At 39.0% G+C, this 72089-nt stretch overlaps 2 protein-coding genes across 3 annotated transcripts; one reads left to right on the top strand and one right to left on the bottom strand.

Moving 5' to 3' along the window:
- Positions 1–3564: 3564 nt before the first annotated feature.
- On the top strand, positions 3565–5870 carry LOC110684594 (cell division control protein 45 homolog). The gene has a single exon (XM_021861035.1). It carries the CDS (start codon positions 3825–3827, stop codon positions 5658–5660), a length of 1836 nt encoding a protein of 611 aa, XP_021716727.1. The 5' UTR covers positions 3565–3824; the 3' UTR covers positions 5661–5870.
- Positions 5871–7626: 1756 nt separating this feature from the next.
- On the bottom strand, positions 7627–47223 carry LOC110684602 (5'-nucleotidase domain-containing protein 4-like). 2 transcript variants are annotated; one of them, XM_021861042.1, is made up of 17 exons: positions 46639–47219; positions 41450–41760; positions 39800–39877; positions 39506–39726; positions 39296–39388; positions 36876–36959; positions 34977–35093; positions 34161–34266; positions 34007–34069; positions 33824–33877; positions 21281–21338; positions 20638–20714; positions 16376–16446; positions 15156–15216; positions 14693–14752; positions 14286–14348; positions 7627–8094 (listed from the first exon to the last, which is right to left on the bottom strand). In XM_021861042.1, the coding sequence occupies exons 1-17, from the start codon at positions 46781–46783 to the stop codon at positions 7945–7947; spliced, it is 1812 nt and encodes a 603-aa protein (XP_021716734.1). In that variant the 5' UTR covers positions 46784–47219; the 3' UTR covers positions 7627–7944. The 2 variants fall into 2 exon arrangements, with proteins under 2 accessions (XP_021716734.1, XP_021716740.1); XM_021861048.1 differs by lacking the exon at positions 14693–14752 and having other exon boundaries at positions 46639–47223.
- Between the last annotated feature and the right edge of the window lie 24866 nt (positions 47224–72089).

Consider the following 72089-nt stretch of genomic DNA (forward strand, 5'->3'; position numbering starts at 1 on the left):
AATAATATGAAGGGGTAATTTATTGTTGTTAATTATCAATGCTAGATTAATTTCCTATTGATTGATTTAATGCTCTGTGACTAGATTAGGCCTATCTATGCATGAGTCAGACAACATTGATTCGAGATTCGAGAGATGAGAATTGATGTTTAGGTCTAGTTTCAATAGGCAGGTTAATTTATAAATGGTTAAGTCGAGATTCGAGAGATGAGATTTAATACCGGTAGATTAATTCTATGATTGTAATACATAGCGAAAGCCCTTTACAATTTGGTTAATTGATGCATTGATGATTGACTATTATTGATTTTTGGTATTGCATGATAATTTCTTATTGAATTGTTTTAACGCTTTACAATTGTGGCTTGTAAAAGTATAGCAATATTGAATTGATGAATCGAGCAGATGTTAATTTGATATTAAAGGCTATTTTCAATAAGAACTTAGATCTAGTAAATTGCGAGAGCCTGTTAGATCTATGTTGATTAATAAATTGCGAGAGCCTGTTAATCATGTTATTTATGCAATGTCAATGATTGATTACTATGTTTTACCTTGGAGTATTATTTATTGGTGAACCTATGCCCTAGATCCTTTTATATATTGTTTTCTCCCTATTCTCAATCTTATTAGTTTAGTTTCTTATTCATATATAAATATTGGTTACTTCATAATCTAGATTATTTTAGTTAATTAGAAATAGAAAGACTTGTTTTCCTGTGGAGATCGACCCTACTTCCCTATCTGCTTTAGTTAGAGGACTTAGGAATTATTTTTTATTAGGGGATACGACTTTACCCAGTCAATTGCAACCACCTCTTTACAACCGTTGACGGTTGCAATTGTTTTTTGCCACCGTTTTTGCTATTTTTGCGACCATTTTTGGCGGTCGCAAAAACCTGAATTTTTAATAGTGCAAGAGTGTGAAAAGCTCTCCCATCAATGTGGGAGAATTTGATTTTTCCATTTTATTTTAAAACTAAAATAAAATTAATAATCAAACTAATAATAAATCAATAAGTGGCAAGCTCATAAGGAAGAATAGGTGAGGACCAAATATAGAGGAGGGGGGACCAAACTTGCCCCCCCCCCCACTCTTACTCCCATAACCGGCCAACCCTCCCCCTTTAGCCTTCCAATTAGCTTCGGCCACGTGCCAGCTCACTTCGGTACCCATGGCACCCTTGCGGGCTGCCACGGTGCGGCTGTGAGGCCTCGGCTCAGCTCAGCTCACCTCGAACCCAAATGCGGGCTGCTGGCTGCCTCGCCCTAGCAAGACACGCACCAAGTGTGCGGGCTACTAGCTGTCGTATGCTAGCACAGCCACGCACACTAGTGCGAGCTGTTAGCTGCGGTATGCTAGCCTAGCCCCGCACTTGGTGCGGGCTGCTAGCATTTGCCGCACCCTAGCACTCGGTTTTCCGATGCTAGGGGTATTTTGGTCATTAATTTGTTGATTTATTATTATTATTTTCAAGTCTCGTCTTTTTACTATTTTCGACTCGACTTTCGACGCTCGGTTTCGACGCTCCAAGCTCGAAATTTCGACGTCTAAATATTAATTACTCGGTCAACTTATTAATTAATTCCTAATTAATTCGTCGCTTCGGCTCGTTAGTTGCTTGGGTGTGACCCGAAGGATTCAGTCAAGATAAAGTTGTAATATTAATTATGCATTAATATTACTGATCGGAAGCGGCCTCCACCCAAGCATTCCGATCACTTGACCTCCCTAAAAAATTATCTTTCTAATAATTCCGAACCCCCTATCGGAATAATACACTTGTTCGAAGGACACCATTCCTTTAATGGGCCTCATAAAATTAATGGGCCAGTTAGGTAAATGAAATGGACTATGCTTTGTTTGTATGATCATGAATTGTAGAATATAGGTTTATAAAATAGTTTGTGTTAAAAAAATTTCGACCTATATTAATAATTTGAAACATTTAAATTAGATTACGAAAAAGTACAAATAAATATTATAAATAAAATAAAATTTCATTTATAAAACATTTAAAAATACGGGGGATTACATCGTAGTGCATTTCGTAGTCCATAAACACTTCATCTTTGATCTAGCATGAAGAACGGGTTTTATAACATCATCGCCAAAAGTAGGTGTCTATACTACCCATTAGCGTTTTCCGTCAAAAAATCGTTAATGGGGGTCACGCTTTCACTTTTCCCACTTAATTAACTTCCCTAATTACCTTCTCTCTGCTCCCTACTTAACTTCCCCTAAACCCTAGAAATCAAAACCCTAAATTTAGACATTCTACCAATTACAATGGCCAATTAGACATCCTACCAATTACAATGCCAATTAATAATTAATGCAATTGAATTCAATCTTATAGTCAAAATAACCGAAACCTAGAACTCAATTGAACCCCTAAACCCTAGAAAATCAAAACCCTCAAATTATTCGAACCCATAAACCCTAACCCGAATCACTAATTTACACCTAATTATGTTAATTGTGTTCAATTAAAACTTGTAAACAAATACAATAAACAATGAATTAAAAGGAAAGTGTGAAACATTACTTGAATAATTGAGAATTTGTGTTCAATTGATTGAGTATGTTCTCTTGCATTTTTTGAGTGAGAACGGAAGGGAAGTTAATGAGGGAGGAGAGAGAAGCTAATTAGGAGAGTTAATTAAGTGGAAAAAGTGGGCCGAATAACGTATTAATTGGACGGAAAACGTTAATGGGTAGTGCTACCCAAACGTTTTGTAACTTCTGGATAGTTTTAAACAAATAAAAAATGGGTAGTTGTTCACAAATGATGACCCTATATTTAGGGTAGTTCTAGAAAAAATACAAGTGCCTAAAATATATTTATTCTCAATTTCTTATATAAATCACATACATTAGTCAAATTGTATTAGATGAATAGTACAAACAATCAAAACTTTTCACTTATTTAAATACAGTGGTAATATAGTGTTAATTTATAAAATAGTTAATGAAAATATTAATCTAAATCAAAATGTATCTTATCAAACCGTGCATGAGGCTCTGTTCATTTCACCTTAAACATGATATTCATTATAAATAATTTCAATTTTATAAAAATAATTTTATTTAAGTAACAATAAGTTTAGTTCAGTAAAAATGAAATGAGTTTAATTCAATAAAATCAGTTATTTTTAAGAACGAAATATATTACATAGATAATAATATAAATACTTTCTATTCAACAAAATATTTTAGTTCAGTAAAAACAAGCTTATGGGCATATTCTCTTCATCTTAATTTCTGTTCAGTTCAGCTCCGTTCAATTTCAATCAGTTCTATTTCTAATTTCTTTCTCTCATAAAATATTCAACTAATCTCTACTCACTTCAATTTAATTCAACTTCAATCATTTCAGTACAGTAAATCAGATAGGCCATAAGGAAATAGAGTTTAAGTGTCTAACACAAAATAGTTAAAATAAAGTCCACGCAAAAAGACAGTCTTTTATAGTTCTGTCACGTGACTTCACTATACCGCTAAATTTCATTTTACGCGCTATCTTAAAATTTTCAAAACATTTCATTTTTCAAATTTCGAACTTTTACACAAAAATCACAATAACTCCTTTCTTTTTTCATTTCTTCCATTCTCTCACCTCCATTTTTCTCTCTCTTCTCTGCAAATCTGGAGAGCTAACAAGCAAGAAGGCGAACGAATTCCCGGAATTTTATTCAATACCCATCAATTTCAGGTACTTCCCCAAAAAACCCTAGTTTTAATTTTTCATATCTGAGCTCATTTCATCTTTAATTTCAATCCCACTTTGAATTGAATTGAAACCACAAATTTGAAGTGAATCATGGTTAGAGAGCAAAAGGTTGAAGCATTTTACTCAAAATTAAGGGATTCGGCTTTACAATTGTCGAATTATTCTCCAGAATTTTCTGATTCTGCTTCAGCTTCATCCCCTTTGTTAATCTTTCCTTCTACTTCAGACGTAGATTCTTTGTGTGCCCTAAAAATTGTTTTTCATATACTTGAATCGGATTCAATACAGTATGCTTGTTACCCGGTATCGTCTTTCGAAGAGATTCATAAGTATTTGGAGCCTAGTTTGAGCTTATCACCTGATACGCCTCTTACGTTGTTGCTTATAAATTGGGGTTGTCATAGGGATTTGAGGAAGTTGTTGAGTTTGTCGCAATCGATTCAGGTTTTTGTTGTGGATAGTCACCGTCCTATTCATTTGCATAATTTGAGTGATGGGAATGATAGGGTGGTTGTGCTTTATACTAAGGATGATGAGGAACAGGCTGATTTGACCTATGATTTCGATATCTGGCAGTTGGCTAATGTGAGTGATTTGAATAGTGATGATGAAGTCGGGGAGGAGAGTGATGAAGAGGAGAGCGAGAACGATAGTGAGAGAGATGAGGAGGCAAGAGATGGCGATGAGGCCGGGTTGAATAGGAAGAAGAGGAGGGTTTCGGATGAAGGAGAAGCTGACCCAGATAAGCTTTTCAGGAAGTTGAAAAGACAGTATTATCAGATGGGTACATTTCATGGTAAGCCATCTGGGTGTTTGATGTATGATTTGTCGCATTCTTTGAGAAAAAACACGAATGAACAGCTATGGTTAGCTTGTGTGTCGATAACTGATCAGTTTGTACATGAGAGGTTGACCACTGAGAGGTACCAAGCAGGGGTTATGGAGCTGGAGCAGCATATCAATAGTCTTGGGAATTTGGATGCTGTTACCTCAGTAACTCTGAAAGATGGGACAAAGATTCGTGCTCCTGAGTCTTCTAGGATTGCATATGAGGATGAGCCGAGGTTGATGTTGTTGAGGGAGTGGAATTTGTTTGATTCAATGCTGTGTTCTTCTTACATTGCCACAAAGATGAAGACTTGGAGTGACAATGGGATGAAGAAAATTAAGCTTCTCTTGGCTAGGATGGGGTTTGCACTTATCGACTGCCAGCAGAAGTTTCAGTACATGAATATTGATGTTAAGCGGAAAATGAAAGATGAATTTGAGCGATTTTTGCCTGAATATGGGCTCACTGACTTCTATTACAGAAGTTTTATGCGGCTTCATGGGTATAGCTCAAGGGTTTCTGCTGCAGATGTGGTATATGGGGTCACTGCCCTTTTGGAATCGTTCATCAGGTTTGATGGTTCTTGTGCTTCTAAGCAGTTTGGGGTTGCTTATGATGCACTGTCATTGAATAACTTGGATCAGTTGAGGCTTGGAATGCAGAATGCAATAAAGGTACAACGAGCTATTCTAAGACAAGGAAGTACAGCTATAACCAAAAAGGGTTCCATAAGAAGTGGGAGGAAATTCAGGTGGGTTAAACTCGAAGATTCAGCAGACACCAAACTATTAGGATATCCTCAAGCATTGACTAAGTTCTGCTACTTTGTGATGGATGCATTGAGAGAGAAAGGGGCAAGAATGAAGCCTCTTCTGTGTGCTTGTCTAGCACAAGAACAAGATAAAGTGTTAATTGTTGGGGTGACAGGGAAGCCTCGACTTGGGGCAGTACAAGGTAATGCATTTGGCATGGCTTTCAAGAATGCAGCCCAGGAAATTGGTGCTGAATTCTTCCACGAGCTCTTCGAATCATCATGGATAATCTTGGATAGAGTTGCTGTCAATTCTTTCATGGTTAGGCTAACTGAAAAACTTTAGTATAGGAAATCAGAATACTGGAATTTCTTTTCCTCATATTGTACTACTAGTAATTCTCAAGTGTAAACGAGAGTTGAATTGGCCCCTGTTAGCTATGTCTAATTACATTTTATTGCATTTGTGTGATCGTTTCTTATCATACTCTTGATTGTTGGAATGACTTATGAGCTCTACAAGGTAGAGCTGAGCAATAAACCAAAACTAAATTTCCAATTCATATATTAGGTTCGAATAGTCTTACTTTGCTATATTTCTACTAAAGTTAAGTACTACTTCGTATGTCTTTTGTAAACTAATGCTCCCTCCATTTTTAAATACTTGCTCCATTTTTCCATACGCGGAGTTTTAGGAGAAATTGGAGAAAGTAATAAAATATGAAGGTAGTGGGGTAGTTGAAAAATAAAAAATTGTAAAAAGCAAAAGTAGTGGAAGAATAGAAGGAGAGAGTATTATGTTGGGTCCACGAAGTGTGAGAAATAAATTAAATATTGTAAAAGTTTTTCATAAAAGGAAATGGAACAAGTATTTAAAAACAGCCGGAAAAAGGAAAGTGGAGCAAGTATTTAAAAACGGAGGGAGTAATGGGGTTTGTCTAAATGTATATATTTAAAGCGCTTTTTATTTTGGTTATTATTAATACAAATAATATTGTTATTATTAATCAGTGTGAATTGCATTGAGACTGAGAGACTTGAGACAAAGTATACTCTCAATTTTAAGTTTTTTGTAAACTAAATTTTTTTTAAGTAACTCACGGTAATACTAGATTGATGTTTTGTTGTTCACTACTTTTGGCTAGCAGATAGGATGTCCCCTGTCAAAGACTCAAAGTATGATCTAGTTTTGCAGTGTCTGATGAGTTTAATGGCTGATTATGTTAGGTTCTACCGTAATTCGATCAACTGCATGGCAATAAAGTTAGCTAAAAATTATCACTACTTTGGTTTGTACTCTCCTTATCACTTGAACATTATTTCATTTGACTTTTCATGATCCCAAACTGCTTTATAGTCTCTCATTACTTAAATATTGTCCCATTTAACATTTTATGATCTATACAAAAATCTTAAATGTACATCTCCATTTAGCATGCAAAATTTATTAAAAAATTAGTATTAAATCAAATCTAACAAAATTTTACATGATTATATTATTTCCTATAGATAGCCATTAATTATTCTCTCCTCCTTCTCTTTTTGACCCTCTTTATTTTGTTCATGCTTTCATATTAGCTTTGATAAAACTATGTTTGAGTGCATAAAATTCCCTTACGCTATGATTTATTCAAGTTAAATTATTTGAAGTTTAATATAGTGTAAATTGTTTCATAAGTAAAAGATTTGCTTGGGATAGAAAAGAAAGTTTTTCTTTTATAACCAGATGAATCAAATAAGAATTATCTTTATGATAGGTATAATAGATAGATACCCATGGTAAAGGAGGGAGATAAAACAGGGATGAGCTAGCATGGAAAAAAAAAAAAAAAAAAAAAAAAAAGAGCAACAAAAAGCAACACTACTACAGGGGTGGCGGTGAGTAGTTAGCAAATAGGCCATGGGTGAAGGCTTCGGTGATGGCATTAATAGTCGCAAAGAAGGAAATAGGAATTTGAGAGAAAGTGGCAGAAATTTATGCTGTTTTGGGGCAGCAATTGCTGGTATTTCTCGATTAAATCCAAAAAATTATCTTCAATGGCCATTACCTCATGCAAAACAACTAAATTTGTGTATCTAATATGCACCAGACAGGTCAGACCTCTGTCAAGAAAACTTTTGATTGATTATTCCAGTTCATTAAGCATTCCCATTTACTTTGTGAGATGCCCTTTTTCAGTTCTATACCTATTCTGTGTGATCCTAATATACGGCTGCTTTCAGCAGACTATTGGGTGCATGTGGACGTTAGCCTGAAGACAGGTGCAGATCAGAAAATCACCCACAGCAAGGGGTTATGACTCGTAGCAAACTGGTTTATCAAAAGATTACCCATGGCAAGGGATCATGAGTTACAAACAACTAAACAAGAGTACTAGAGAATTACCTACTACTATATGATTAGCAATATATGTACTCACTAATTGTTGTAATGATAGAAGAAAATTAGTGCTCACATGTTCATAGACATACATGTGTGGCACAGTTATGCACAATTTTATGTAAGAATGATATTCAGTAACCAAAGGCTATATACATTTGAATGATTTGACAATCACCAAAGCAGGTGAGGAGCAGAGAGGATAAATTGAATGTAATGCCCAATTGATATACAGATTGAGATGTCATTGCTATTTTACTTCCAAAGAACATTTTCCTGACAAGGCAAGGATGTCGAACTCATGAGGCATGAAATCTTCACTCGGTCTGTAGTATTTATCAGGAGAGTATAAGCTCAAGTTTGTTACTTGACTGGTGTAAAGACAGGCAAATCTCTCAACCTGCAAAAATAAACAAAAATGTCAGTGTTCGAACCTAAATGTTGTGGGTACACTTCCAAAAATAGGTCCAACAAAATACATCATTATCTTCAGCAAAGAATCAAAACAAAACTTATCCACTAGCACTTGCATCGAGCCACAAACATTGTCCTAGCCAGGTGAGATTACTCATGCCCTCAACACAATGCTGCCCTGTGTCTACCCAATGAGTATGGCAAGTACCTTTCTCTATGGGCTATGGCTTTACTCCCTACAATACCTTCCTTTCCATATTTCATCCTTCAGATTCTCTAGGGCACGATTTGGTATGAATATCCTTATGGTACCAATATCATGGGGTATGACCAGAGGCACAACACCACAAGCAACTCCCTCTCCGTACCCCCACTTTATTAAATGAGGACTTAATCCTGAATGTAGGTTTTGATAGGTCGGAGCACCTAAACTCCGCTACTTCCATTGCCCTGATTTTGGATTTGTTTGATCATCAATACCTACTTCAGTTGAGTGATATAAATCAACATCAACATCTATATCTATTGCAATATCTTTATTCAGATAAATTATTTTGCCAAATTATTAGGCCTCCACTTGAGTGCTTCCTGATTATATGTTATCACACAATCAAATGGGAGTTTCCAAATATTCGTAGCGACTAAATTGAATGACAAGAGCCCTATGTGAGTGCAAGGAATCAGCCCAAGACTAAGCCCAGGCCTGCTATACGGTTCACCTATGCTCGAAGGAGAACTAATTCAGCTGGGGAATGAGCTGGAAGAATGAGCTGGAACATTCTGTTAGAAGTTTGTTAGCCTTGAGGGCAGTTTTGTACTTCTTTTTGTTATTCCCTAAAATCAGTTAGTTTGTTGAGGCTAATTGTATTTAAGTAATGGTTGGCTTGAGGAGGGGGTTATGCAAAACATTCTTGAGTAAACACTTTTGGAGAGATACTCTTCCTCTCGAATGAAGAGTAATTGTATTGTGTGGTTATCTTGATCATCGATGCAAATATCCCCTGCTTGACTATTCTTCTGTAATTTTATTCCTGCATTACTCTGTTTTTAGCTAGTATCTAGCAAATTGGTATCAGAGCAGTCTCGATCCTCGCCGGAGAAGAAGATGGCTCGTTTGACCCATGCGCAGCGCTTAGACTTGCTGGAGCAAGAGATTTGCCGGAGTTCCTGGTAGTGTAGCCCAGGAGATTACAGAGGCTTTGGAAGCATTCAAAGCTGACCTTACTGCTCAGTTTACTGCCGGAGCGGAGAAGAATCGGTCGGAAAACCGCTCTTCTATGGGGAATGGACCACCTTATGGGTGGGATAATCCTTTCGCCGGCTCACAACCACGACAAGATTATGGTGATGGTGGGCAATCGAACTGGAAGCTGAGAAAACTCGATTTACCCCCATTTGATGGCACGAATCCAGATGGTTGGATCCTCCGAGCCGAGAGATTCTTCCATTTTTACCGATTAAACGCCGAGAGATTCTTCTATGGCACGAATCCAGGTGGTTGCGCTCGACGGCGACGCCCTACTGTGGTACCAGTGGGAGCACCGACGTCAGCCCTTGCTTAATTGGGAAGACTTGAAGGAACTCATCCTCCGTCGATTTCGCACCACCGCCACCGGCATACTTCACGAGCAGTGGCTCGCTCATCAACAAACCGGCACGATGGCCGATTATAGACGCCGATTCATTGAGCTGTTAGCTCCGATAGAGGGGGTGCTGTCAGTATATAAATGGGAGGAGATCAGGTTGAAGTTCGGATCCTAGATCCGGTTACCTTGGATCATGCCATGGAGTTATCCATGAGGATTGATGAAAAGCTGAAGTTCAGCCCAAAGCCCAGGCCCACTGGAAGCTTGAGAACCCCAAACCCGACTTACAGATCCAACCCACAAACACACTACCCAAATAACCCGAACCAAAACACATCCCCAAACCAAAATACAAACCCAAACCTACATTCCACTACCCAGAACTCACAAAATCGACTCACCCATCAATTCTCCAAACCCATCGGCGATATAAGGCGGCTGACGGAGAAGGAAGTTCAACAGAAAAGGGAACAAGGGTTGTGTTTCCGTTGTGATGAGAAGTGGCACCTCAATCACCGCTGTCGGCGTCGCGAGTTGAGCGTCCTGCTCACGGTGGGAGACGGAGAGGAGGAAGAAGGTGACGGTAGTTCTGGTGAGCTCGCCGCCGCTGAGATTGAGCCCATCACACCACCACCTCTCGTGCTACAGACGGACACCCCACCCCACCTGGGGTTTCCCTTTGTTCGGTCATGGGCATCACTAGCCCAAAGACCATGCGTATGGAAGGGATGATTAATGGAGGGAAGGTAATTGTCATGGTGGACCCGGGGGCGACCCATAATTTCATTTCGACGGTGGCAACGAATCATTTACAGCTGCCTATTACTGAGTCCAGGAGTTTTGGTGTCACGCTGGACAGGGGCAGTCGTACAAGGAGAAGGGGTATGTGTTGTGGTGTTGTTGGAGCTGCAAGGACTCATGATCATGGAGGCTTTTCTTGTTCTTCCCTTGGGGAATTCTGATGTGATATTGGGTGTTCAATGGCTTGAAAAATTGGGGACAATTTCTTCGAATTGGAAGACCCAAACGTTGCGATTCCAAGTTGGTGGCAACTCAGTGACTTTAAGGGGTGATCCTCAGTTGGGATGCTCCAGTATCATATTAAAAGCAATGGTGAAAACCATTCAGAAAGCTGGTCATGGCGTTTAATCACCTGGAGAACGCGGGAGAGGAGGTACCACAGCCACCAGCTGCTCCCAGGCCCTTGCTCACCGAACACTCCATCACCTTGAAGAGTGGAGCAAACCCAGTCAGTGTTCGTCCTTACAAATATCCACAGTACCAGAAGATGAGATCGAAAAATTGGTGAAGGACATGCTTAGTGCAGGTATCATCCAGCCCTCAACTAGTGCTTTTTCTAGTCCTATACTCTTAGTAAAAAAAAAGGATGGACCGTGGCGTTTCCGTGTTGATTACCGTGCCTTGAATAAAGAAACTGTTCCTGATAAATTTCCCATACCTGTAATTGATGAACTGTTGGATGAATTGTTTGGAGCAACTGTGTTCACTAAATTGGACCTTAAATCTGGTTACCATTAGATTCGGGTTAGGGAAGCGGACGTTCATAAAACCGCCTTCCGAACCCACGATGGTCACTATGAGTTCTTAGTGATGCCGTTCGGCCTCACTAACGCCCCTGCCACCTTTGATGAATGAAGTATTTAGGCCGTTTCTCTGGAAATTTGTCTTGGTTTTTTTTGACGACATCTTGGTTTACAGCAAGACTATGGCAGAACATCAAAGCCATTTGCAGCAAGTTTTGTCCACTTTGGCTTCACACCAACTCTATGCTAACCTGAAGAAGTGTGAGATTGGAAAGGCTAGAGTGGCCTATCTGGGTCATGTCATTTCGGCAGAAGGAGTAGAGGTTGATGCAACAAAAGTCCAAACAATGCTAGAGTGGCCTGTTCCTCAAAGTCTCAAGGAGCTACGTGGGTTTTTAGGGCTCACAGGGTATTGTAGAAAGTTTATTCAGAATTATGCTTTGATTGCTTGGCCTTTGACTATTCAACTTCGGAAGGACTGTTGGGGTTGGACAGCAGAGGCTACTAAGGCGTATGAGTCTTTGAAAGAAGCTATGACTCGAGCACCCATCTTAGCTATGCCAGATTTTTCTCGGCCTTTTATTGTGGAGACCGATGCATCAGGCCATGGTTTAGGTTTAGGAGCTGTGTTGCTGCAAGAAGCTCACCCGATTGCTTACTTTAGTAAAATATTGGGAATACGTGCTAGGGAAAAGCCCATCTATGAGAAAGAGCTCATGGCGATCGTGTTTGCCATTGAGAAATGGAGACATTATCTCTTGGGACGGCAATTTGTGGTTTGGACTGATCAAAGAAGTTTGAAGTTTCTGTTGGAGCAGAGGGAGGTTGGCAGGCATATCAAAAGTGGGTAAGTTGTTGGGATATACATTTGAAATCCATTACAAGCCCGGTCCTTGCAGCAAAGTGGCTGATGCGTTATCACGCCAATTCTCACCAGAATATTCTGCCTTAATCTCTACCTGTGAATGGGAGTTTGTACAGGGGTTTATTAGCAAGGACCAGGCTTTGCAGAAACTGATTGCTCAAATGCAAAAGGGGGAAGATGTTCCCAAGTGGTTTACCCTGGAAAATGGAATTCTAAAGTATAAAGGCAGAGTGGTTGTCCCTAAGCAATCTGAGCTCATTACTCTTTTTCTCAGGGAATACCATGACTCCCCAGTTGGTGGACATAAAAACTTATCAAAGGTTGGCAGGGGAATGGTATTGGGAAGGCATGAGGAGGGATGTCACGGAGTATGTCAAACGCTGCCATGTTTGCCAACAAAATAAAACTCCCACTCTTTCTCCTCTCGGGTTACTCCAACCATTGCCAATCCCAAACAAGATTTGGGAGGACATCTCCAAGGATTTCATCGAGGGATTACCCAAATCCTTAGGTTGGGATTCAATACTCGTGGTGGTGGATAGGCTCTCTAAATATGGTCACTTCATTCCCCTAAAGCACCCATTCTCTGCTCAGACCGTGGCTCAAAGCTTCTCCAAAGAAATAGTTCGTCTTCATGGCATTCCATCCTCAATTGTCTCTGATAGGGACAAAGTGTTCTTGAGCATTTTCTGGTCGGAATTATTCAAGCTTCAAGGCACACAGTTGAGAAGGAGTACTTATCACCCGGAGTTGGATGGCCAAGCTGAAGTTGTGAACAAAGGTGTGGAGTCTTACTTGCGTTGCTTTGTGAATGGGCAACCTAGGACTTGGGCTACCTGGCTGCCTTGGGCAGAGTATTGTTACAATACTGCCTTTCACTCTGCCACCAAATGTTCTCCATTCAAGGCTGTCTATGGGAGGGATCCACCCCATCTGTTGCGTTTCACGCCTGGCAGCACCAACGTTTCTTCCTTGGAGGACCAATTGTTGGAGAGGGATGCTATCTTGGATGACCTCAAGTTTCACCTCACAAAGGCTCAGGTTTATATGAGGCAGCATGAAAATATGAGCAGAAGGGATGGTTCATTTTTGGTTGGTGACTTGATTTATGTTAAACCCAGGCCTTATAGACAACAGTCTTTGGCCAAAAGGAAGAATGAAAAGCTCTCTCCACGCTACTATGGACCCTATCCTGTGGTACAAAGGATTGGTGAGGTAGCATACAAGCTGGAGCTCCCTGCTACAGCTCGGATTCATCCCGTTTTTCATATTTCCCAACTCAAGAAGGCCTTAGGAGTTGGGCAGCAGGCTTCCCCTTTGCCTGTTCAGCTCACCTCTGACTTAGTGCTTGACACTGAGCCAGAAGCAGTGCTTGGGGTGCGCACCACTCAAGCTGCTACTGAGGTGCTCATTCACTGGAAGGGGCTGCCAGATTGGGAAGCTACCTGGGAGGATTTCACTGAGATTGATTGCAGATTTCCCCACTTCCACCTTGAGGACAAGGTGAATCTTTGGGAAGGGGGTATTGCAAGGAATCAGCCCAAGACTAAGCCCAGGCCTGCTATACAGTTCACCTATGCTCGAAGGAGAACTAATTCAGCTGGGGAATGAGCTGGAAGAATGAGCTGGAACATTCTGTTAGAAGTTTGTTAGCCTTGAGGGCAGTTTTGTACTTCTTTTTGTTATTCCCTAAAATCAGTTAGTTTGTTGAGGATAATTGTATTTAAGTAATGGTTGGCTTGAGGAGGGGGTTATGCAAAATATTCTTGAGTAAACACTTTCGGAGCGATACTATTCCTCTCAAATGAAGAGTAATTGTATTGTGTGGTTATCTTGATCATCAATACAAATATCCCCTGCTTGACTATTCTTCTGTAATTTTATTCCTGCATTACTCTGTTTTTAGCTAGTATCTAGCAGTGAGATTTAACGAATAAAAGGTCAAACAGCTTTAATAACAGATTCTGTCAGGTGCAAGTAAAAAGACAGCACAGTAAGAAATAACGTATTATAAAGTTAAAAAGCATAAATAACAGATTGTGTCAGGCAAAGTAAAGTGACAGCATATAGAATGTATAATGCAGTGTGATTAGAAACCACACAGCACCATTGGATCATGACATGGACTGAACAAAGAGCTATAAAGCATGGAAAATGACCTAAATTATTAATTCTAGCTTACCTGGTGTGCAAAGCGAGAATTCTGATAACCAGTTTTCATAAGTTGTCCCCAGACCTTGTGAAACTGATAATTAACAAAAAAAAAATTGTGAAAAGGCTAAAAACATAGTGAAACCATGGGTCAGCACTTCATAAACAACAACATAGAGATTTTACAAGAGACCCTTTGCATAAGCAATCAATACATTTATTTATTTGCAACTATGTCCCAATTTAACTTGATTTCATATATGCATGTCACACAGTCATTTAATAATTCCCAAAGGCCTAAATGTTTGTAGGAAAGTAATTAACTAACCATCCAACGGAAGAACTTCGAAAATTTTCACGCAAGAGAAAAAAAAGACTTTACATCAAAGTCTGAAATGCCGACCAAAAAAAAGATGGGTATCAAAGAAACCATCTAACCTTTTGGTGGCTTTTACAGAGGATCTGTTGATGATCAAGTCGAACCTGCTCTCTTTGTGACTAACAATTAAAGCCAATATAATATGGTCAGAAAGGAGTCACAATAAAGTACTTTTATGCACTAAGTATAGAAGAAAGAAGACAACGATCTAATTTTCCAAAATAAAATACTTGTAGTACGTTGATGCACTAAAATGTTTTCAGACAATATCTAAACTTCTTAACCTGAAATTCTGTAAGCAAAAAATGTCATGAACAAATAATGTCCACATGATTTCACCAGGGGGTGATTAAAATGATCAGCAACATTTAAATATACCAGAATGTTTTCACATATTAAATTCAATTTAAAATACACGAAGTAAATGATAGACTGAAGAACCGTTATAAATGTAATTTCATCTATAGAGGCACCAACAGTCACAATAGGTCAATAGTAAATAAGAACAATTTGCATATATACCTCCAAACTGTCAATGGCAGACAATAATTTTTGCTTCTGATCAACTTCAAGATCCTCAAATCTGCATAAATGAAAATTGTATCAACAGAAATAAAGGATGCAGACTAAGAGTACATAGATTCCTCCCCCCCCCCCCCCCCCCCCACTCTCTCTCTTTCCAAAAATAAAGTTAAATAAAATAATTTTTTTAAGAAAAAAAACATGTTCTCTAGCATAAAAAAGAAAAAAGATATTACTGGAAACACAATCAATGAAGAAGTGCATATAAACAATATAACCCAACTACATGCAAGATAAACATATCATGCAGCAAGCACAGTCCACTAAATATGCTGCAAACTAAGCAGTCTGATTGTAACACCTTCTTGCTTTTCAATGACAAGAAATATTTAACTGAACAAAATCACCAAAAATTAAATAAATAAATAAATAAATAAATAAATAAATAAATAAAATAAAATAAATTAAAATAACAAGAGAGCATGATATTCTCATAGGGAAACAGGGGTAAAAATAAACACACATCTACAAATTAGTGGCTATTTTCCCAATTCCTTCGCATCTCCCTATTTAATAATTCAGGAAAGCCCCGAACACCTTAGCCTATAAAGAAGCCAAAAAAAACTAGGTAAGTTAAGAGATGTGGCATGAATCCATGTTGGTGCTTTGACTTTATATTATTTACTTTAGCGCCCACACAGTTGACTCCATTAAGTGGCTTGTTTGAAAAATGAGTCAATCACCTTCAATAGTTTATTGGTGACAGAAACATCAACATGCAAAACAATTTCCACAAGAAATAGAAGTGCTTAAATACACAACAGTGACAAATATATTTACACATCAGGACACCAATATGAAAAGAGTGTAAGCTGAAAACATAGGGCACCGAATTTGAATTATGACAAACCTCAAAAGACCAAAGTGAAATTTTTTTTCGATAGTATTTTCTTGGAGATGTAATGAACTAATGATAACAAATGGCAAAATGATAATCAGTATTATAAAGAAGGATAGCATAAAAGCCAGGCAAAATAAACTCTTTACTTTAATGAGTTTTTTGTTTATACCACTGCCCAAATTTAGTTGTCAATTACTAGCTCAAACCAAGTTCTCAGTTTTTCAATTAATTCCAGATGTAGGTACTACACAACAATTACTACTTACATGACTTGCATCGACAAAAGTTTACAATGCTAAACATCACAACTACTGCTTACTTGAGAGACCACTTTGCATGATGGAGTTTGTCTTCAATATGATCACGATCACACCTCAATCCTTGGAGTTGCTGCCAATCATAAAACAGATAAGAAATAGAAAAAAGAAACATGAGACAAAAAATCTAACACTGATCAAGGTTCTACCAATAATACCTCTGACTATATTACGTCCTTGAGTTTGACATCACAAAATAAAAAATATAAATATATAATAGCTACCACCACTTGCATAAAATCAGAAGACTTATTCTAAATGGCGATGAGACACAAAATAAATGCTAATACATAAGATTGAAGGACTCCACTTTTGAATGCGTCCCCCAGTACTTTGATCTCCATCTAAATTAAAGCTGGTAATGATAGCTTATTTGTGTCATCTTATGTTTACAATGATCCTGTTTAATTGGTAGCTAACCCTTTAATTTTTTTCATTTGGTTGTCACTAAAAAACAAATTTTATTCTTAACAGTTACTGGAATTGAGGTAATATAATCCACAAGCCCCTTTCTAGCTATGAGATCATGAAACTGGTAAATGCTTAATATATTGTCAAGCCAACAGCTAGATTTACATTGCAGTAGCTTAGTCAAAGGCATGGAGAGAAGGCCTCTTTAGTAGAGCATGAACTGCACCAGAAATAAATTATGAATCTATGATTCTGCATATGCCACTAATAACAACATAACATGGAATAATGTAAAGGTTGCCTTTCCAATAAAATTAGTTTAATCTTTTCCTCAAAGAATACATCGTAAGGTGTATATCCATGATAGATATGATCATGGGCCTAAAAAGCAGCTGAGACAAAAAATTCCAGCATCATGAAGTGGCCAAGATTGAGCAGCTAAGGATCAAAAGCTAGAGAAGGATTGAAAAAATGAAGTATTATACTATATGACAAACCAAACATCACTGACATCCTACCCTCTTAAGACATATGTAGACATTTTAGCGCAAGAATATTTATCCATTAACCTAAAACATTTCTTGTGCTGACAGTTATACAAGTGTATGAAAAGGTGCGCCTTAGGTCCTAGGTGATAAGGGTATAATGGCTTTTTTGCTCTAGGCGAGGCACATTCAAAGAGGCACACGAGCAAGAGCGGGGCAAAGATAGTAAGGGCCCTATGCGATTTTGTAAAATTGGGCCCTTAATTCATGATCCAAAATAAAATTCAGATTTTGAAAATAAAATAAAAAATACTGAGTTATATATCATAAAACTATCAAATTAGATGGTAAAAACAATTTAAGATTTAACAAGTTCACTTAAAAACTGAAGCACTGATTGCATTTTTTTTTTTTTTTTTTTGATAAAATGTTTTAATTGCATGTTTAAATAAATTCAATTACACATTGAACATCAATTTCTTCTAGAAGAGTATGTCACTCTTAAATTCCTAGAACATTGAATCTTGAGTGAAAAAAATTGCTACATTTGAAGGATGTCAACAAAATAATTCTAGTCCAAGATAAGAAGATGAAGGATAGGTGGAAAACTTTCTTTGATAACCTATTCAATGGTGATCAAGAGTTGGATATTTGAGATAGTATCTTCATTGACATGATAAATCAAGAGTTTATACGGAGAATTCAAAAGGAACAAGTCAAAATGGCGCTAAAGAAGATGGGAAGAAGAAATCATCGAGTTTGATGACATTCCTATCAAGGTATGGGGAAGTTTGGGAGAGAGGGGAATTGAATAGTTGAATACAATCTTCAACAAGAGTAATAGAAGTAACAAGATGTTAGTATGGTGGAAAGAATGTACTTTAATCCCTTTGTATAAGAACAAAGGTGACGTCCAATTTTGTGCAAACTATCGAGGGATCAAACTAATGAGTCATTTTTTAAATTGTGTGAGTGAGAAAATGAATAAAAAGTTAGGGAGTATACAACAACAACAAAGTCTTAGTCCAAAAATGATTTGGGGTCGGTTAACATAAACTGTCATAAGGAACCATACGATATAAAGAAAGGGGCATAACAAGATAATTAGTTGAAAGCATATGAAAAAGGTGAGTAAAGTGAAAAAAAGAAGAGCATTTAAGAAAAATTAAGGGAGTTTTAAAAAGAAAATCAAGGATAAAATTCAAGAAAGTTTTAAAGGAGTGGTTAAAACGTTGGAGTAAGAAACATAAAGTTTTATGGAGGAGTATGAAGATCCAAAAAAACCATTTTGGTTTATGCTAGGAAGATCAAGTGTAGAGGCAAACCATCTTATGGGACAACTAATGAAAACTATCAGAATAAGGGCTTACATATTGTTCTCATTGATTAGGAGAAAGCATATCATGTCGTGCCAAGAGAAGTACTAGGGTGAGCATCAATAAGGAAAGGTGTTTCGTAGAATATGTTAACATCACGAAGAATTAGAGATAATTATGGGGGAGTTAGCATGAGTGTCAGGTGTTAGGATTAGGAAGACAAAAGACTTTTCTATTACAATTGGAGTACATTGAGGAATTAACGAGATCAATTACAAGATACCATGGTGCATGATGTTTACAGAAATAATGGGTTGAATGATGAGGCGAAAGGAAGATATTGTGTTAAATGATGAGACAAAAGAAGGCATGGAAAACATGTTGGAATTGTCCCGACAAACTATGGAGTTCAAGGTCTTAGTTTAGGACGTAATACAAAATATTTGGATTGTAAGTTTAACAAATTAGATTTAAGAAGACCAGGAAGATCTCCTTGAATGGGAGTATTGTACAATTCTTCTACTATCGATGATCACTTATTCAAAAAGATAATAGGGAGACATGAATCATAAAATTAAAACGGAGTGGCAAAAGTGGAAGAATGCTATGGGACTCCTATGTGATTTTGGCATTCTCATAAATTGAAGGGAATATTCTACCACATGATAAGGAAGATCTCCTTGCTGGGTTATGAAACATTATCACATTCATAAGATGAATGTGGGGAAATACAAATGGTGTGATGGATGTGTACAAATGCTAGAAAGGATTAGTAGAAATTAATCCATACAGTTATTTAGAGCTCAGTTATTTGCAGGTTACACTTTTTGCAGTTTATAATTAGATATGATGCCCTAGTAGATCAGCGTTTTTATAATGCTCCTACAACACTTCACTGCAACCTGATCCATCCATCCGCGAATCACACACGTCAAACCACTTTGTTCTCTCTAACCTTTGACTCGCTCAGCAACTTTTTTTTACCTCTTCATTACCTTCCTTCCTCTTCAATCTTCAGGCAGCAGCCCCTTTATTGTTTTATATGTCTTTTCAAACTGTAAAAGAGTGGCTTTACAGATTTCTGCCTTCAAACATATTTATCTCATCTTCTCTTACTATGGGTTAGGTGAGGTCTCCACTACTACAATGCTATCTGATTAATGAGGAAATAAGCCCCTTCCCCCTTCTGTTTTCCTTTTTATATTCTTTAGTAACTGCATTTATTTTGAAGTATCAGTCGTACTTTATATGGGGCCTTTTCAACTTGACCAAAGGGGACCAGCGCTTCTACAAAAGGGTATTTGAGACTGCTCAATAAATGAAATGCAAGATTTTCGTTTTTTGAAGTCCGGGAAAGAAGCGGGGGCAGAAACAAGCAAAGTCTCGTACAATCCAATAAAAAAACTAAAAAAAAAAAAAAAAACTAAAAGCAAAGAAGACTTCCTCCACTTATTGGAGCTTGCGTAATGTATTAGTACTTAAGGCTACATTGAAGTCGTGGAAATGCCATGTCAGGTGCACCTATCACTATTGATTTAAGAGACAATATCCCCCTTGTGTCAACAAGGAGCAAGATATTACCGTGCACCTATGGTCTAGGATCCTTTTTCACTTTGGTACACCTCACACTTTTTAACCAATGAACTGGAGATAGTACATAACAGTGACCAAAATCAGTGCACTGTCTTCAATAAGATGCCAAATCATTGTTGAGCATTAATCTTAACAATGTATTTGTCAACACAAATAGTTTTATACAGATCCCCTATGTTATTTATTGTAATTTGGCAACACTCTTAAGTGTCACTATATGATTAAAGTCACAAACCATCACTACAACATTTAAACAAACAAAAAAATACGAAGTAATAATAAATAAATAAATACAATTGTAGAAAAATCAACGGCAAGTTAAACTAACTTAAGCCCAGCTTCAAAGATCCAATTGAATCAACAACTATCAAACTATTTACAATTTACGAATAGCAACTTGATGGAACTATTTTAAATGTCTATAGGAAAGAAAATGAATTAAGTTTATTAGCTGCATACCTTCCGAGATTCCCTCAGTTGCCAGAGAAGCTCAACTTCTCTCTCAAGTTCGGGAACAACAAGCATAGTTCTCCACCCTATTAAGACAAAGAAATGAAAGAATAAATGAGAAAAAAATTGCATTGCAGAACAATAAATTTGTTAAACTAATATATATTACATTAGATGCAATTTTCTGATCTTCCCAAATCTATTAAAGTATAGTAACCAGCAACATTTCCAAAAAATTCAATAATTCAATTATGTCCTACTATAGATGAAATAAAAATACAAAGCTGTATAGTTTTTTATTATATAAGACACACCATCCCCTACAGCTATATTTAAAGAGATTTCAAAGATAGAAACATTGATTGGACAATAAAAAAAATCTTTCATTGCCATCTAGATTTGTAACTTCCCAATCAAAACTTCTCTCAGCTTCACTATGAAGTGATGTTTTTTACAACAATGTAGAAACATATACGCCAGAAATGAGGCTTCAAGTCTCTCATTCATTTTGACCCTTTATTTCATTGGCAGGGAAGGGCAAGACAACTATTCAACAAGTAATGAGAGAATTCATCACTTGTTGAAAAAAAAAAAAAGAAAGAAAGAAAGAAAGAGAGAGGAATCAAAACACTAGGGGGAAAAAAAATCTTACCCAGAACCTTTTTACTGCGTAATATGTCACCATAGATGTGATCTCCAACATAAAGAACCTACTACAAATTCATTAGATAATTAAGAGTTAAACATAACATTTTCTTTGCTTACATCTAATCATGTTATATTAAGAAACCATTTGCATAAAGAGGTAAACACAACCTTTTGCCAAACATGCTTTTCAGGAAAAAATAAAAATCTTTTTAGGTAAGAAAATTGTTGAATGATAAAAACAATCAACACGCAAGATCACACAAAAATCCACAAATTTGGAGAAGACAGAGTTACTAAATCTTGACTCCAATAACAGAAAAGATCTTACATAACTATAGCTCCATACAAACCAAAATCAGTGTTAATAAAATTTAAAGCTGGAAGTGTGAAGGACTAATAGCCAAGCAGCAATTCCTACTATTTCCTACATTGTCCGCATGTAATCATTATTGACAGCAATATTTCTCAATACTGAGAAAAATAAACTTAGAAATGGACTACTTTGCAAGCTTCACCGTTAGGAATGGTAGGGTAATACTAAGATCAAATTTAAGGGTAGCTATTTAGATGCTAAGATCTATACAAAGTTGTATGGGTGATTTAGTCATGTGGTTATGCGTCAAGATAGGGGTGTTCAAAAGCCTGTCCAAAATGGAAAAATAGACCGAAACAGACCAGATCGAAGAGAACCGATCAGTCTTAGGTCTGAGAAATAAAATTTCCAATTTCCATTTGGGTCAAGTCCAAAACCCATTAAAAGTCAGTTTTGACCGAAGGCATATATTACTTATAATATGTATATTAAACTCTAGGATAATTAATTTTCTACTTCGAAATGTAGGGAGGATAATATGGACCCAATTCACAGAGTAACAGCAAGATAAAGAAGATGGAAATAAGAGAAAGCTTAAGTATTTGACTAAGGATGATTTGAAGATAACGGCTACAAGAAGATTGCTTTAGGGCTACACTACTTCTAGAGAGTAAACTACTGCTAGGCTACAATCACTTCAAAAAATCACATAACATTCTCTGATTGTTCATTCTTATATACCAAGCTCTCCCTAACTAGGTACTATTGCATTAAACTTCTTTGTCTTGTTCTGGCAGAATACCCTTTACCACAATGCTTAGTGGCACATTAAAATTCTTTGTCTTCTTCTTGATTCCCTTGCTGCCCTTCCTGTCCCTTGCTGTTTTGTTTGTGTCTCCTCTCGTACACCTTGATTGGTGGCGGTTGGTGTGCTTTGACTCGTTCCATTGCATCACTCCCCTCCCGGACATTCACCTTGTCCTCAAGGTGGAAGGATGTTCCTACCATAGACAACTTTGAAAGGTGTCATATTGGTAGTAGTGTGAGGGGAGGTATTATAAGAGTACTATGCCCATGGGAGCCATTAAGCCCAAGTTTTCGGTTGGCATGCCACGAAACACTGGAGGTAAGTTTCCAAGCATTTGTTCACCACTTCCGTTTGACCATCTGTTTGTGGGTGGTATGCGGTAGTCCTCTTGAGATTGGTGCCTTGGAGTCAATAAAGCTCCTTCCAAAATATACTCATAAACACCTTGTCTCGATCCGAAACTATGGATGAAGGAAATTCATGTAAGCGAACCACTTCACGCACAAATATGTCACCCACTTTGAGAGCATTAAACGGGTGTTTCAACCCCAAAAAATGACTGTACTTAGACAGCCTATCCACTGCAATCGGAATTGAGTTCACCCACTTCGAGAGTGGTAGTCCCTCGATAAAATCCATGGTGATATCGTCCCAAATCACTTCCGGAATAGGGAGTGGCTGCAATAAACCCGCGCTTGCCTGCTGTGAAGGCTTACTCTAGACCGTGCATTGTCGCACATACTCCCCCATACCTGACCAAAACCACCCTCCTGCCAGCCGCAAGTAGGTTTTTACTTCCCCTTCATGGCCCCCTGTTGGAGTATCATGGTATTCCCAAAGAAGTATGGGAATAAATTTCGAATTTTTGGGAAGAACTATCCTGCTCTTGTACATCACCCAACCACCATCTCCAATGACTACCGTAGCCCATCCAACCAAGTATCCCCCTCCAATTCCTTCTCAAGCTCGGCCCAATCCACTACTTGAGCGGAAATTAAGGCCCCAAATTGTACAGTGGCGCTGCCCTTATGAGAGAGTGCGTTGGCCACTCTATTGGATGGACCGGATTTATGTTGGATCTCAAAATCCATACCCATCAACCTTCTCATACACCATTGATACTCACTTCCCACCTCTCTTTGTTGGGTTAGGAACCTTAGGCTTTGTTGGTCGATCCTAACCACGAAATGCCTCCCTAAAAGATAATGCCGCCACTTGGTCACCGCTAAACTAATAGCCATTAATTCCTTCTCATAGATAGACATTGCTTGATTCCTCACTCCAAAACTTACTATAGTAAGCTACGGGCCTCCTTTGTTGCATCAACACGGCACCAAGCCCAAAACCCGAAGCATCCGTCTCCACCACGAATTCAAGCTGAAAATCCGGCATTCTAACACCGGGGCGGTTGTCCTAGCTGTTTTGAGGGCTGAAAATGCTAAAACTATCTTTCTTCATTTGTGAGGTGAGTGGTCCGGCGATTTGAGCATAGTTAGCCATGAACTTTCGATAATACCCGGTTAGCCCAAGGAACCCACGCAATTCCCTTAAATTTTTGGGCTCTTCCCACTCCACAATTGCCTTCACCTTATCCATGTCCATGGCTACCCCTTCTTCCAAAATCACGTGACCCAAGTATGCTACTTCCCTCCTCCCAAATTCTCACTTCTTTAGGTTCGCATACAATTTATGCTTCGACAATTGCTCCAACACTATCTTCACATGTTCTTTGTGCTCTCCCTCCTCCTTACTACACACAAGAATGTCATCGAAGAACACCAAGACGAACTTCCTCAAGTACGATTTGAATACTTCGTCCATGAGGGATTGGAAAGTCGCTGGTGCATTTGTAAAGCCAAAAGGCATAACAGGAATAAATATTGCCCTTCGTGAGTACAGAATGCCGTATTATGGACATCTTCCGGTCTCACCGTAATTCGGTGATATCCGAGTTTCAAATCCAACTTTGAGAACCATTTAGCCCCATGTAGCTCATCAAGCAACTCATCTACCACCAGAATTGGAAATAATTTAATTGGTCAAAACCCTATAATCGACACAATACCTCCAAGAACCGTCTTTCTTCTTCACAAGAATTACCGGGCTAGAGAAAGGACTTGTTAAGGATTGGATGATCCCAGCTTGCAACATCCCTTGAATCAACTTTTTAATCTCATCTTTTTGTGCTTGGGGTTATCAATATGGTCGTACACTACTGCCGTTTTTTAGAACATTGTTCTGGTGGTGGCAGCCAGCCGACATCTCAAAAACAGCCTGATATTCAAGCAGTAGCTCGGTCGGAAAATTCGGGGGGTGCTGGTGCCTTATCTTGTTCTGTCCCTTCTTTCTCCGGCCTACTCATCTCCATCATTATCCCTTGCCCTTCCTTACACAAGCTCCGTATCATCACCTTCAAGCTGACTTGTGCTGCCTCGAGCAAAGGGTCGCCGGTAAGTGTCATTCCTCCCACCCGAAACTTCATGATATGCGATTTCCAATTGGTGGTTACCGCTCCTAATTTCTCTAAAATTCGCCCCCTCTCGTCATCGGAATTGCCCTCTCACGCACCACCTCTTCCGCAAGGAAGTTATGGGTGGTGTCGGGGTCGATCATTACCACCACCTCGCCTCCTGCCAATTCTTCTCTTAATTTCATGGTTTTGGGATTCGAAATTCCAATTACAGAGCATAGTGATACCTCCGCAACCGTGTCACCACCGTCCTCCACTTCTTCTTCCACCGCCTCCTCGTCCTCCCCATACACTAATAACACACTCATCTTCTTCCTTTTGCACTGATGACCCAGACCCAATTTTTTGTTGCACCGGAAACAAAGTTTTTTCGCCCTCCGTTCTTGTATTTCGGCCTCCGTCAAGCGTCTTTCGGCTTTGGGTGTTGCCTGAGTAACTCGACATATTAACAGTGTAATACCCGAATATTTTATGATTTTATATTATATATATTTTTTTTAAAAAAATAGTTATTTTTATTTATTAAAAAAACTTCTCTAATCTCATATTTTTGTTTTAGAGTTTGGAAAGGTTTAAAACCCTATTTTAATTTAAATAGGACTCTACAATTTTAAACGTATATAAACTATTTTAAACCCTAATAATATTAAGCATTGCCTCCGCTTACTCCAACTTTGTACTCTGCAAAAAAAAAAAAAAAAAAAAAAAAAATTCTCTCGTGTGTTTACTACTTTGGCCGTTAACCATGATGATACAATTCAATCATCAATTGGATTTTCCAAATCAAAGTCAACCCTTGTTTTGGTGCGCATAAATCAAAGTTTTTATACTTGTTGGTTTTATTCGAATTACTCATGTCCAAGTGTCATGGTTCGGGAGTTTGGACCCCGAAACGTGCGGCGCGCTCTAGCCTTTTGGCGGCAAGAACGCTAGCCTTGAGCGGAAGAGGGGCTTGCGAGCACAGAGCAACACAAGCGGGCAATTAAATCAAAGAGCACTCACGTCTATTTGGGCGACGGAGTGCGGGTGGTCGGGGCTTGTGACGACCGATAATTCAAGGCGGGCACAAGCGGGTTCGAACCACGAGTTCTTAGTGCATCAAGTTGGTTTGGAGGGGAGCAATTATGCAAGTAAGACACAATATCTATAAAGGTCTACAAACAAGCATAAGTGCAAAGCAACACTTGGTAGAAGGCTTAAGATTTCATTAATCATTCACCCTCTAAAGAGCTTTAAATGACATACAAGGAGAATCCCTAGTGAACACTGATCTGACAGTAACACAATAATGGGACCTCAAGCTAAGAAAGCATAAACTAAACTCTAGGAAAGCACTTAAAGGGAATCTAATACATCAAAAGGAGTTGGATTCTAACACCAAGGCTAGGTATTGAACAAAGAGCATGGCACACTATTGGTTATGAGTTGAGTAAAGGTTTGTACTATTATTCGAGGTTGAGTTGTTAAAGGTTATTTTCAGAGTACAATGTGTAATGTAGTTTCGAATTACATTATTTAATTGATCTAGTAATGTTAATTATTATATTATACTCTATATTCTGATATGTGGTGATTACTCAGCTTTTGCTGACGTGTGTTGTTTTGTTGTGCTACTTGTGTTTGCGGCCATGTCTTTTTCTTATGGTGGCCTTGCGACGATCTATTTTGGATTTTGTCCTTAATGGTGAGCAGTCAAGTTTGTCTAAACGGGTTAATGAAGTGAACATAGCTAAAGGAGCTCAAGTGTTTCGATTTCGATTAGTCTGTTATAACAAGTTTGTAAAGTTGTATAAATAGCTCACCTAGTTTATTGGGTTGTAATTATTGGGATTTCATAAGCCTTAACACTTAACAGGTTGTCGAGTGTGGCGGTAATACCTCTGATTTAGGTGTATGCTTCCGCAATTTTATTTAAAGGTTGTCTATTTTTCCTTTATTAATTGTTTATTATTAGCTATTAAATCGGGGGTGTTACAAACAGAGGTTGAAGCTTGAGATTCTAAGGGCTTGGTTTAAGTCTTACTAGGCCCAGAAGTGTGATTGGGCACTCCGTAAGTCTAGGTCACTAGATCCATCTGATTTGGGAAGGTTAGGTGAGTTAAATGAGTTTTGGGTTGGCCCAAATTTAAACCCACTCGTTTGATAATTCCTTAATTGGCTGACTGGTTCTTTTCTTCGATCCGACCCGCGAGTTCCATAACACCCTTCAAATGGAATGGGTTCAGCATCCGAAGCTCCGTTTTAATCTCTCCTTTCAATTTATTAATAAACTAAGCCAACATGATGTTCTCTAGGATACCCTCCAATGGGCAGCCAGCTCTATCTACAATACACCTCTACCAAACCTACCTGCTCCATCGCCAACCATTGTTCATATAACGACCCTGTATACAATGGTCTGAACTCATATAACACTCGTACCTTGAGGTCTGGCTGGACCACCGGCCGTCTTTTCTTCTCCCATTGAAACCATTTGAGGCCCCATCCATGGCTACCACCGCCGCTGCGATTTTCTCTCTCAGTAAATTAGTAAAATTCGAAGAACATCTCCGCCCGTAAGATCCAATTACATGGATTCGTCCCTTCAAAGAGAGGCATTTCCAGCTTACGGTGTTTCCAATGGCCGCCACCTCCTCCGACCGCTGCTAGCCTCCACCGGGTTGCCAATTCCACAACTCAAACGGTTCTTCCTCGCCCTGTCCGTCGCCTCTCTAGCCCCTTCTTAGCGTAGTTCGAACCTGGTTCTCTCCTTGGCCATGGTTGCGACTTGCTTCGGCCTCAAGGTTAAGAATGGGTTGAACGATTGGTTGTTGTTGCGGTGGTGGTCTAGTTCCCTGACTAGCCGCCGCCTTTTTCATCTCCTCACAAAACTTGTGATTGTTCTCCCTTTCAATCGCCGCCAACCTGTCATGATCAATCTAGAAACGATCGATTCTATCCTCCAAACGTGTGATGGTTCGGGTTAAAGCCTCTTCCGTCCGCTTCCTCTCCGCCCTCCAGAACTCCGACCACCGCTGCCTACATCGCTCTCTCAATGGTGGCCTCTTGCGATGCTCCTGAGATGAGCCTCCTGTAAGGCGAACATCCCTTCAATGGGTTTCCACCGTTTCAAGTTTATCCTCAACGGCATCAACCCGAGTCATCAAATTACTCACCATGACTGGAACCGCTCTGATGAGAAATTAAATTTCCAATTTCCACTTAGGTCAAGTCCAAAACCCATTAAAAGTCAGTTTTGACCGAAGGCATATATTACTTATAATATGTATATTAAACTCTAGGATAATTAATTTTCTACTTCGAAATGTAGGGAGGATGCTATGGACCCAATTCACAGAGTAACAACAAGATAAAGAAGATGGAAATAAGAGAAAGCTTGAGTATTTGATTAAGGATGATTTGAAGATAACGGCTACAAGAAGATTACTTTAGGGCTTCACTACTTCTAAAGAGTAAACTACTGCTACTGCTAGGCTACAATTACTTCAAAAAATCACATAAAATTCTCTGATTCATTGTTCATTCTTATATATCAAGCTCTCCCTAACAAGGTACTATTGCATTAAACTTCTTTGTCTTGTTGTGGCAAAGTACCCTTTACCACAATGCTTAGTGGAACATTAAAATTCTTTTTCTTCTTCTTGATTCCCTTGATGCCTTTCCTGCCCCTGTGATAAGGAAGGAAGCTCGGAGCTCCTTCAATGGCGGATTTCTGGGTTTGATTAAGAAAGAAGAGAGAGAAACAAAGGAAATTGAGAAGAAGAATTGATTTGTATATTGAATGTGTATTCTGTTATGTTTATTACAATGATTATATTAGTGGAATCCACGTCATCTTTCCACTTACATCTCACCCAATTATTCTAACTAACTCCTTTACTTAACTAACTCTTCCACTAACAATAGTGTTACAGGCTGTAACAAACTATTAACACAACAAAAATATGATTATTTCTATTCATTTACAACTAGCTAATAACAAGTTGTATCATAGCTTCCCCTGTTCAAAAGACTTGACCTTAAGTCTAAGGAATCTGAAAGTCAGGAAAACGCTGTTCAAAAGACTCAGCAGGTTCCCAAGTAGCCTCATATGTAGGAAAACCTTCCTAATGAACAAAGTATTGCACCTGAGCTCTATTCTGGAACTTAACCCCTTTCCTGTCCAAAATAACAGCTGGTTTAATCTCATCTGACCCCACAGTATGTCCTGTCCTTGAAACACCGGAGGAATGTGAGCAACTGAGGGAAGTTGTCCTCGAAATTGTTTAAGCGAAAAGTGTCATGAATCTTAGCTTGAGCGTGCAATTTTAATTTGTATGCCACCTCACCAATGGATGCCAATACTTGGAAAGGACCATAGTACTTATGAGAAAGCTTCTAGTTATTTCTTTTCTGGACAGTATGCTCTCTGTAGGATTGCAGCTTTAACCAGACCCAATCACAAACACTCCTCTGGTTGAGTCTTCATTCTGTTTTGAGCCCTCTCCAAGTGAAATTTAAGCTCAGAAATCATCATTTCTCTTCTTTGCAAACTTCTATCCACCTCATCACCTGCCAAATATGGTAAATGAAGGGGTAGAGGTTGATTATAGACAACCTCATAAGGAGTGAGTTGCAAGGCAGAGTGGTAATAAGTGTTATACCACCATTCTGCTAGGATGCTCTCCAGTCATACACCTCAGATAAGCCTCTAAACACCTGTTAACCACTTCTGTTAACCACCACTTCTGTCTGAGGATGGTAGCAGAAGTAGAAACTCAATTCCATGTAAAGAGAATAGCCCTTTCCAAAACTAACTCAAGAATGGATCTCTGTCACTCACAATTGATCTAGGTCGGCCATGTAATTTGAACACATTATCCAAATAACACTGAGCTACCTAAAAGGGTGAGCAAGAGCCATGAAATGGGCATACTTGCTGAGCCTATCAACCACCACAAAAATAACTTCATTTCCAGCTGACTTTGGCAATCCAGTGATGAAATCCATAAAAATGTCCATCCAAACCTCCACTGGAATTGGTAAAGGCTGTAAATGACCAAGGTAAGCTGCAGTGTCATATTTTGCAGCTTCACAGACAGTACAATTCCTCACAAACTGACTGACTGCTCTAGAAAGACCTTTCCAATAAAACATCTTTCTAACTCCTTTAAGAGTCAACTCCCTACCACTATGTACACTCTCAGGAAAATCATGATGCCAAGAGAGAATTTTGTTTCTTACTTGCATATCAGGACCAACCACAATCTTCCCTTTTCTTCTGAGTAAATTATTTTGCAATTGAAAACCTGGAACTTAATTGTCATCCAACCAGTAACTCTCTCAGAGAATGCAAGTTTGAATCAACCACAGATATTGCCATACACAGAATTTCAGCCCCTTGGACTCTAGATAAGGCATCAGCAGCCACACTGTTTTTGCCACACCTACATGGGATTTCATAGTCAAATACCATTAACTTGTATAGCGAGAATTGTTGAAATGGTGTTGAAATTTTCTAATGTAACTGGGCTCCCAGCCCACCAAATACTGCTCCCATTTTTTAACTGCAAAAACAATTGCTAGCAACTCCTTATCATATACTGACAACTTTTGCCATTTAGGCCCCAAAGCTCTCCTGATAAAAGCTAAGGGATGAATGTCCTGCATCAATACTGCTCCAATTCCAGTTTTAGAGGCATCAATCTCCAAGACAAATTGCTTGTCAAAGTCTGGTATTGCTAAAACTGGAGCTGTAACCATATAGCTTGCTCATTCCAATTAAAGCCATTTTTCTACAACTATCTGTCAATGGCTTGCACAAAAAGGCATAACCCTTGATAAACTTCCTATAATAGCCTATTAAGCCCAAGAAGCTTCTCAGCTCCTTGATATTTGAAGGTACTGCCAGCTACTAATGGCAGCAATCTTCTTAGGATCAGTTTCTACACCATCTTTAATGATGAAATGTCAAGATACTCAACCCTTGATGTGGCAAAAATGCACTTACTCTCCTTGGAAACCATATTATTCTGCTTAAAAAACTTCAGCTAGGTGTTGCCAATGGTCTGCCAAAGACTTGCTGTACACCATTATGTCATAAAAAGACCAAAACACACTTCCTAAGAAGTGGTCAGAAAACAAATTCATCCATCCCAAGCAGGAGCATTAGTTAAACCAAAAGGCATAACTAAAAATTCATAGTGTCCTGTATGGGTTTTGAATGCTATTTTTAATACATCTTCAACTTTAACCCTCATCTAGTGGTATCCTGCCCTCAAATCCAACTTACTAAACACCGTGATGAATTAGTTCATCAATGACTGGAATAGGAAATTTGTTGTTCACTATAGTCAACACAGAGTCTCCAAGTGCCATCTTTCTTTCCCACTAGAACCAAAGGTGAGGCAAAAGGACCCTTTGTTTCAAAGGATACCTGTAAGGCCTAATATTAACAAGTGTACTCCTGGCATCAAGGGAATTGAGTGATCAAAGACTCCCCTCTCAGGTTGTAAGTCTTTAGGCTCTTAAAAAACAACCTCATACTGCTCCTTCAAAGCTGAAAATTCTGAACACTTGAGTTGTCTTGTTCCATTTGCGTTATCACACTCTCCCCTTCTATGACTAACATCAAACAAAGCTGGACACCAGAATCTAACACCTTCCTTGTAGGGCTTCCCTCAATCACAGCCAGCTTCCTAGATGGCAATCCTTTAAGGATGAAATGCTCATTATGCAGATCAAACTCCATCCTTAACTTCTGAAAATCCCAATGAATAGGACCTAATCGTCTCAACCATTGAATACCCAAAACCATGTCACAACTGCCAATGGAATTAACAACACATCGGCATCAAACTCATGACCTTGCATGCCCCAAGTGAAACCTTTACACATTTGTAGACAAGGTATATGATTCCCAACAGCTACAGACACAGTTTGAAAAGGAATTGGACTTAGCTAACACCCCAACTTGCTTGTAACATTGACATCAACAAAGTTATGGGTACTGCCAGAGTCTATCAAAATATATAATCCTTCCCATTCACCTGTCATTTTACTCTCATGGTATGAAAAGACTGATTACCAGCCAAAGCATGGACTGTAATCTGTGGGTCAAATTCAGATTCAGCAACATGGTCAAACTCCTCTTCATCATCTGAGTCCATATCACCAGGAATTTCAACTGTAAAAAGTTGTGGTTTCCTAAACTGACATTTATGCTCCCTGTTACAAGGTTGGTCACCATAGTAACACAACCCTTTAGCTATCTTTTCCCGTCTCACATCTGCTGGAATGTGTTTGTAGGTTCTTGTGTTTGTTTGGGCTTAGGTTGAAGAAGAAGGAAGGGGTTTAGTTCGAGGTGTTGGCAACAAAGGAGGTAAAGTATTGGTTATAGGTTGTTTAGGGGTAAAAGAATACTTGGATTGTTTGTAATGTACAGCAGCAGAAGTGAGAGTTTTTTCCTGCAGCCTCGCATATTCGACAGCCGAGCAATACTAGAGAGCTTAAAGGCTTTAACAAAGGGTTTTACAGCAGGTCTTAAACCACCAATAAAACTCTCAAGGATATAAGAATCAGGTAAACATGGCTATTCATCATCATACTAAGATTCTCAAATTGATCTACATAATCTTCAATTGAACCCATTTGCTGCAATCTATTAAAGTGCTCTACCACATTCATTCCAGAATCATCCTTAAATCTTGCATACAAATCAGCAACAAAATCATTCCAATCAACAACAACAGCTCTCGTAACAGACAAATAATTCATTACCCAATTCTCAGCTTTGTCAATCATGTTTGCAGAAGCTAAATCAACTTTTTGTTCATCTAAAATCTTGAATAGATTGAAATATTTGCAACATTTCTTGACCCAAATCCTAAGATTACTCAATTGAATTTAGGAAATTCCAAATTAGGGTTCATACCTAAGGTCCTATTCAAGTCGTCTGAAGAAGACGAAGGAGAAGAGGAATCAGTACAAGATGATGAAGAAGGAGCAACTCTCTTAGCTCGAATCGACTGCATCAACTTCATTATTTCCTCCATTCATTGATCGATTTTGAAATTTTGTTCGTCGAGTCATTTTTCCAAGTTCTTGATGTGAACTTCCATTGCTGCTACTCGTTTCATTAATGGCGGAGGCGCCAGAATCTCTTACTGATAGAAACAGTAAGAATGATGTGATACCAATGATAAGGAAGGAAGCTCAGAGCTCCTTTAATGGCGGATTTCTGGGTTTGATTGAGAAAGAAGAGAGAGAAACCGAGCAAATTGAGAAGAAGAATTGATTTGTGTATTGAATGTGTATTCTGTTATGTTTATTACAATGATTATATTAGTGGAATCCACGTCATCTTTCCACTCACATTTCACCCAATTATTCTAACTAACTCCTTTAATTAACTAACTCTTCCACTAACAACAGTGTTACAGGCTGTAACAAACTATTAACACAACAAAAACATGATTATTTCTATTCATTTACAACTAGCTAATAACAAGTTGTATCACCCTGTCCCTTGCTGTTTTGTTTGTGTCTCCTCTCATACACCTTGATTGGTGGTGGTTGGTGTGCTTCAACTCGTTCCATTGCAGAGGATTACTATATTATAAACTAATTCATTTAAGTTTCCAAAATAGGCATTAAACAATTATATGCAGAGTGCAGACTGCAGAGAGACAATCGCCAGCCTGGCAGGTGAACATAGCGTAGTCTTTGGTGAGCTAAACCATCATAGATTTCAGAAGTTTTCAGTTTACTCAAGAAGACGACAGAAGCAGAGAAAGACAATTGATTTTCCATGTCATTATTTAAAGAATAATCATGCTGGCTAATGCAACTAGGTTAGGACACTTTCCTTGTACAGCCAACAAGGATTATCAGATTTCAAACATTGAATAGCAGAAAATTTACAGAGGGAATATTATTAATCTGCACCGATGTGATTAGGTATCTGTGGAAACTTCACCTGGGAGCTTGACTCAATATTGAGTAATTTATGGAGATGACCGACACTACCACCCTGTAAACCAAAGTGCTAACTGATCAGTACAGCTTAATTCTATAAATCATGCAAACCCTAGACCAAAAAGAAACCACATATGTATTGTCAAAACACACAACACATCAGCATGAGGTATTGACAGGGTACCTGGAAAACTCGGCAAGCATAGTTCAGTCCATTTGTTGCTGGCTGTAGCACAGTACTTCCGACCTGTATTAATTCAAATGATAAACAATATATTAATAAATTAATAAATAAACCTACAACGGGAAAGCTAAAACTAAAAACTTCTTGTACTCACTTGAGTCATAGGTGTTCCATTGTCAGTATTTAGAAGCATTCCAGAATCAGGCACAACCTCAAAAAGGTTAGCCCGGTTGTCTTCATGGAAAAAGCCAGGCTTTGCACTATATACGAAAACATCAAATCATTGGTATAAATGCCACAGAACCAATAATATAGGAATAATAGATTTCAAGTAAGCCAAAACTACTTACTTAATTGACCAAATAATGAGTATGTCCCTTTCTTAATTTACAAGGTATCCAGTGGTCAAAATTCAGGTATATATTAGTCAAAGAATGCTTGGTTTCATTAATGTTATGTGCAGTTTTTTTTATTTTTTTTTTTATTAGTTCCATCTTCTACTTTCATAACCCTTTAACATGGATTGTTCACATACGTCTTTAACTTGAATAGTTATCATACCTCTTTAACTCAAATTATTATCATAGCCTTTCATCTTCTAATTTCACACTATATATTTATATACCATAAATTCATTAGCTTCCAATTTAATGATTGGAAATATTCTCACTTTATATATCACAAATATTCTCACTTTATATATCTAAGCACATTAGATTTTTTTTTTATTTTTTTTTTTAATAATCGAAGCACATTAGAAATATCGTATACTTTTTAAAATTTTAAATATTACTAAATAAAAATTTAATATGGTATTGTCATTTTATGAAGTTACATGACCCTTAAAAACAGTAGAAGAGCATAGTGCATAATTTTGTTCAATTGCACAGTAACAAAACAATGATGCATACTCATTTTGAAGGCAACAGAAAAGATGAAGAAAATTTTGAGAAGAAATTATAAATATAACCTGCCAGTAATAATGACATCAAAATACTTTAGCCAATCAAAACTGAGAGGTGCACTTCCATTTCCAGTTCCTTTCCGACAGAGAAAATTCATCACAACATTCGTGTAGTCCCACAAACTGGAAAAAGTAATAAACAGATGTCATGAAAACAGAACAAGTGACTAAACATACCGCATACCAAGGTTTCCTCCCACTTTTAATCTTTTTACTTGTAAGCATGGGAATGATAAGATCTGTATGTCAATAGATTCAGAGGAAAAATATATGACGTATGCATGATATCATACATTGCAGGTATTTCTTGTATCCACTTTTTCTAGTCCCAAATTGATTTGTGTTCCTTAAATTCATAGGGGTAACTTTACTTTTCATTGGGATCACTATGACCAATTGAGCACCTCATGAAACTTGTTGTAAAACCATCTCATCCCGCATACAAATATATAATAATGAGGGTAATTTGATAGGTTACATAAAGCCTAACTGCATTACATCACAGAATTAGAAGTTCTTGCAAAACATGACAAACAAATATCACTCAAAAAATAGAGGAACAACAATATCAAGTTTATCAGTTCAGATAGCTTAGGAAGCAAATAATGACTGGGGGTAGCATTTTAAAAAATGAGCTGTAAGAAAGCGCCTATGAAGCAAATTATCGACTGTTGAAAATGTAAAGGGTTATTGGAAATGTGTTTGTTGACATTTGTGAGGTGTCTCAAAATGCCAAAGGTGTTTAATACAAAATTGCTGGAAACAGAGGCTAATAAAAAAAATTTAAAAAAAAAAAAAAAAGGTTGTCTATGGAGAAAATCCTACGTAGTATTAAATTATGCTAAACAGGCGTCAAAAAAGCCTACCTCTCTCTCCCTGTACTCCCATTCTCTCTTCTTTATACAGGGTTCATCCTATAATAGGAATATTGCCGGAAAACAATAAAAAACAACTATGGCCTATGGCTTTATGACAATGGTTTGTGATGTGTGAGGGCTTGGCTTCAGCAGCACTAACAAGGTCTTTACATCAAAGGCAAAACATATATTCTACAACAAGAGAAAGTAAAAGTTTTAGGCCACATTTATTTCGACGAACAACATATTCTTAAAAAAAATTATTAACCTTTTTTTACTGTTTGGTTTGTAATGGCAGAAAATAATTATCCCAAAGGTGGAAAATAGTTTTCCCAAGAGTGGAAAACATTTGTTATTTTTACATTCCTCCTTACTACTAAGTCCTAACATCATTTTTATCCTCCCTCAAAATCCCATTCAATTTCCCTCTAAATTTTTTTGTAAGGAAACAAAGGAACACTAGTTCACAATTAAGTTTTCTAGTAAAAAAAATTGTTTTCCATTTACATTTTTCCTGAAAATGCTTTCTATTAAAATAAACGAAGGCTTAGAGTAAAAACAAAGCATAGGGCATAGGATGGTCAAACAAAATAAGGGGTGATTAAGAGTTACAGAATACTCTAGAAGATAACAAAACATAGGACACATGATAGAGATACAAAAAGAAAACAGAGGGGGAATTACAAGTATTAGAATACTCTAACAAAAAGGACAATTGGCCTTTATTTTTTCCTAATAATAAACTCTAATTAAAAAGTTGGTAAAATAGTTTATTTCATATTTAAGAATAACTTTTTCAAGGTGATCAGATGATGTAGGAAAACGAAAAAATATACATCTTTTTAGTATTAGTTTCACATATCCTACTATCTTTAACATGCCACATCTGCATTTCTGTTTCCATGCTATGCAGCATATAGCCAGCTAGCGAAGACAAAATCCACATTTCCTTAATAATTAGGACATTAATAATAACTTCAAGACCTCAGTATTTTATTATTCTGACAGCTTATTAACTTTATAATCTATTTAAGATAGGAACTATTACCTATTTGTCACCAAAAAGGTTGAACGACCTGAATCTCTAAGCATTTCTAGCATCGGTACGATTGAAGTATCATCAATAATGTACCTGATACACAAGTGGCAGCAGCAAATTACTCAGAACAAGTCCATAGGAAGGCAAGCGCAGTTTGATTTATTTTTAAAGGCATGCGTAAAATACTAAGCTGCAATAATTACAAAGTAAAACATAAAATATAACTCTGACAATATACAGAGGTTTCTGCAAAAAAGTAACTTCCTCAGCCTACAATTATACAGATACCCTCTCATAAGGTTGATTTTCTTTCTCTATTAAAAATCTTAAAGGTGAAGCAGAGCCTAGGACACAAGATTATTAAAGCACCATTAAAGGCCATTTCGTCAATCAGCCTGTTTTGTCCATCAGTAATAATCACCAAGGCCGCCGTAAGGAAAAACAAAAGTTTCAGGTTAGAAAAACATAATGAATAACTTTGTTTTACTAATGTGTTTGGTTGGGTTATTTTTTAAATTGATTTTCCCCGTTATCACCTTTGCTTTTCCAATGGACCCCGCTAGCTAGATTAAAATAAATAAAAAAAAGTGGGGGACTTCACGTAAAAAGAGGCACCACCTGATTCTCCAAAAAGTAAGACATAGGTGGAGCAACGGAAGGGCTTGGAGTCCCCAACCATACAAATCTCATTGATCATCCTATGCCAGGAAACAACCACATATTTTAACAAAAAGCTCCATAGAATGGAACCATGAATCAGATAAGTTCCCACACAATCCCAATTAGATGCTCTGCGTCATTTATTTCTACCAACAATAAGTTTTTCAACCCTAATGCCTCTCGGCTACCATAAATAAATGCATCTGTGGATGATCTCGATAAGAGACATTAAGAGCACGCACAATATGCCATATTCGGCCCATGCAAGGAAATACTTTATCATATAGCATTGAGCATACCTAAAAATTCAATCCTTAATACAGCTACTATACAAAATAATGAAGAGCCAAAGGAGCATCTTACTAGAAAAATATTAATTATATTAAAATTGAAACCTTTTAATTTATTTGATACTACCTAGGGTTTGTTTGTTATCGTTCTTTTTTTACTTTTTAAAAAATAAAAAACCAAAAAACATGAAACTAGAAAAGGTGGTTTTCACTTTTATGTTGTATGTCTTATTAATTGCCATGATTTCAATAAGTTAGACGAATTTTAGATTTCTTTTATATGGGTTGTGTTTGGTAAACAACTTATTTGAGCAAAATTAGCTTATTTGACCAATATTAGCTTATTGACTATTAAATAAGCTAATTCAAGAGGTTTGTTGGTAAGCTTATTTGAAGAACTTATTCCACTAAATAAGCTCTTTTTGAAAAAGCTCATTTTAGGAGCTTTTTCAATTAGCTTATTCATTAATTATTGTGAAATGACACTTATAACCTCATTTAATTTAAAATCCTGTCTAAACTAACTACCCCACAATTAGCTTATTGGTCATTTCACATACTCAGTCACCTTTAAGCTATCAGCTATTTACCAAACACTTTTATACAATCAGCTAATAAAATAAGTTAGTCAAATCAGTTAATACAATCAGCTAGTCAAAATCAGCTAACATAATCAGCTTCAGCTTTCAGCTTTAAGCTATTTACCAAACACGGCCATGATACATCATGACTTTAAAAAATAAAAAATTAAAAACTGCAGTAATACCAAACAGTCCCTAAGTTATTTTAAAAGTTTCAAATGTTTCAACTCATCTGAATTTTTATTGCATTAAAAAAACAAATTTGAGAGCATGCACATAATATGTACAGATATTGATATAAGATTCCTGTTTCCGGCCTAATTTGGACATAAAGCATGGAATGAACAAAATTTTCCCAAGTACATCAATAACGCTTAGTTAAAATTTGCTCTTTTTGAAGTAAAAATTCTAAGTTCCTGAATCCTGCTGACATAAGCCTCACTGGAGACAGTTTCTTTTCTGGAATGAATTTCCTTATATGGAGCTGATTAGGTTCTTAGGAAACCTGTGTGTTCCCATTAACTTCACTAAGCACTTGCAGCTTCACTACCTTGCAATGACACAGGTAGAAACAAGTTTTCTACAATAATGACAAAATGCCAGACTATTCACATGTTCACCCTGCAGCCCCACCACCCCCCCCCCCTCCTCTCCTGAAACCCCTAAGATCACTCCTACAGGTACAAACCAACAATTCATTGCAGCAAATATATTTCCATAAGCTCGACACAGTCAAAAGCAAAAGAACATTAGCATACAAGATAACAAAGGTCAGGCAGAAAAAAAAAAAATTCATAAATCCTACTAATACCAAATATTTAAGGAGTAAAAGTTTTGGGGCTGAGATGGATCCTTTCAACAACTTCAACTTATAGAAAAAAATAAGACAATATATAACCTTTCAGGATCTTTGGCAACCATCTGCTTTAAGGTCCCATCACGATGACACAGATCAACAGCAGCTCTAACATCCTTGTACATACGAGCATAACTGCAGACAATGTCCAAAAACATTTTATACAATCAAAAGTAGCTAAGTTTCATAAATTCTTTCTCAACACCAGGTCCAGAATCGCGCACACACAACTAAAAATGTCCGTAAACTTACTCAGCTCCTGCTGGGACTCTTCCAGGATTTTTGTCCTTGAAATCAACTAGCTGTGCAAATAAATAGGTCTCTGCTAAGGAAAAGAGTGTATCGATGAGGGCGTAGTCAGGCTCGTCAAAGGAATCTCTTGTCAAAGTATTCCCGTAAGTTTCAACTTTTTCTTCTTTAGACATCTCTCTAAAGCCATGGTATGCTACTTTCACGTATTTATGTCGATCCATCTGCAATAGAGTAAGGTCAAATACCACTTCAATGTGCAACACAACGTATTAAACCCATTCCAATGCAATTTACCTTCAAAATATTGCCTCTCTTTTTATCAAGAACCAAACCTCTAACCATGTACTTTGAATCAAAAGACCACTGCAACAGCTGCAAGGAAATGACAATTGTATGACAACTTGTTACACTCAATTTATACCATAGTTAACGGAAACCAAAAAGAACATGCCATAGGGGAAAAAAAGCCATATGGGGTCTCGTTAAATTCGTCTCAATGTACGCTTTCTAAAAATCAAACTTATTTTACAAGTATTATTTCCTATTGATAATTGAAGATATTGATGTTTGAAATCATGCATTAGCACATGTGCCTAAACAAAAGTGTCAGCGAATATGGACAGAGGAAGTATTTGACAAGGATAAGGAGTTCATGCACCCATATTAATTATTTTATCTTTACTAGCAATTTGCTTTAGACACAACCTTTCAACAAAATCAGTCAAAAGATATGCATTTAGAAACTGAAGTCAAAACCGATTAGTGTCAAATCCCTAACTTCAACATAATGATCCTTATTACGCGCTATGGGTGAAAAAGCTACTTAAATAGAACAAGCACTAACAAAGCCAAATGTCTTCTTTCAAAAAAAAAAGAAAAAAAAAAAGGAAGAAGAAGAAGAAAAAGAAAAAGAAAAAAAGCATATATCTCTATTTAACCCTTAATCCACCAACCCTATATTTTAATGTGGAGAAGATAATAAAAGAGGCACATCTGTACAATAGATGAATTATTCCAAAATCAATTTTTCAAAATCAAAATGTACTTATCCAAAGCAGCTCTAGGATGTATATCTAGAAATTCTACACCAAGACAGGAAAGAAACCTAATCCAGGATACCACACTGGATGTAAAATGATACAGAGGGAACTTCCAAAGTAAATAGCATCTAAGGAGCATACCAAAGCCCCTTGCGATCCCCAAATATCAGTCTCACGTTTCCATACCCACCAAGGCTTACAGGCTTCCAGCCATCAGCAAAATAAAGCACCATTCAATAACATAGATAAAATGGCAGTTGGTAACACCACACTCAAAAGGATTTTCACACCCACTAATCTGAGAGAGTGAGAGGACAAGACTAAGAGAAGACATTGGTGATATAACATTCAGTGATCACAGTGCACAATATTTAGAACAAAGAAAAAATAAAACTGCAATTCTTTCCACATATAAAAATACTGGCAACAATACAAGTTTACACTTAAGTACAATTTCTTAAGTTTAACAAGTGATGTTTAAATTATTTCCTTTCATTCTTCCTGATGAATAGTATCAACCAAAAAAATTTGGTAAAGAAAGCTTATTATACATAGCATAATTAATTTAGTAATCACTCAGGATTAGGCAAATACATTTTTACAGACAATAGAGACAGAATAATCCCTATGTCTAATATCTTTAATTTATAATTTCTATAATAAGGTGAAGCCTTTGTTAAAAATAGACAAATTAGATTACTCAGAGATATATGAAATAATAGCCTAGCAAGAGTGCAATCAAAACTTGTACAAATCAGTCCCAAGCGGTAGTTTCTGCCACAAAAAAACTACTGGAGACATAACAGCTTTATTGATAAGTAGAAACATGAAATGCCCAAAGTTGCAGAAAATGGACGTCAAAATCTGCCTCACAAAAACAACTAATAAAAAACTTCAGACAAACCTCAGGAGGATATCCCAAGTCAAACACAAGCTTCTTAATGGTCCCTTCATATGCAAGGGATTCAAATGTCTCTGGCTTGTACTGTGCTAAAGTATAGTCCATATCAAACCCAACAGCAACAATACTTTTCATGTTCAAGGATCTATTGCAAAAAATTTGTTTTCCCAGCGGAACGTTAAGGTTATCTCCGCCTGATGTGGAAGACCAGATACATGGACTTTGACCAACCTCACTTTGAAATCGTGCTTCTTTGTACTGTTCAGCAGTCACATTCCCATCCATTGGAGAACCACTGCGCAGCTTACAAGATCCTGATAAGAATCAAAGATAATAATAAAATCAGGCAATATGACAGATCAATAGCCATAAAAGATGAACAGCCTATAAGAGCAAAAATAGTATAACTTGATACAACAAAGCCAAATTTAAATTCAATAATCTCAAAAATCAAATGTACTTTGAAATGATAATTCAATAAACAATATTAAAACATTCTATCCAATGTCATAATTTCCTCAATCCCCGAAAGACTCATTTTACCTTCAATCACTTCCTCCAAACTTTCTAAGGTCTTCTCCATCCATCACTTTGCCACTCTTCAAGCCTACTTACTAAAGCCTCACTCATTCTCTGTCTTAAATGGCCAAAGCATCTTAGGCTATTCTCACACATCGTGTTCTCAATAGATGAAACCCCTATTTTCTTACTGTCCATCTCAATCCTAAACAGATCCCTTCTTGTATGGCTGCACATACAACACCAATTTCTTAAAAAAGCTCTCACTTTATGAGAAACCCTTGCCTTCTGGATAATTTTGGCCACCAAAAAAATCTGGAAACTGAAATGTTTGGGTCAAGCAAAAAGGAAACGAGTAAAAGACCCTAATTGTAATACCCGAATATTTTATGATTAATATTTTATATTTATATAATAGATTTATATTATAAAATAAGTAATTTTTAATTATCCTTAACTTTCCATAGTTTGATTTTTATACTTTGGAAAGTATAAAACCTAAGTTTATATCTTATAGGACTCTTGTTGTTTACGAAACTATAAATACTCCTTATTCCCTAATTAATTTCAGCTTTGCCTCCACTCCAATTGATCTTTTGTAGCTAAACCAATTTCCTCAAATTTCTTTCGCAGATTATTGTACTTTTGCACCAATTCCTTTGCAATGCAAAGCAACAATTGGATTTTATACAATCCAAGTCAACCCATCATTGTAATCTAATCATGCGAGTAGCAAATATACGCCCATACATAATTTCATTACCACCATCATGCTGCTGACCAATTACTACAGCTAGGACTTTGCAATTCATTTCTTTTGTCGAGGAATTGTTTCCGGAAGGTAATCACACTGATCTTCTTTGGAGTTGTTTGTATAACTGTTTTATATTATTATTGTATGATTTGCTATTCTTATGCTTGAGTTTAATTTATATGTATGATTAATGTATACAATTTTATTATTTGATCATATTTAATTTTCTTATTATTATTGTTTTATATGATTGATCTTGTAAATATGCTAGGTTAATGTTGTTGTTCGAGGAAGTATTGTTTTGAGGTTTAGAGTTATTAATGCAGAGTATTATTTTTAGGTTGTGAGTTAATTAATTTTGGGTACTAGTTTGATTGCCCTAAGAGTTGAGATATTTATAAATTGAATTATTATATTATTTGGGAATATGTGCCATTGTTAAGATATTATCTATTAGTTGTGAATGATTATTTGATCGATGTATGAGATCAAAAGGTTGAGAATTATATTTTGTTCTTGGTTTAAGACTCGGCGATTATTACCTTAGTCCTTGGCATAGTGGTAAGGAGATGATAATCATCCGTTAAGAATGAGGTACAGTCTTTATTTATTATTTTCTATGGTCCCCTATAGTGGGATTTGGCCCACATGTGGTATGATTCAAGGTGTTTTCTAGTTATTGAAAGTATTCAAGTTTTTTATATACTTATTGGTTTGTTATTCAAATTACTCATGTCCAAGCCTAGGTATAGAACTAAGAGCACGACACACTTATGTGATACATGAGTTAATTGAGTAAAAGATCATATTATTATTCGAGGTTGGATTTGACAAAGGTTGCTTCCAGAGTACAATGTGTAATGTAGTTTTAAACTGCATTATTTAATTGAGCTAGTAATGCTGATTATCCTATTATTCTTTGTACTATGATATGTGATTATTACTTGGCTTTTTGGTGACGTGTGTATTGTTTTGTTGTGCTACATGTGTTTGCGGCCATGTCTTTTTCATATAGTGGCCCTGCGACGATCTATTTTGGAATTTGTCTTTAATGGTGATAGTCAAGATTTTCTAAGCAGGTTTAATAAAAATAATCGTAGCTAAAGGAGCTCAAATGTTTCGATTAATATGTTATAACGAGTTTGTAAAGTTGTATAAATAGCTCACCAAGTTTATTGAGTTGTAATTTTTGGCATTTGTAAGCCTTAACACTTGACAGTGTGGCGGTGATACCCCCGATTTAGGTGTATGATTCCGCAATTTTATTAAAAGGTTGTCTATTATTCTTTTATTAATTGTTTATTATTAGTTAGTAAATTGGGGGTGTAACACTAATGAGTACCCCATCCACACCAAAGAATCTACTACGGCCGCTAATTGAAGATCCAAAGCCTGTACGAAAGACATAATGCACTGACTCCCTATCATGTAGGGGGCTTTGAAAATGCAACTCCCAAGCATTATTGCAATGAAAATTAGAAGACAAATGTAATCACAAAGAGAAAAAAAAAACATAAAAGCTGACCACCTCTCCAAATATCTTGCCATAAACGAATTCGTTAACCATACCCTATTTTTAATCTCACTAAAGAAAAGAAGAAAGTAAATACATGTGAAATCAACTTCTAAGGGTACAGACATGTCAACATATGTCACTGTATAACTCAAAGTCAAAGGGACTCAAAATCAAAGGAAAACGCCACAATCATTTCCTACATGAGTAAGTTCGCTTCTTAGGCAATGGTCACTATACTATGGCGCAATTCTTGATTTGAGATCTACACAATCACTGAAGTTCTTCAGTTTGTTATTATTATTCTTTGATTTCATTGGTATTTACCGACAATTGTTTCCATGTCCAAATTTTTAGGTCTCATAGTCTTTAATAATTGGGTATTGGCTGGTACCCATCAGCCTTAACTATGTCTAAGAAATAAAGCCCTACAATCTACTCCAAGGAGACTTAGCTATAACGCAGCAGCATCAGCTATGTAGTACTGAACAAATTCATCATCTCAAGTTCTAAACAATAACAATAAGTAGGGTGATATTTATATCTTAAAGCTACTTGGAGAATATGAGATAAACTCTATGTCCAAATACCACTATAACTGCAACTCACCCGATACTAACAACTAAAATGACAAGACATACATGGTACAAGTATTTCCTTATATAAAAACCTATAAAAGTAAGAAAAAGAACCCTAGATGACATAAAAGGAAAAATAATACTACCTTCGTTAATTATTATGTGCAACTTTGGGATATTTTATATCTCACAGATAATACCCCAAGAATGCACATAACAATTAATGGAGGTTGTAGCAATATTCCTAGTTCATTTTTTTAGTCATCAACTATACACCTCTCCTAACCCATTTTAAATTAAAGATCCATAATCAATACAGATTTTAAAAAAAGAGCACTCATAGAGTAGTAGTTATCTCCTATATTACTTAGACTCTTCATTTTACCTCAAGTACCCGTGTTTAACACTCGCATGGGTATGACACTAGGATACTTCATTTTAGTTCAAAATCATATAATTTTTTTTTCACAAAATAGCCGAGTTAGCCACTTGGACACGAATTCGTGTCGGACATGGGTATTTGAGTCCGAGTAATATAGGTTATCTCATTGAACAATAATGGGGAAAGAAATATCAAAGGATAAAGATAGGTATCTACTGTAACATTCTAAATGACCCAAACTTCATAAGCTACATTCCTAATGATGAAAAAAAAAGAAAATATTTCCTTTGTCAACAACAAAAAAAAATATATATAATAAATAAATAAATTCAAGCTATAGGTCCAACAAAAGTAAATGCAAAAGTTTCTAAAATATCATTGACTTGTGGCTGGTAAGGAGCACTAACTAATCTAAGTTTCACTTTTGTGAACTAATAGTAGGGAAGAGAATCATATATAGGAGATCATTGATATAGGCCCCAGTTGCTATTAGATTGGTGTTTTAATCCAATCAAAACTAATTCTATGGCAAGGGGTATCTTGTGATCAAGCCAAGAAGCAAGTTTCTTTGCAAGTATCCCCCCTCTTTTGTGATATAATCATGAGTACCATAATACGGGACAAAGATGATTTGCTCAGAAAGTTTAGGAGAAACATAGAGCACAAATAACATCCTTTCTAGCGCACAAAGAGAGTAGATACTAGACATGGGACGAATTGACAAATACAGCCATAATAGTTTCCCATGTATTAGAAAGAAAAGCTACTTTTAACCTAGCAAAACTAAAGGGAAATTTATAGCAACTCCATTGGCATTTATATCTATCAATGATACCTGACAAAAACAGTGACAACCATTATCAAATGACAACAACCCCTTATCCTGCAACCGGCATTTAGCACGAATTGGAAGTTTTTCATACCAGAAATGTATTCTATCAACTATTCTAAGATTATTCCCTACTTTAATTCAAACCATAACTCCAACACTAGTCCAAAACTTATCAAATCATATCAACAAAAGCAATGAAAGTCAACAAAATGAAAACACAGACTAATAATAGATATCTAACAATCATCAAAAATCAAGTAATTTTCACTGTACTGTTTCCAATTAATAATTATGTCACTATGAACCCTTTATTTCAACTCTAAGTACCGGTGTCGGATACTCCACAATACGAAAAACAATATAATAGACATTTTCACGTATTCATGTCCGACATAAGTACCCAAATCCAAGAAACATAAATTAGACAAAAAAAATAATAATTAAAATAAAAATAAAACCAATAATTCAACATTAATTTATCTTGACTCGACAATTATTGCATCAAATTTCCAAGATTAATTCAAAAACTACAGAAAATTGGAATTTCAACTAAAATCAACCCAAAAAATGCAATTAAATAACAAAAACAAGCATAAAATCACAAAATAATAAACCTGTATGAATTTGATTCCGCTTCAGAAGGATAGGGAATCCGGAACTAAACCTGACTGTAAAGGAAGAAACAGCAAGAGAAGATGACAAGAATTCGGAAGGAAGATGAGATAAACACAACGAAACGTTTCTCTTGAAAATTCGCATTTTCTGATTTATATAGACATTATAATTATAATTATAATTAATTTTCCATCTTTGGGAAATTGAAAAAAAATTTAAAAAAATAAATAAAAAATAATAATGACGGGCTGATAAGTTGGTTGGATGAATCAGATGCTAAAGTAGGAAATTTAAAGGGATTTTTGTTGATTAAAAATGTGATGAAATAAATAAAATGGAATTATAAAGGGAAAAGGTTTTATCCAAAGAATTTATTCGAAAAATGGTACGAGAAATTGGAGAAATTGTTGTTGCTACTGTTGTTCAAATTGAGCAAAACCAGGGGATGCTATTTATGAATGGGTTGACAAAATATAGAGTGAAGCCACGTTGGAAATGGAACACGTAGATGAGTGGATAAAAAATAAAAAATAAAAAAACAAATTAATCTCTCCGTTTCATAATGTTAGTCACATATACTATTTTGGGCATATTTAAAAAATATAAGTTGTGAATTGATAGCATGAAATTCGCATTTTTTTTTAATTAATAAGTTGTGGATTGATAACCCTAGCCTCTCTTTCCTCTCTTCTCCTTCTAAAACCCTAACCTCCATTGTTGAATTTTGGAGGGGCTTCCATCGATTTTTATCAGTGGAAAGCCCCAATTGTTTGTTTTTGTGTGCTTTTTCTATTGTTTTAGGTTTATAATAATAATTCTTCCTCTTATAGGAGGAATATTTCTCCCTCGAAAGACAGGGTTTTTCTTCTTCTTTAGGAAGATTTGGCTCCTTCGAAAGACCGGGTTTTTCTTCTCTCTTTTGAGGGAGGATTTGCATTTTTTATTTTATGGATTGCTATAGAGTTGTTTCATGGGTAAAATTTTGTGCGAGATCGAAAAAGAGGTTAATATGTCGATTACAATCTAGCGAATCAGACGAAAATTTTCTGCAGGGCTACAACAGATCGATAGACCCCCTCACCAATGAAGGCTGTAAATCACAGTGATATGAAAGAGGGTATGAAGAATGTACGATTTGCAACAACGATCGTAGCTTTGCTTATAGAATGTTTTTATTTCGGCGGAGGCCTGACCTGTTTTTGAAGGGACCGGGGCATCTGCTTCCCGTCCTGTAAACGAGAAAAATATAAGTTATGGGATAAAAGGATTGAAATAAACGAGAAGGATCAGACGGTTATACCTTCCTCGCCGCCTGGGCAGCAAGTTTTTTCTCGAGATTGGCTTTCCGGATGTCGGCAGCCGACCTAGTCGGTGTCTTCTCGGTGGGCAGCATTTTCTTGGCTTCTTCTGCAGAGGAAGGCACACGGTTAGAATAATAAATAAGCAAGGAAATAAAAGCATCCGGTTCGAAAGAAACCGGCTGAGTTCCGAATACATACGTTTTTTAAACATGCTGCTTAGACCACAAGCGGACAAGAAGCATTCGTCCCTAAAAAATTCATGTTTGGGCACCCAGTTTCTAGGTACCCTTACTATCTCTCCGGATGAGAGGGTGTCAGGAACTAACTCAAAAAACCCGGAGTCAAGGATGGTCTCTCTATCATCCTCCGGGACAGGGGGCAGGCAGCACTTGGTCCCCAAGAGTTCTGGTTTCCGGTTGTAGATCCAGAATTCTCTGTTCTCTGCCGTAGTTGGGGCCTTAACCAAGTAGAACCGGTGCTTCCAGTCCGACCATTTGGATGGCTTGTCCAAGGTCATAAGGTATTTGGGTTGGGTGGTCAAGGTATACCAGGCTCTCCAGCCGCCTGGGCTCCTACTCAAGTAATGCATGTGGGCAAACGCCTCCCAGCCGGGGTTGAGGCCCTGCATCTCGCAGGCGGCGATATACCCTAAAATATTTACCCATGAGTTGGGGGTTAATTGCCAGAGACCTAGGCCATACCCCATAAGTATGGCTTTTATTGTGTCGTGGAGAGGGAAGCGGACTCCGGCCACGAAGGCCGCCTCGTAGCACCCGAACCAAGCGTTCGCGTTCGGTTGTCCATCCTCCCACCATATTGTTCCCAGAGCAGCCGGGATTTTTATTGTATAGTCACCCCCCAGCGGCCGCCGTTTGATAAAATCTGGCAGCGCAGCCCGCATGAGCTCGCGGTCCTTAGAGGAGACGGCGATCATGAGAGGATCGTTCCTATTATCCCAAGAAGGCCTCTCCGCCTCCTCGCTATCCTCAGATTCGGTTAAGTAGCTGCTACTGCTACTTTGAACGTGACCGGCATCAGAGCCGGCTGGGGAGTTGGAGACCTCCTTATCAGAGCCTACCTGCTCTCTGGTCTCCTGGAGGGGAGCAGTCTCTTCGTTTAAAATGCTATCACCCGGGGTGCTAGGAGCGCCCCCGGGTGAGCCTCTCTGCTCTACCTCTCCTTGCTCTACTTCACCGCCTGAAGCTGGGACCTCAGGCGGCTGCTCATCTGAGCTCCCACTTCTGTAGTTGGGATCTCTGGCAGTAGACCGGATTCTGGCCATTGTGTCCTGCACAGACACAGAGTCGGTCGATATGGGTGTTGAAAAAGGGTTGTCCCAAAGAACAGAGGCGGCAGACCCAGTTCTAGACTCAGCCGTACTAATAAACCGGCTGAGTTCACAGCTAGGTTCCGGGTATGGGTATAAGGGGTCCATCTACTTATGAGACCAATGAACAAAAATGCGAGTAAAAGACTCAAACGAAAATACATGAAAAAGCTAGAAAGAATAGAGACGGTACCTAGAAGAAAATCTGGAAATTCTTTGGGATGCTTGCGAAGACGCAGGCGGTTCAAAATCCGGCTGGGTTTCTCTGATTACCCTCTCGAAAACCTTTGGCTAGCTTGCAACGACCCAGACGGTCTGTAGACCGGTTGCTCTCAACGAATCTCAACTCCGAATGCTCTCAACTCTCAAATTGCCGGCTGCTCTCAAATTTTCAGAAATTTGGCAAAGTTTGTAAATGAGAGCTCGGGGGACATCTTCTCCTATTTATAGAATTTGTCCCAGAAGGTGAAAAGTCGTGACTCTTCGCCTTCTGCTTTTCCATCCTTCAAAAAGAATCTGAAGAGTTGTAAAAAAAAAAAAAAAAAAAAAAAAAAAAAAAAAAAAAAACCTTTCACCGGCGCCACGTGGCACCCTGCCACGTCAGCACCAGTGAGGGGCAAATGTTTGGGGTAAAAATACCCTAAACACGTGGCCCAATGGCCTAGTGACACGTGGCATCCAGCCGTTGGTCAGCAGGGCTCCAATCCTCTGCTGACACGTGTCCTCTAAACCCTAAAAGGGAAACCATCCCTTCCCCACTATAAATAGTGGAAGGACCCTCATTAATGGGGGGCTGGAACATTTGTTGTTCACATTGAATACTCCTCAAAAAGAAAAACACTTACCCCGAGCAATATTAATTGCAGAATTCTTCCATTACGCGAGAAGTAACTTCTACATTACATGCATTCTACCTCCCGTATCTTTACTAACTTGATCGTCGGAGGCGGAGCTCCTACCCCCAGGAGTCTTCGTGATTTTGCAGGCACAGGCGTCGAAGGGCATTCTTGGAATTGTAACTCTCCCGCAGGACACATCAAAAAACCCCGAAACATTATCTGTTACAGCAAATGTTATTGTTTTATCTGTTACAGCAAACCAAATAACAACTCAAAAGTAATGTTCTACGTCGTTCTGGCTGGACACGTTGTCCTGTTGTGACCTTGCTGATGGCATCTGCTGCATCTGGTGGGTGGCCGGTTAGTCTCATGTATAGGTGAAGCTATGTGAGAGCTGAACGGCATGTGAAATTGATCGTCGTTCAACATTCGACTAAAAGATCCCATCCCATATTCAGCCGGGGGAGTGTCGTGTGAGGGCACTTGCGGCTGTGTGTTGTTACCGGAAATAAATGTAGAATGTGGTTCTGCCCTGGTACTTTGTTGGGTACAAATAGGCACCATCTCCACATAAATCTCGGTGGGAACACCCTTCAACGCTACAACGCTCCTTAAAGCTTTCAAATGCTTATTCGAGGACACAGGTAACACTTGAACCCCATTTCCGGTCTCAAACCTCATTTTAATGTTTAGTTCAACACTCCCCGGGTTTGAACTAACGCTACTATGAACCTCGTTCATGAAATCACTGAAGGTCATGTTCGGTTCAAGTGTCAGTGGTTCCATATTTCCACCATTATACTCGACACGAGGTCCGTCAAACAAAAATTCACCTCCCCACCGGCACAACAAAACTACATTCTGTGCGGCCATATTCTACACAACAACCAAAACACATTACACTAAAACACACTAATCCATCTCTAAATCACATCCAACTAACCACTTTGGAACAACTAAGCATCACTAGGTCACCATTAACAAGCAATAATTCTAGAAATTCAAATACTTAACATCTTCAATATTTCAACACCAACAATTCTACATTATCCAAATTAATATTTAACAATCACAATTCATCAACTCAACCCTAAACCCCTAAATTCAACAAAAACCCCCAAAATTCAGCATAAACCCTAGAAATTCAACAATTCAAGAAATTCAACAATAACCAATAATTCAACAACACTAACCAACAATTCAACAACACTAACCAACAATTCATGAATTCAACAACACTAACCAACAATTCATGAATTCAACAACACTAACCAACAATAACCAATAATTTTATCTTTTACTTTGTATAAAAAGGAAATATTACTAATGGATGTGTTATGTAGCATATGGGTGAATTAGGATGACATGTGTCATATAGGTGATTGTGGTTTGTCTTTTTAAATACTAAGTATAGATAGATATAGATATAGACTAGACTAAATTAGCCCCCTGTGATGTATGATGGATGATTCTATGATCATAGAAAATATTATCACCATAAGGTCAAAGTAGGCTAATGAGGTGTCACCCTCATGAAATTTTTTCAGTGGAGGCGGATGCACCATGCTTGGTGCATCCGGTTTTGTGTAAAAAAAAAAAGGCGGAATGAACATTCAGTTGTTTAGTAAAGAACATATACTTGTTTTATAAAGAACATATAGCTATTTTATAAAGAACATCTAGTTTTATATGTTTTTTTGTAAAACTAAAGAACATTTGTAATATTAGTAAAGAACATGATAATATTAAAAAAAAAAATTATTCGTATAGTAAATGTACATTTGGTATAAATGACCATGTATGCATATAAAAAAAGGTACATTTTATTGTATTATAATGTACATTGTATTATATTCTAATGAACATATATGTTATAATGTTGGTTACATGTTTAATGTACATTGTATTATTTGCATCATGCAAGTATATGAAAAAATAACATTTTACTGTATTTTAATGTACATTGTATTATTTGAATTTACAACTTTTTCTAAAATTGTCTATTTGCCTGCTTTGTTCTTCAAAAATGGATTAATTGGACGATCTTCTTCAAGAACTTTATTTTATTTCTCATTGAAATAACATCAAAATCGCAATTAATTCCCAATAAAATCAAATATTACAATTTTCAATCAAATTTATAAAAAACAAACACTCAAACTCAAAATAAACAAGTATGAATGTCAAATAACAAGTATGAATGTCGAATTTGGTCTTACCTTTCGTTTTTATTTATCATTTTGAATAATTTTGGACTCAAAATTTCGAATTTCTTGAAATTTTGCTTGAGGTTTGAGGAATTTAAATGGGTTTGAAGTTTTGTTTGGAGAGAAAAAGTGAAAAATTGAAATGATTGTAATTAATGTATGGTAAAAAAAAATTATAGTACTATTTATCTATTTCATTACACAAAAAAATAATTATTATATTATTATACAAAAATTACAAAATTGTTGCACAAAATCTAATGTACATTATAAATGAACACTATGTTCTTTTATGTATATGTCCATGTACATTATAAATGAACACTATGTTCTTTTATATACCATGTACATTATTATATACCTGCATGTTCATTCCGCCTTTTTGTACTTTGGAGCGGATGCACCATGCTGACAGGGTAAAGTCGTATCCCCAAATCAAAAGTAATTCCTAAATCCTCTAACTAATGCAGATAGCGAAGTAGGGTCAAATCCACAGAGAAACGAGTCTTTCTATTCCTAATAACTAATATAATCTAGATTATGAAGTAACCAATATATAAGTTCGAATATGAAACTAAACTACGAAGGTTAAGAATAGGGAGAAAACAATGAATAAAAGGATCTAGGACATGGGTTCACCAATAAATAATATTCCAGGGTATAATATAATAATCATTCATCAATGCATACATTAATCAGATTATAAAGGGCTTTCGCTACGTATTATAATCACATAATTAATTTACCGGTATTAAATCTCATCTTTCGAATCTCGACTTAACCATTTATAAATTAACCCGCCTATTGAAACTAGACCTAAACATCAATTCTCATCTGTCGAATCTCGAATCAATATTGTCAAACTCATGCTTAAAAGATCAGGCCTAATCTAGCCACAGCATTAAATCAATCAATAGGAAATTAACCTAGCATTGACAATCAACAACAATAAATCACCCCTTCATATTATTTATGGATCCCCACAAACCCTGGAAATAGAACTACTCACACATAATAGAAACTAAACTAATCAAAGCAATAAAGCAAGACATGATCAAAGGAATAAAATAAACAACTAAGATTAAGAGAAGAGAAATAGTTACCAAATAAATCTAGAATTAAGAGTAGATTAAGAACAAAAGTATAAGAGAGAGAAAATCTAAGAAACAATTAAGAGAGTAAAGAAAGAGTAAGAAGAGTAAGAAGATCCTAAAATCGTTTTACGGAGAAGTATTTATACTCCGTACGAATCCTAAACTAAAACAAACTTAAACGTCGAATAATTAGCTCCTAAAAAATACACGCGCCCGATCGGGCGAGGCACCGCCTGATCGGGCGCGCCTTTTTGCTCGTCAGTACAAATCTCGCGCCCGGCCGGGCGCGTCACCGGGCACCGACCTTTGCTTCTCTCGCCCGGCCGGGCGCGCCTCCGGGCGCCAGCCTTTTTAGCCGGGCGGGTCTCTTGGGCCACTATTTGAACTACGATTGGGCTCCAATCCTTCGGCCCAATCTGGGTTTCCTCTTCGGGTCTTGAATACTCGGTCCAAATGCCCCGGTATCACATATACCGAGCCCTTAATCACCGGTTCGATGGCTCTAACCGGCCCTGGGCTATAAAAATTGGTCCTGCTTCTCCAGTGCTCGTGATTGCTCCTAATATCTCGGGAAAATGCTCCAAAAGTGCAAATCCCTGCAAAAGTCAACCAAATCTACGAAAACACTAGAAAACACCAATTAGTAATAAAAGTGGCTCTAAAGAGCCAAAAACACTTCTAATTATGACCAAGGGATGGGGGTAAAATACTATATAAAATAGACACATCAAACTCCCCCAAGCCAAACCTTTGCTTGTCCCTAAGCAAAGATCTCATCAATGAATCAATAAATATGCTTCACCCCAAAAAGTAAAAATCAAGCACAAACAATTCAAGGTAAATCATATAAACATGCTTCAAAATCAACCAATCAAATCCATCCAATTACCCTTCTTCCCTAACAATTGTCAAATAGAGCAAACCACAAGAGCATATAGAATTCAAGACTAGTGCTCACACACTCAACTCTCATTTATGTGGCGAGTAAAAGATGTACTCGATCGCTCTCCAACCAACCCCTTTATGTGAACAATGCCCTCCCAACTCACATTCTCGTGTGTATAGAATAATGAACGCTCAACCTACTAGTCGACTCGAAATACGTCAAATCATAACTTGCATTGATAAACAACACTTTCACATTCATACAACTCTATGCACAAAAGATGGAAGGTCTTTAAAGCTTGTAATGTAAGTCTAGGGTAAAGGGTAGGAATCATTTGGGAACAAGTGAGAGAAAAGCTATGCTTAAGGGAGCAAATCCTAGTAAAACCCATGATCAAAATAAATAGTGATCAACATCTCTTGCATAACCAACTCTAACATCAACCAGATATACTCCAATCATAGTAAATAATCCCAACACTTACAATTTCACTCGTAAGATATAATAATGAAGAAGTGGAGTGAATAAACAAACTTTATTTTTCAAACTTGAATTTTTCATTGAAGCTTTTTTTTTTTCTCTTTTTGATCAACCTCCAACTAGAACATTTGAACATTTTTTTCTTTTTTTTTTCTTTTGAAGTTCACTTATTTTTTTCACTTTTTTTTTTGAACTTCTCTCTTTTTTTCATAACATCATGATTTATTTTTTTCAAGAAAATATAACTCTCAAACTCATCAAAATAAACATGATAAAAAACAAAACAACTTCTCAAATCCAACCCAAATTGTGCAAATAATAAGCACACTACAAACTCCCTCACCTCACTCACTAATAGCTCCCCCAAGCCAAGCTCGGGACTAGTAACCAATGGGGAAAAATAGGCTTGTAATGTGGCTAATAAACAATAAAAAGTCAAGGCAACAACATGGGTAGCAAGAAGGGAACAAATGTATCTACAGTCATCTGAAGGCCACCTAAAAGAATGAACGCCTTCGTCCTCCTCAATGTGCATAATAATGAATCATATAAATATTACTTATAGTTGCAAGCCAATACTCAAATTCATTGACATACCAGGAACTAACACACATTCCTAACCAAATCAACTAGTCAAGCACTATATTCACAAGTAGTTGGACAAAATTGACGCATGTTAAGGGTTCAAGGCAATCAAACATCGAATCATGATCAACTAATCCACAATGCTTTTCATCATATACCAAGAATCAAAATAAATTTTCTCAAGTATGGGGCACAGGGAAGCATGATTTACAATTCATTGGAACGTATTTTTGGATTTTTTATTTTTTAATTTTTTTTTTTTGTATTTTTCATAAATAAAAAAGTAATAAAACTAACCTAGAAAGCAATAAATCTAACCTAAGAAACCACACCAAAAATAAAAGAAAAGAGAAAAAGAAAGATACCAAATCCAAAATCTCCCCCAAGCCAGAATCAGACAATGTCCTCATTGGCTCGGGAACTAGCCCAACATAGCTAGTCCTGATCATCCTCATCCATGTGGCCGAACCCTGCACCTCCACTGCCACCTGCACCCCCTGCACCAGAAGAGCTACCACCAAAATAATCAGCATGAAAAGTCCCCCCCGCCGGTCCCCCGAAAGGAATGTCCTGGCCGTACCCATGGAAGGCAGAATAGTCAGTGTAAATACTATGGGCAGTGGGATCCCTATCGTATCCCTGGGGTGGAGGCTGAAACCAGTTAGGGTAGATAGCATCATCGGGAATGTTGCCCCGACGAGCATAATCATCGTACATAGGGTAGAGAGCTCTACCCTGATTCCTCTTCAGGTACCCTAACCTCTGGTCTATAGAGTCTACCATCCTCTTAAGGTTAGTGTGGGAATGCTCGATACGTCCTAAGGCCTGAACTATACTCTGAAGGTCCCAAACTGGGTCAGAGTCAACATGGGGGACGGAGTGAGACATGCGAGGTGGAGAAAACGCCACCTCGGGCTGAGGCTGATGCTGGGGTGGTGGAACTGGTGGCGGTGCTTGCCCCCTAGCGTTGGCAACTAAAAGTTCATATGTGTAAGATGGTTGCCGTGGGGGAAAGGCGGTCAAGTCAGGATTAGGTAGGGGAAAGATGGGCAAAGGCTGCTCGGTCCCAGTCCTAATACACTAGTGGGGTGTCTGCTCAGTATCCGGTCGTACCCACCCCAACTCCTCAAAATACCTAGCAGTCATATAGGTATCTGATCCACAGTTGGTCAGTTGGTGGGGTCCATCCTCAACAAAACCGGCCTTTTTCACTGCTATTCTAGTGATAAGGCCTCTTATACGAATAGGGGTGCGAGATTGGGTACTGGCCGTGACATGTCTTCTCAAATGGTGAATAATGTACCTATCTATGTTCAATTTCCCAAACCCAGACACATAGTGACCTATAACAACTAGTTCATTAGTTTGGGCATTATGGGGCTCATTCCTACCTATAAAACACAAACCCGCAAATCTTTGCCAGATTTTTGGGACAGGGTGATGAATAAGTTTGGTACTAGCATGTTGGGGGTCGAGAGTAGGCAAACCAGTCAGAGCATGATAAATGTCACCCATTTTGTAATCAGCATGCCATTGGAATGGTAATTCATAATTTAATTCAAATAATTTACAAAATTCCACAAATGTTAAACTAATATTTTTATTGTTCAACCTAAAAATTAAATTCGGCCCATTTCTACTATTTACAACTTTTAAAGAAGACAAGAATTCACAATTCAATTCACGGTATGTAGGATAGTGCATATCAACAAATTTTCTCATGCCAATGTCATTCAAAAATCGTTTCACAAAGTCATACAAACCAAACGATTCTAAAGTAGGGCGGTGTAACCACCGTGAAGGAATTACCTCGTGCCCGACTAGATGTTCTAGCCGCTCCTTTTGCTCCTAGCTAGCGATACGGATCGTCGGCCAGTACGGGAGTTGCAAATCAGGATCGTATTCCTCCTTCTAACTAGAACTCCTACCGAAAATAGACCGAGCCCTCTTTGAAGCCATGGTAGAAATGGGTATGAAATTAATTTGAAAGAAATTCAAAAATTTTTATATATTAATGTAGAGGATGAAGAGAGGAGTAATAATATGTAAAAAGTTTTGGATTTGGGTGAGAATTGGAGAAGAAATCTTAGAGAGAAGGTAGAGAGAATTTGAGTTTTAGAGAGAGAAAGTTATGGAGGAAGTAGAGTGAAATGAGAAAGAGACGAAGAAAGAAGAAGAAGAAAGGGGTCGGGTGCGTCGCGCCCGGTCGGGCGGGTGCTCGCCCGGTCGGGCGGGTGCTCGCCCGGTCGGGCGGGTGCTCGCCCGGTCGGGCGATCTGAGTTTTAAAATCTGTTCTATTCTTGCGCCCGGTCGGGCGGCAATCGCTCGATCGGGCGATCTGAACGACCCGATTTCATATATTCTCGCGCCCAGTCGGGCGCCCTTCGCCTGATCGGGCAATCTGATGATATATTTTTCGCCTCTTCTCGCGCGCGGTCGGGCGAGGCTTGCTCGATCGGGCGGATGAATATGTCCGTATACGACGATTTTTGCGCCCGGTCGGGCGCCCATCGCTCGGTCGGGCGAAATTACTTGATTTTGAAGCCTAGTTCTCGTGCCCGGTCGGGCGAGCTTCGCCCGGTCGGGCCCGAGACAAATTGACGATTATTTGCTTTTTTTCTTTTCTTCTCTTCAATTTTTGGCTAACTGTTTTCCTTCAAAACTGTACAAAAACTCATAAAACTCATTAAATTCCCTCATCTCTCCTCTCATAAGAAAAGGAAAGAAAAACTAGTCTAAAAAGCATTAAAAATATGGGTTGCCTCCCGCAAAGCACTGGTTTATGTAGGTCCCACACGACCTTCTTACCAAATGCAAGAACTAGGACCCTTGGATTAACGCTTGATTGGGCGGTTTCTCACCCGGTCTAGCGGTGTTTTGGCTCGACGCGGCTTCCTGACAAGCCATGTGGGACGCCAATTTACCTTATCTGGTGGATCCTCCTTGACTTAGATTGGGAGGTCTTCAATGCTACGCACTAAAGATCCTTCTTTGATCGAGGGTTGCTTCAAATTGTCATTGCATTTAACACTTGCAACTCAATCTGGTGGAACACTGACCGTAGGCTCAAATTGCACAACTTGCTTGATTGATTCCACTTTTTCGTCCTCAAAACCAAGACCAACAGTGTAGAGTGCTCTTTCTATTGCATCAACTTCCTTCTGTCATTTGTCTATCTCATCTGAAAGGGATGCAACACAAGATACCGCCTCCAAGGGATCTTTTTCAAGAGCTTGGGGCTTGTTAGAATAATTCTCAACCACATTAACACTAAAGCATTTTTCCTCTGTCATGGGGCTTTTAGGGGTATTATTAAGATTAAAAATAATTTTATCGTCCCCTACTGATAGTGTTAGCTTGCCACTTCTCACATCTATGATTTCTCCTGCAGTGTTGAGGAATGGTCTACCCAAAATAATTGGGGTTTGCATATCCTCAGCCATATCAAGAACAACAAAACCAACGGGTATATAAAATTTACCTACTTTAACGGGGACATCCTCTTAAACACCTAATGGGTATTTGAAAGAACGGTCGGCCATTTGTAGAGTAATATTAGTAGCTTTTAATTTACCCATATTCAATTTGGAACACACAGATAATGGCATGACACTAACTCTAGCACCCAAATTACACAATGCATTATCAATCATTAGATTGCCGATATGACAAGGGATAGAAAAACTACCCGGATCTTTTAATTTAGGTGGAGATTTATTTGAAGTATGGCACTACACTCTACAGTGAAAGCTACTCTACCTCACTAATAGACCTTTTCCTTGTCAATATTTCTTTCATAAATTTTGCATATGAAGGAATTTGTGTGATTAATTCAGTGAAGGGAACTGTTACCTTCAAATCTTTCACCATCTCCAAGAACTTACCAAACTGCTTATCCAAATATGTTTTCAGTTAACGATTGGGGAATGGAAGTTTGATAATTGGCTTTGGAGCATTGTTGCTCTTATCTGGAGTGGCCACCTTCTCTGGAGTCGTACCCTGCAATGTAGAATTAGATATTTAGTACTATGCTTTAGCCCTGCAGGGCTATTAACTACATTGTTTGGTTTAACGGAATCAAGATTAGCATTATTTAATAAAACAGGTTCATCAACTCTGGGCATAGGGGGCCCTTCATATTTTGAAGCACTCCTTAGAGTAATTGCACAGGCTTGATCCATAAGCCTGGTCGGCTGTGCCGGCAGAGCTCCCTGATGGCGGGCTTGTAGAGTAGCGAAAAGTTGTGCAATTTGATTATCTACAATTTTATTATGTGCTAGAATTGAATCAATTTGCGCATCTCTACTCTCCATGTGCTTCTACATATTAACCAAAGAGAAAGGAAAGAGAATCTCCCTGATTTGGTCTTGTGTGACCCTGGCTTGCCTGATGGTATTGCAATATTGACAATAGTCGGAAATGTGAAGATTTGGGTCTTCACCCTTAGCTCCACTGAATTGCTTCCTCTCTATCATCGTTATAAATTGAGGTTTAATTTCAAATTGTACCCCATCAAGAGCCGGAGTAGGGGTGAGATGTGGAAAATCTGTAAGCTTGGGTTGTGAGTAATCACTAAGCTTCTTTGGAGCCGTCATCTTTGATTCTGTATCTGATGATACCTCTGAATCGTTAGAACCAGTTCGAGGATCGCGGTGATTATTATTATCACCAGAGTCCGCCAGTATTTACTTGTAGAAATTCTTCTGTATATGAAAGGATTGTTCTATCTCAGGATCGAATGGGATGTACCCTGATCAGGAACACCTAGGCATAAACAAAAAAAAAACTAAAAGAAAATATGAGATTTGCCTTAGAGAACTAATGTTCTCTGAGACAAAAAGAAATAACCTAGACTACAAAAATAATCAGAAATAAAAATAAAACCGTTTCCCCGGCAACGGCGCCAAATTTTGACAGGGTAAAGTCGTATCCCCAAAATTAAAAGTAATTCCTAAATCCTCTAACTAATGCAGATAGGGAAGTAGGGTCGAATCCACAGAGAAACGAGTCTTTCTATTCCTAATTAACTAATATAATCTAGATTATGAAGTAACCAATATATAAGTTCGAATATGAAACTAAACTACGAAGGTTAAGAATAGGGAGAAAACAATGAATAAAAGGATCTAGGACATGGGTTCACCAATAAATAATATTCCAGGGTAGAATATAATAATCATTCATCAATGCATACATTAATCAGATTATAAAGGGCTTTCGCTACGTATTATAATCACACAATTAATTTACCGGTATTAAATCTCATCTTTCGAATCTCGACTTAACCATTTATAAATTAACCTTCCTATTGAAACTAGACCTAAACATCAATTCTCATCTGTCGAATCTCGAATCAATATTGTCAAACTCATGCATAAAAGATCAGGCCTAATCTAGTCACAGAGCATTAAATCAATCAATAGGAAATTAACCTAGCATTGACAATCAACAACAATAAATCACCCCTTCATATTATTTATGGATCCCCACAAGCCCTCGAAATAGAACTACTCACACATAATAGAAACTAAACTAATCAAAGCAATAAAGCAAGACATGATCAAAGGAATAAAATAAACAACTAAGATTAAGAGAAGAGAAATAGTTACCAAATAAATCTTGAATTAAGAGTAGATTAAGAACAAAAGTATAAGAGAGAGAAAATCTAAGAAACAATTAAGAGAGTAAAGAAATAGTAAGAAGAGTAAGAAGATCCTAAAATAGTTTTACGGAGAAGTATTTGTTTCGGGGTTTTCTGATGTCCTGCGGGAGAGTTACAATTCCGAGACTGGAACCGGACGCCTGTACCTGCAAAATAACGGAGACTCCTGTGAGATCCGCCTCCAACGGTCAAGTTAGTACCCGATTAAGGAGTAATTAATGCGGAAATTAAAGTAATAAGGTCTCTCTAGGTGAGAGTGTTTAATGTAGGTAATCTGCTTTGTTAGCGAGATCAGCCGGTTATTACTGTGTGTAATTAATGTGTTTGTTCCGTAATGTTTTTCGTCCTCCTCCTTAATGAGGATTAAGGGGGGTATTTATAACCTTGGGAAACGTGCCCATCCTAGGTTTAGGTAAACCTAGGGCCGATTGGGCTTCCCCCGGAAGTTGGGCCTGGGTGGCCGGGTTCTCCATTAGGCATGGAGTATGCCACATGTCGTGACATAACAGGTCCAAGGTGGACGAATAAGCGCGTGCCACGTGGCAAGCCCTGACAGTTCCAACTAGGGGACACTTGGCAGGACCTGATTGGTCCACGTGGCGCATTCCGATTGGTAGGAGCAAAATCCCCTAATCATTTGCCCCTCACAGGTGGCACGTGACTGGTCACGTGTTACCTGTGACAGGTGTCGCACTGTAACGGGCGACGGCCTGCTACAGGTGTCAGTCGGCGAAAGGACGAGAGATTTTCCCGCCCAAATTTTGAATTCTGAAAGTGACCCTTCGCCTTCTCACTTCGCCTATATAAGGGAGAGTTGCCTTGAGTCATTTTCACACTTTGAGAACTATTTGAGAACATTCGGACCCCTGAACTTGCTCTGACATTTTGGACTTTTTTCTGCCTACCGCCTGTTCTGACAAGCCGACTGCACAGGATTTTCAGAACTTCATCAACCGTCACTCGTTCAGGTAACTCAGTTCTCTTACTCTTAATTTTCTTTTTATTTTTTGAAATGGCACCACGGAAGCACACGACACGACCTAGTTTAGTAATCAGCCGGTCACCGGGGACGGCTGAATCTAGGACTAGGAGTGCCGCCTGCCCTTTTCCGGACCCATCTTTTCCCTTTATACAAAGTCCGACTGTATCTGTGTCTATGCAGAGCAGGATGGCCAGAACGAAAAAGACAGCTAGGATCTCAAATTCAGACGGCTCCTCCCACAGGGTGCCGATTAGTGAAACATCTGACCAGGCGCCAGATGTGGAAGTGAGACAAGGCGGCCTGGATGCCGGCAATTCTGTGGGGGGAGTCATAGTGACCCCTTCCAATTTAACAGTTAACAAATCTGCTCCTTTTCAAAGAGAGGAGGCGGGCCCCTCCGGGAGAGGGGAGGAGTCGTCCTCTTCAGACTCGTCGGAGGACGATTCCGAGTCAAGCTCTTCTGGCCAGGCTTCTTTGGGTACAGAAGAGAAAAACAGCCGCCTGCAAGAGGCGAGACTTTCTCACACAGTTGAGAAGGGGGACAATTGGGCGGAACCATCCGCCTCTTACCGAGAGCTAAACACCCCCTACTACTGCACGGTACCTCGGGGCCGAATCACAGCCATGCAAGAGAAAGTGGAGAGCTTTATTTCAAACCACACCATGGGCCCCGACTTTCTAGTGTTTGTGCCGGATCCAGAAGACACAGTCGTCTGGCCGGCTGGTTCCAGTTATGAAAGCTCCTGCTTTGGCTGCTACGAGGCGGCCATTAAGGCAGGGCTTCGTTTCCCATTACATCCGGCTGTTCAGCGGATTTTGGATGGGTATGAGTTGGGGTTATGGTAGTTAGCCCCAAACTCTTGGGTCAACGTACTCGGCTATGTGGCCGGGTGCGAACTGCACGGGGTGGAGCCAAGCTTCGAGGCTTTCGCCCATATGAACTATCTCAGCCGGACCCCTAAGACAGGCGGTACCGGCTGGTATCAATTGACAAGCCACAGGGGCTACCTTATGACAAGAGGTAAAGCAAACAAGTGGAAGGACTGGCGGAGCACCTTCCTTATCATTGAGAGTTCTGACATTGAGCAGAACAAGCGCTCCAATAGGTGGAACAGGAATCCGCCCCTTCTTGCAGGCGGCCGTAGCATGCCGCCTGTTCCCCCCAAGGCAAAGAAAGAGATCCTTGATAAAGGACTCTTTAAAGTAGAGTCGAGGGTCGACTCTACTTCAGGGGTACGAGAGCAAGTACCCCTGCACTGCGTCCCGAGCTTCAAGTGGCTCTATGACGAGTAATTTTTGGCCGCCTGCGGCCTCAGCAGTCGGTGCTCAAGAGGTAGTCGGCCTGTCGAATACTATGTTGTTTCATACATTTGTTGTTTATCTTTTATTAACTTTGCTGTTTGTTTTTGCAGCTGACGCCATGAGCAAAATCACCGCCTCCAAGACTGCGGCGGCCATGTTGCGGGCCTCTATTATGCAACAAGCTTCAACCGACTCCCCCAAGAAGGGGGCACCCTTGGTGAGCTCCGAACCTTTCACCCTCTTTTTGGAGTGTTTATGCATATACTGACTTTTTTCTTCTTCTTCTTTTTTTAGACGGGTGCTCCAAGAGCTTCATCTTCCCAACAGCCGGACCCCAAGGCCCGGAAGACGACTGTTGGGAGCTCTCCTGGTTCTGCCAGGAAACAAGTGGCGGCTGAGAAACAGCCGGCCACTTCTTCTAAAGCTCCAACTGGGCCGCCTAGAAGTAAGAAGTTGTCCTTGTAAATTTTAGACTTGCTCCCTTTGTTACTAAGTCTAATCCATTTGTTTATGCTTGATGCAGCCGGCCCCCAGGAGCCTGACTTGGTAGAGATGGCCAAGTCTATGATCAGGGCAGTTCCTCCAGCTGAAAGGGAGGCGGTCAGGGGTGTCGGCACCCTTGACCTTGACGAGATTGCAGGGGTCCTTGCTGAGGTATACTTAGCATATTTTTGAGTATTTGAATTTCTGGACGCCTGTTTTCTTTTTTGTTTGGAAACTGACGCCTGTTTTTTTTTTTTTTTTGTACTTAGGCCCTGCTCTGAGTTAACGGCCTTTGCAAGCCGCTTGATCGGAAAAACAAAGAGGTAAAGGCTGCAAAAGCTATGGCCGCCTCTGACTGCGATAAGGCAATGTTTCAAATTGCCCAAAATGAAGTACTGACCATTGATATTCTTTATTATCAGGCGCAGGCTACCGCCGCTGTTCGGGCTCAATTAGAGGCGGCCAAGAAGAAGAATGACGAGCTGGAGGCGACCATCACAAATCTCAAGGCCGAGCTGAAACCTCTTCGCCTGAAAATGTACTCTTACGAAGCCATGGAGAAATCCTTGGCCAGCGTAAAGGAACGCCTGGTGACCCAGAAGAAGAGTCTTACCCAAGAGCTCTCGGAAAAGGCCGAGCAAGAGAAGAAAGAGCTGGTCCGGGAGATGATGGAAGACTCCGCTCAAATCCAGCGCATGACCTGGGGCCGCCTCTTCCCCAGTGCCGACTTTGCCTCTTGGGAAAGAACGTACCGCCAGTGTTCGGATGCATATAATCAAGAGATCTTGGCGGCTGCTGAAGAAGAGGCGTTGGGGGAAGAGATGGAGGAGGAGGAGGAGGAGCTGGTAGTGGCGCTTGTGCCGCTTGGGGGTAAGGCATCAAAAAAAGATGCAGCTGAAGCCGAGTCCAGCAAGAAGAGTGCTGACCAGGCGGCAGCTGCTAATACTGAACTGCCCCCTTCTTAAGCTTTATGTATTCTTTCCACGGCCTGCGTGCCGTTTGCTTTGTATTTACCCGGCCAGGGGGCCGGGGCTTTGAATATTTTGCTGGTCTTTAATGACCGGCTTATTTTTAATGAATTTTTGTTTTGCTTCAAATTTGTCTAAGTATTCCATATCTAATATCCAATTGTTTACTAGACCGACTGTTTTACATGGCCGAACATTGCAGACAGGTACGGATAGTTAGTACGCCGCCTATGCCCCTGGACGACTGGTTGTCTGTTTCCAGGATAGACGATCAGTCGGCCATTTATCCAATCGGTATTCGAACTATTTTGTCTAGATCCTTTTTAGGCAGGCGGGCCTGTCTTTTGTAATTTTAACCAAGTAGGAAAGTGGTTTGACCAAGTAAATAGAGTATTACCTAGTCGCCAAGGAATTGAGTAGTAGAGAAAACAAGCGGCGGGCACCGGTTGTTTCCCTTTATTGCCAATGTTGTTGGCTTTTAACTCATAATTTTTTTTAACCTAGCAAGAGTAGTGATTGAGGGCCTCTGTTTGTTAAAACAGGCGGACGACTCATACCTTTTAGGCTCCATACTAAGTTTGAGTGACTATTAAGTTAACATAGGAGTTACTTAGTCTTCGTCACAATCTAGATTGAGTAGTAGAGGTACCAGGCGGTGGAGGCCGGCTGATCCCCTTGATTTGCCAATGTTTGTTGGCTATTAACTCAATAGGTTACCTAGTAGGAATAGGGGTTTGAGTGCCCCTGTTTGTTAAAAACAGGCGGACGACTCAAACCTTTCAGGTTCCATACCAAATTTGAGGGAGTGACTTATGAGATAACGTTGGAGTTACTCAGTCGCCGTCACTTTTGTTTGAGAAGTAGAGGTACCAGGCGGCGAAGGCCGACTAGACCCCTTGATTCGCCAATGTTTGTTGGCTATTAACTCAATAGGTACCCCCTGTATTTATCCCAAGTAATACAGGCGGTCATCTGACTCAGATGTCAACTCTTACCACTTGTTTGGTTAGTGATAGAGTTATCCTTGTCTCAAAAACGGCTACGTGGTTGCCCTTGGGGACAGTCGTATAGGTGCCGTGTAATTAGTTTATAGAACAATGTTCCACCCAAAAGGGAGCTGCTCTCTGCGACGAATTTCATCCAGATGGATGCCGTCGGACGCCTGCTATGATGTTGGGATAGGTCGTATTAGTTTTGTAGATTTGATCAGTTGGCTTGGCGCCTGGTCTGATCATTCGGCCTGTGGCCTTGGTAAGTTCTTGGTGAACGTAGGTGCTAATTAAAAGGAGGGTAGCCGCCTGTTAGGCACAGGGTCGGCCAGGCCCTAATCTTTTTAGCTAAGTATTAGGGGGGTGGCTATGTGTTTGGCACCAGTCGGCCATCTTCTAATGGAGAGTAGCCGACTATATGCCCAAACGACATGCCCCTATTGTGAGTGAAATACTCAATGGAGAGTAGCCGACTGTAAAGGTACAGACGGCATGCCCCTCTGAAGATAGAGTGTAAAACTCAATGGAGAGTAGCCGACTGTAAAGGTACAGATGACATGCCCCTCGTAGTACAAAATAGTAAGTGCAAACTTTTATTAAGTAGCTCTTTACTTTACATCATTCAAAAGAAATATTTCTTAAGATTATCTACATTCCAAGTTCGAGGCAACGGTTGTCCGTCTGGTGTTTCCAGACGGTAGGTACCGTTCCTGACTTCCTCATAGATTCGGTAGGGTCCTTCCCAGTTGGGAGTTAGTTTGCCAGACTCATTAGCCCTACCAACTGCTTCCATTTTTCTAAGTACAAAGTCCCCTACTTTGAGTGGACGCCTGTGTACTTTTTTATTGTATGATCTAGTCATTCTCAGGCGATAGATCTCATGGCGCAAGACAACATTACCCCTCTTTTCAGGAAGTGAGTCTAATGCCAGGCGCATGGCTTGCCAGTTTGCCTCTTCGTCATATAGCATTACTCGAAGAGTCGGCTCGTAGTGTTCTATTGGAAGAACAGCTTCCGCACCGTAAGTTAGGAGGAATGGAGTTTCTCCAGTTGCCCCTTTTTCAGTCGTCCTATTGGCCCAGAGAACATGTGGTAGTTCATCCGCCCATAGGCCGCCTACTCGTTCAATCTTTTTCTTGAGACCGTCTGAGATGATTTTATTAAAGGCTTCTACCTGGCCGTTTGCTTGTGGACGGCCGACAGATGCAAAGTAGTTTGCAATTCCTTGATCACCCAACCAGATTTTGAGAACAGGCGTCTCAAATTGGGGACCATTATAAAAAACCATAGACATGGGAACCCCGAACCGAGTGATGACGTTTTTCCAAATGAATGAAATTACATCTTTCGTCTTGATTCCCTTTACAGCCTCCGCCTCTACCCATTTAGTGAAGTAGTCGACGGCAACAAGTATGTACCTCCTTCCGCCTGTAGCAGGCGTATATGGACCCAGAATGTCCATGCCCCACTTAGCAAACGGTAGTGGGCTGTGAATGGTAGTGAGGTTAGTAGTCGTCTAAGATCAGGTCCGCATGCTCACCAGCCGGCTGAGGGCGGAACTCATCCGGCCGCTCCTCTGCCAATGATTGCTATTTTCTTGCTTTTCTTGCGGCCTCTGTCTGGGACGCCTTTCTCTTTTTGCCGCCTGCTTCTTGAACGGGCGCACTCTCCTTGATATTGTCAAGGTCTGTTTTTTCACCACTTGACCTAGTGGCCATAACAGTGGGCTTGACATCCGAGAGATAGCACTCTCGGGCCATCCTCTAATCTCCCCTTAGGGAGCCGACTGTTCCATTATCCCTCTCAAACTTGAGCAACATAAGAGACGGGATTATAACAGCCTTGGAATTATTCAGGGTTGGTCGACCCAGAATCATGTTGTAGGCCGAGAGTTCCTCTACTACTAGGAACCGGACTACCATGTGTCGTCCTTCCCCTTTTTCGCCCAGGCGAATAGGCAAATCTACTCGTCCCAGTGGGTGGACGACTCCTCCTCCAAACCCTACTAAAGGGTGGGAGGCCGGATGTATGCAATGAGTCTGATATTTCAGTTTCGACAGACATTTGCTACTGATGAGATCTGAGGAGCTCCCGGTATCTATGAGGATTCGGCCAACTCTCTGGTTGGCCACTTTATATTCAATAACGAGAGGGTCGTCATGCGGCCCCCTTACCCCTCCTAGATTTCTTCAGTGATGACAATCTCAGGAAATGTATATTTGGACGGCCGTTCTTGGTGAACGGAATTTACATCTAACCGCCTTATATTATCTTTGTTGCCCCTAATAGTGGGGCCGCCTCCTGAGAAGCCGCCTGCAATGGTGTAGACGACTGCATCATCTGTATCGGAGCTGTCGGCCTGTTGATTCTTTTTGGCCGACTGCTTTTTTGAGGAAGTGTTCCCCGTAGATTTCTTGACATAAGTGTCAAGATCACCTTGCTCAGCCAGGCGGTCTAGGTACCGCATAAGACTGATGCAGTCATTGGTGTGATGACCAACGTCATCATGATAAGCACAGATTTTATCTTGGTTCTGTTTGTTTGCAGAACCCTTCATGGGGACCGGCTTCTCAATTGAGATCCGTCCCTTGATTTCTTTTAGGATAAACTGGTTATCCTTGTTAAACGCATACTTTGGGGAGTATGGTTTGAATTCTTTTTTCTTTTTCTAGGCCGGCTGTTTAGAGGAATCAGCCGCCCAGACCTCTTTTCTTTTCTCATCTTTGTTAGACGACTGTTTCTGTCGTCCTTCTCTTTTGTCGAACCTGTTCCCGTCCGACTGTTTTATCGTACAAAGATCAGTCGCCTGTATATAGGCTTCTGCTTCAATCAAGGCCTCTTGAAGAGTCGCCACCCTTTTTCGAACCAAATCAAATTTGAAGGTAGACCCGTCTTTGAGACCTCTGAAAAAGTCAGTATAAGCTACCTCATCCGGTAACCCTTGAATCTGTATTCTCATCAGGTTAAACCGCCTGATGTAAGAACGAAGCCCCTCCTTCTCGCCCTGCTGAATTGTTCCCAAATCAAGGGTCGTTTTCTTCGCAGGGATGTTCATGGCGAAGTTGGAGGCAAATAAGTAAGCAAGCGTCCTGAAGCTATTTACACAACCAGTCGGCAGGTTGCCGAACCATTGCTGTGCGATTCCTTTGAGAGTCGCTGGGAAACACTTGCACCAAGTGGGATCATCCAACCCTTGAAGGTACATCAGGTTGGTGAATGCCATCAGATGGTCTTCTGGGTTAGTAGTGCCGTCATAGGCGCCTACTAGTACATTTTTCACTTTGGCCGGCTGAGCGGCTTCAGTAATTTCCTTGGAGAAGGCCGACGGCTGTTCACCAAGTCTAAGCAACCGTAGCTGCCAGTCCATAGGTTGGACGTTTTTTGCTGCAGGTCCACCAAATGGAGGTGGCTGCAAAAAATACTGTTGTTGCGGCACAAATGGTAAGTTTGGTACCGCCTGAGCACTATGAAAGCCGGACTGACGGGAGGTGCCGCCTGACTGACTCTCATGGTAAGACTGAGTATGCCTCATCGAGGCATTTCGCAAACTGTCTTGAAAGTTTGAAGTAGAGGCCGACTCTTACAATCGGTCACTCTTCTTCTGCTCTAGCAGTAGCCGAGCATCTGTGAATGTTTGCTTCGACCCGTCCGCCTGAATATGACGAACAGGTTTCCTATTTCCTGTGGGATAACGGAATTTTGTGAAATCAAGGGCTAGTGGCTCCCGCTTCCTAGATTTAGGATGAGGTGTCGCCTCTCGCCCTTGAACTGGCTTCCTCTTCAGTGAAATGGAGGGTTTCTTGGCCGACTGCTCCTTGACTGGAGCAGTCGACTTCTTGTTGATCAATTCTTGAATCTCTCCCTTGAAGTCCCTCATGAAGGTCATGAGTTCGTTCCTTGTGATGGGAGCAGACCCATCAGTCGGCTGTTGCCGAACAGGCGGTGCGCCTGCTGGCTCGCTTCCTGTTTGAAGATGCTCCCGTTCCCTCCTTTCGGTATGACGGGTACGTCGGGCCCTTAGGGTCCCGTCTGAAGCTGTATGAGCTTCAACTTCAAATTCACTTTCGGTATCATGGTCCGACTGAACTTGAGGGTCGTCTAGGGGACGCCTCTCTTCAGGAGTCAGTACAGACTTGGATGCCATCTCTGAAGTACTCTCCCCACAGACGGCGCCAAATGTTTCGGGGTTTTCTGATGTCCTGCGGGAGAGTTACAATTCCGAGACTGGAACCGGACGCCTGTACCTGCAAAATAACGGAGACTCCTGTGAGCTCCGCCTCCAACGGTCAAGTTAGTACCTGATTAAGGAGTAATTAATGCGGAAATTAAAGTAATAAGGTCTCTCTAGGTGAGAGTGTTTAATGTAGGTAATCTTCTTTGTTAGCGAGATCAGCCGGTTATTACTGTGTGTAATTAATGTGTTTGTTCCGTAATGTTTTTCGTCCTCCTCCTTAATGAGGATTAAGGGGGGTATTTATAACCTTGGGAAACGTGCCCATCCTAGGTTTAGGTAAACCTAGGGCCGATTGGGCTTCCCCCGGAAGTTGGGCCTGGGTGGCCGGGTTCTCCATTAGGCATGGAGTATGCCACATGTCGTGACATAACAGGTCCAAGGTGGACGAATAAGCGCGTGCCACGTGGCAAGCCCTGACAGTTCCAACTAGGGGACACTTGGCAGGACCTGATTGGTCCACGTGGCGCATTCCGATTGGTAGGAGCAAAATCCCCTAATCAGTATTTATACTCCGTACGAATCCTAAACTAAAACAAACTTAAACGTCGAATAATTAGCTCCTAACAAATTCACGCGCCCGATCGGGCGAGGCACTGCTCGATCGGTGATATGTCCAATTTATATAGTGTTTTACCCCCGTCCCGTGGTCATAATTAGTAGTGTTTTTGGCTCTTTAGGGCCACTTTTATTACTAATTTGTGTTTTCTAGTGTTTTCGTGGTTTTAGTTTATTTTTACAAGAAATTGCACTTTTGAAGCATTTTCCTGGGTTTTCATGGATCGACTACGAAAGCTAGTAAGGACACGACCATTCTTGAAGCCCAGAATCGGTGTGAGCCGGTGATTAAGGGCTCGATATGTGATACCGGGGCTATTGGATCAATTAATCAAGACCCGATGAGGAAATCTAGATTGGGCCGAGGAATCGAGCCCAATCGAAATCCAAGCCTCGAAGAAGAAGCCGGGCCCGATCGGGTTAGCATATGACCGATCGGGCGGTTGCGCGCAAAAGTAACCTCAAGGAAGAGGCGTGCCCGATCGGGTGAGCGTAAGCTCGATCGGGCGCGGCATACCAACAGTGGGCGTTGTAAAAAGGCGGGCCCGATTGGGCGGACCTTCGCCCGATCGGGCGCGTGTTCTTCTTAGTAGATGATTTAGTTTTGTTTTAATTTTTGTTTGAGGAATGTTTAAGTACGAATTATGTAGTAAATTATGATGACCTTCTCTTTTAGATTTTCTCTCTCTACTTTTATTTTCTCTCTCTTAAATTCTCTCTCAACTTTGTTTTAATTACTTTCATTAATCCGGATTTCTTTTGGTAGCAATTTCTTCTCTTTTAATTTTAGTTGTTTATTTTATTCCTTTGATCATGTCTTGTTTTATTGCTTTGATTAGTTTAATTTCTATTATGTGTGAGTAGTTTTATTTCTAGGGTTTATGGGGATCCATAAATAATATGAAGGGGTAATTTATGGTTGTTAATTGTCAATGCAAGATTAGTTTCCTATTGATTGATTTAATGCTCTGCGACTAGATTAGACCTAATCTTGTATGCATGAGTTTGACAATATTGGTTCGAGATTCGACATATGAGAATTGATGTTCAGGTCTAGTTTCAATAGGCAGGTTAATTTATAAATGGTTAAGTCGAGATTCGAAAGATGAGATTTAATACCGGTAAATTAGTTGTGTGATTATAATACGTAGCGAAAGCCCTTTATAATCTGATTAATGTATGCATTGATGAATGATTATTATATTCTACCCTGGAATATTATTTATTGGTGAACCTATGCCCTAGATCCTTTTATATATCATTTTCTCCTTATTCTTGATCCTCGTAGTTTAGTTTCACATTCAAATTCACATATTGGTTACTTTATAATTTAGATTACTTTAGTTAATTAGGAAAAGAAAGACTCGTTTCTCTGTGGATTCGACCCTACTTCCCTATCTACATTAGTTAGAGGATTTAGGAATTACTTTTGATTTGGGGATACGACTTTACCCTGTCAAAATTTGGCGCCGTTGCCGGAGAAACCGTTTTATTTTTTATTTCTGATTATTTTTGTAGTCTAGGTTATTTCTTTTTGTCTTAGAGAACGTTAGTTC

This window comes from Chenopodium quinoa, unplaced genomic scaffold (genome assembly GCF_001683475.1).
Source record: "Chenopodium quinoa cultivar QQ74 unplaced genomic scaffold, ASM168347v1, whole genome shotgun sequence".
Taxonomy (NCBI): domain Eukaryota; kingdom Viridiplantae; phylum Streptophyta; class Magnoliopsida; order Caryophyllales; family Amaranthaceae; genus Chenopodium; species Chenopodium quinoa.

Bases quoted from the DNA above. Each gene is read 5' to 3' on its own strand.
- LOC110684594 (XM_021861035.1), top strand. From the start codon at position 3,825: ATGGTTAGAGAGCAAAAGGTTGAAGCATTTTACTCAAAATTAAGGGAT.
- LOC110684602 (XM_021861042.1), bottom strand. From the start codon at position 46,783: ATGCGAATTTTCAAGAGAAACGTTTCGTTGTGTTTATCTCATCTTCCT. The intron at 41,761-46,638 runs GTTTATTATTTT...GATTCTTATCAG, and splicing joins GCGGAATCAAATTCATACAG to GATCTTGTAAGCTGCGCAGT. The intron at 8,095-14,285 runs GTAAGCTAGAAT...TTATTTTTGCAG, and splicing joins ATTCTCGCTTTGCACACCAG to GTTGAGAGATTTGCCTGTCT.